This window comes from Astatotilapia calliptera, chromosome 17 (assembly GCF_900246225.1).
Source record: "Astatotilapia calliptera chromosome 17, fAstCal1.2, whole genome shotgun sequence".
Taxonomy (NCBI): Eukaryota; Metazoa; Chordata; class Actinopteri; order Cichliformes; family Cichlidae; genus Astatotilapia; species Astatotilapia calliptera.
The window spans coordinates 28,038,638-28,110,726 of record NC_039318.1 but is presented as its reverse complement, the minus strand read 5'-3'; the positions used below and the strand labels follow the sequence as shown (position 1 = coordinate 28,110,726).

At 39.9% G+C, this 72,089-nt stretch overlaps 1 protein-coding gene across 2 annotated transcripts; it reads right to left on the bottom strand.

The window, feature by feature from the left end:
• Positions 1–12,643: 12,643 nt before the first annotated feature.
• On the bottom strand, positions 12,644–49,068 carry LOC113008891 (MICOS complex subunit MIC19-like). Of its 2 annotated transcripts, XM_026146780.1 has the most exons (6): positions 48,961–49,068; positions 45,152–45,235; positions 34,722–34,792; positions 18,157–18,292; positions 17,791–17,831; positions 12,644–13,324 (listed from the first exon to the last, which is right to left on the bottom strand). In XM_026146780.1, the coding sequence occupies exons 1-6, from the start codon at positions 49,051–49,053 to the stop codon at positions 13,315–13,317; spliced, it is 435 nt and encodes a 144-aa protein (XP_026002565.1). In that variant the 5' UTR covers positions 49,054–49,068; the 3' UTR covers positions 12,644–13,314. The 2 variants fall into 2 exon arrangements, with proteins under 2 accessions (XP_026002565.1, XP_026002566.1); XM_026146781.1 differs by lacking the exon at positions 17,791–17,831.
• Positions 49,069–72,089: the final 23,021 nt, after the last annotated feature.

Sequence of the window (72,089 nt, the reverse complement as noted above, 5' to 3'; positions counted from 1 at the left end):
AATTTTAAGTCATTACTAAGCCAGTCTTGCTGTCCAAGGCCATTCTTTTTTGTAAATAACACAACTTTGATATGTGTGTTATTTCAAGACCACTGAGGAAAGGTGTATGGATAACATGGAACTTATAATATACTCCAAGCAATCAGAATTTTGTCATCAGGCAAAAAAAAATCTTGCTGTATTTTTCAGCACAATATTTTGGACTTCATCCATATCTATGGTGCGGAACAGGCTGTTTTGTCCACAAACAAAACAATAGACCTGATGAAATGAGCTGAGCACCTCGGGCAGTGTACCAACGCTGGTAAAAATTGAACTCGAGGAGGCTAAGAGGTACTTAAGCAGAATACAAAAAGTTCATGCAGGCACTCACTCTGCGAACATATTCAATTGAGAAAATAACAATGAATGATTAATGGTTTTCATTAAATATTCCAAACCACAATAAATTCCCTTGGAGCCTAAGATGTTTATAACCCCATATTATTAGTATACATCTAATAGTGGGTATCTTGAAGAACCAAATTAACTGGGTGATGCAGAATACAAATAATAAAGAGATGCATCTGTATTGCAACTGATGCTACAGATAGTTTAGGTGTGCATCAGGAAAGAAGGCTGCTATCATCTGTGTTGGGTTTGCTCAGAGTTAATGGAACCTTATGCCTCTGGCTATTTGCAAATGATGGGGGGAAAAGTTTGGGGACATATTTAAGGCCAGCACAAAACCCCTTTTGACACCTGACTGTTTTCATGTTGTAATTAACAATCGATAGGTGTTGAAATTATTTTGGCTTGCATTTACTTTCATAACCACAAAATTGGGCAAGAGTATTTCATTGAATCATAAAATGTGATTTTATAAGCTTTGCTTTACTGTTAATTACACTGTTAATTACACCGTTATTTAACATATTCATATACATATTCAACATGTTTCTTAACTAATAGCTGCAGGAAGTTCTGCAAGATGGAGGTGCTTCTAAGAACAGAGAGAGTGTAGTACAAAGGAGATCTTTTTTTATATTTTAAGAATGCCAAGGAAAGGATTTAGCAGAACATTTCGATTGCCAAGGTACACTATTCTTAATTTGCTGGAGGAAATCGAGGCTGACCTGTCACCCTTCATTTTTTTGGCCTCTGGTTCTTTTCAAGGAGTCAAGCAGGCCTTTAATTAAGTTCTTACTTTCATATAAGTGTCATAAGGCTTTACATCATTGCACACCAACACATGGACACACACCAAACAAACATAGCACACAATACAAATGGCATCTCTGTGTTTATAAATTTTACTCATTGTTAATAGATGACCCACAGAATTTTCAATTTCCATCAGCATTTTCTCCGCAGTTGTGGTGGCCTCAAACTAATCTGAATAAATTCGGCCCTGGGGTCATGAAATGATGGTCAGCGCTTTGTGTGACTGTGTTACAAATAACAGTTTCGTTTTAATCGTTATGTTCAGTCAAAGTGCTGAGCTAAGGCAAGCTGAGAAACATCCTTTAGTATTTATGAACCCATTTCTGTTATCTTCACTTCCACTTAAACACAATGAGCACCCTTCGTTGATAAGATATTGTCCATGGCCCCCTCGGGCTGCTCTAACACACATGCACGCATGCACACACACTCACACAAACACACATCACACATACAAACACACACACCTCCAGGGTAAAACTCAGCTTGATAAACCAAAGTCATTCAGACAAAGCGTTAACACAGCACCATGTCTGCTCCATCAAAATCAATAATGGCCCAAGGGCAAGTGCTATGGTTATATTTAAGAGAAACATGGTAGCACCACCAGCAGTAATAACCATGTCAATGAACTCCACAGAAAGGTCAAGGCTCAACAAAAGAATTCCTCCTTATAAATATTTAAGTGTGATTAACATTAGCAGGCCTAATTAAGCCATCAGTCTTTGCCATGAAAGGGCCTTTGATTAGTCGACAAACAGGACGCCTCACTCCATTGACTCTGCAAGGTGTGATGCGGGAGCTGCTGAGAAAAGGGTGTGACGGTGGGGCATTTTTGTCCTTTTATTTGTATTATTTGTTGTAAAGACTTTCAACCAAAATGTAGATTATAAATTTAACCAATATTATGGAATTGCTTTAAGTGGTTTTAATGCAATATAACCAGAAAATCAAACATAAATATTTTCTTCAGCATAAAAAACTCTGTTGTACTGAATGCACTAAAGCAATTTTTAAAATATTTTCATTTCCCTAAACATGAGCAAAAAAATATGAATTTACCTCAAAAGTGGTAATCTAATGTTTAATTACGTAAATGCACAGGAGGTTGAAGACCAGCATGAGTACTAAAAAAGATTAAACAACACATTTGACAACTTTCTCAGGGCAAGCAAGGCAAACAGTGATTGCCCACTGAAATCTAAAAATAGATCTTAACTAAAACATACCAAAGTGAAATGAATTTCTCTCCTTTTATTTCAAACATGTTCTGGCATAAAGTTTTTTGCCTGTTTGCACCCATACAAAGTATTTGCCAATAACAAATAACGTGATTAATTACAAAATACAGTTTTTAATTGAATTATTTCATTTATTAAGGGGGAAAAAGCTATCAGATCTACATGGCTCTATATGAAAAAAATAATTGCCTACTAGATCTCATAGCTTGTTGTGCCACACTTAACAGGAAGAACTGCTGTCAAGCGTTTCCAAAAACTGACAATGAGCAATGAGCTGACTTTCACATTGCTGTAAAAGAATTTTGGCCCACTTTTCTTTGCAAAATTGTCTTAATTCAGCCATATTGGAGGGTTTTTGAGGATCAATTGCCTGTTTAAGGTAATTCCAAAGCACCTTAATCAGATTCAGATTGACTAGCCCTCTATAAAACCTTCTTTTTCTTCTCCTTCTATATTTTTATAGTCAATCAGAGGTGGGCTTGATTCGGATGATTGTCCTACTGCATAACCCAAGTGTACTTGAGCATGGACTAATGGCTAGATATTTTCTTTTAGGATTTTCGGTTAGAGAGCAGAATTTATGTTTCCACCAAACACAGAAAGTCATTCAGATCCTGAAGCAGCAGAGCAGCCCCAGATCATCACACCACCACCAGATAAATAGGGCTAAGTAGGTTTGGATAACTTTTTATAAGAAATCAGGAAGGAGACAAATGCTTTTTAACATTTGTCTATCTTGTGGATGGATTCTGAAATTGTCCGTAGAAACAGGTTTGACTCTGCTTGAGTTAATTTCCACTGGAATCCATAGGGAGCAAAGTTTTGATGGGTGTGGTTGTACCCCTTTAATAATAGCGCGAGTTTGCTGAGAGGCAAGCAGATTTCTGTGATTGTTTGCACATGCACATTGTGGATGAACCTCTTGTCTTTAACGGGAGCTTGATGAGAGATTAACATTCTGCCATGGGCTCTGCCTTGACTGCTCTGAGATCAGGTAGTATCTGTGCATTGTGAGTACAGAATAGGTATTAGCAATTTTTTTTTTTTTTAAAGCACATTGTGCATTATCTCTGTAACCAATGCATTTTCTCTTAGTAAGCACCATATGTGTCCAACATATGTAAAGTTATAGTGCAGTGTGGAGATGTGTTTTTTAAACACCTTTAGCATGTTAGCAGTGAAAACCTTGATAACGGAGAGGAGATTACTCCTGTCATGTTCACTTTAACGAAACAGGAAAGTTGAACAGGTGCAGATCGTACCAGCACTTGCAGATTAGCATCTCTGAGAAATCACTTTGTTGAATGAAATTGAAACAGCTGTGTTGCCAACACCGCAGTGATATTGATCCATACAGCACAGGTAGGGAACATTTTTCTGCAGAATAAATGCTTTTGCTTTTGATTACCTTATGTTCAGTTTGCCAATAATTCAATGTTATGTGTAGTTAAGCATTTACATGATGTTGTTCTGTTGCTTTGCTACTTTACTAAAGGAATATAACATTTCTTCCACTACCTGTCAGGTAATGCTGAATTTTCTAATAACTTTCGAAGTAAAACATTTTAAATTTATATTTCAAAATGTGAGCATTTATTTTGCCTTAAACTTGATCAATTTGCTGAGTAAATTGTCCGGTAAGAAGTTGTATGCCATCAGCACTTATCGACAGACATGCATGTATATATATCAGCACACATCAGCCAATACAGCATCTCGTTTTAGTGGCAAACTGCAACTACACCCAGATGGATTCATGCATAGTGCTGATTATGCAATATTGTCCTCTGGATTGTACACATGGTGTGTGTTTGTGATAATGACTCCACAGTGCCACCAATCCCAGTATGACCCAATCACCAACATTAAAAGGAGATAATCATGTCAGAGCGTGCGTCTGCGTTGTGAATGCCTCGAGGCACTTTCCACAGCTGGGACAATGAGGTATAAAACACAAAGCATGCTTTAGTGTATCTGAGTGTATGAATGTGTATAAATGTGCAATATCTCTGTTTGCCCTCTAGCCCTCTGCTCACAATATGAGAGTGTGCATGTGCAAGAGCTATGGTCATTGTCAATAATAAATGACTGTGTGTGTCTGTGTGCTCGGCATGTTTGTGTGTGCGCACTTGTATTTGTGTGAACAAGTGTGTGTGTGTTTAACCTTAACTGCATGCGTTCATGTGTTGAAGCACTTCACGTGGCAAAAGGAGGACAACTGCAGAGTACATTTCCGTCTGTGCATGTGTAGTTCTCATCAGGAGGGACAATGTGGGCACACTGTATATAAACGGGCCCCAGTAACCCCAGTGACTTGGGCCTCAGGACAAAATTAACGCTCCAGGCACCAGCTGCACACCACATTGCAGCCAAGGCGCAGCACAAGTTGTAAGTGTAAAGTAATTTAAATCCTCTTCTGAAGGGTGAGAAAACATTTTTTACAGTTGTGGGGATTAGTCTAAACTGGCTTCTTGCAGGTCACGGATGGATAGGCTTATGCGGGGCCATGTAACAGGTTTAGTGGCCACTGGCTTATGGCATTCTCTAACATGTAGTGACTCTCTACCATTCACATGAGACTAACTTATTGCTTCTGGAAATGTTTTTTAGGCCTTTCCTCTGTTCAGTTTGTATTAATTAATGAATTCATGGCAATTACTTATCCTACAGCTCTTATATACTTAGGCGGTTTTTATGGCATTACAATTTGGTCATTAACATATGATGTTGTGGTATATTATCATAATGCACACAATGTAGCAATAGATTTCAGCAAGTCAGCTAGTATTTTTTATTTTTTATTGCTAAGGTCTTAATTTTTTTCCCCCAGTTATAGTCTTTTAATCTTCCCAGGTGTAGAAGCTTTACCATCGGCAGTGCTGCAAATAACTGTGTAGGACCTGCTATTGTAATGCTGCCAAACAAAAGTGACCAACTTCCTGTGCTTCAGTTCCTGCAGTTCCTCAAATGGCTACTTGAGGCTTTAAGGGTTTAAGGTTAAGGCTTAAAATGACAGACCGGGTGGGCCGACAAAGGCAGGTGTAATTGATCACTGTTAGCCAATTTCAGTCACCGAAACAGCGTCTCCATAAAGTTTGATGACTTTTTGAATGTAATACAACAATTATATGCAGTTATACTAGGATGAACAGTCATTAAATAATACTTGTCAAACTCCAAAAGTAGATTCTGTTCATCTGGACGTAGCGTTTTCAGTCCAGATGAACAGAATCTACTTTTGGAGCTTTACTTACCTGGATGATTGAGAATGCATCAAGACGAAATACTTGTCAAGTAACAGGTTGTTGAAATCACTTCTAATTTCTTTATATTTGTTTAGAATGAGCCAGACTTCATCCAAAGTGGTCAAGCAATAGTCTATCAAAGTTCTATCAAAGGCATAAGTTCTGCTTTGGTCTTTGGCCACTTTTGGATTCATTTTCAGACCAGTCCTTGTACCTGATAATTTTCATATTTTGTTTGTTTGTTGTTTACCCTATGAATCATTTAAGCATAAAAAGGCACTTAACTCAAGTGTTGTTCTACAAATTTCAAATTGGATTATTATACTGTGTTCTTTAGCTCAATCTAGAAAAAAACCCCCAAAAAGTCGAAGTTTACAGTTTGACAAACAGTATTTTTGAACTAACAAGGTGATTCCCAAAGAGCTATTAGCAAAAAAAGTGGCATATCTCGCCATTGTGTGCAGTGTTTATGCTTAAAAATTTTGAGGAATTGTATAAACTGTTTTTGCCTTAAATATATACATTTCTATTCATGTTTGCACAGGTTTCAATAGATTGCTGCATCTATTTCCCTTTTCAAAGCCAAATACAAAGAAATGAAGGGTGGTTCAAGACTTTTGCGTAGCACTATAAAAGCATAATATTTCACACTTCTGCTACAGAAAGTTTCAAACATAAAACCTGATTCGTAGCCTCTCATAGAGAGAGAGAGTGACAGAGGGCTGCACAATATGCATGTAGGAAAGAATTCAATTTCCAATGCCAATTTATATATTTTCAAGTAGTTTGATTGATTTATTATTCTGTTACAGTGTACATTCCAGTGTGTGCCTTTAAGGTCATCCTCATCCCTTGGTGGTCCTACTCAGTGTCTCATTAGCACTTTCTTTGTCTCTTGTGCAGGGGACTGGCCTTGACGCCTGGGTAGATTTGAAAACGGTGTTTTCGTCTGAAAACGCTCCGCGTCTACACTAGCGTTTTCAGTCGTTTTCACAGAGTTGTGCATTCCAGTCCTGCGAATGCGCAAAAGCGAGTGAGAATTAAAGAATTTGAAGAAAAGCTATCTGGAGCATGTATAAACTGATATTAATAATTTTTTTAGGGCTGTCAAAATTGAGAGCAATCAAAACAACTGCATCTTTGTTTAATTGGTCGCATGACTGCATCACATGACTAAAATGCGTCATCGTTTTAGAAAGTCTGCGTTTCCGAGTGTCCACACTGCGACGGGACAGCTCCTTTTTGAAATGTATTCGTTTTCGAGAGCGCTCTCAAAACGCTGCGTTTTTCCTTGAGGAAAGCGCCGTCTCAGTGTGGACGGGAGGTCAAAACGGAGAGAAAACGCATTAGTGTGGACGTAGCCTTCATACATTCACAGCCATCCATCACACCATCACACTTATTCAACAGATAATTCTTTATCTCCACACCAGAACAACAAGCCTGAGATTTATACAAAATTAAAGTTACTTTAACTAACATTATGCACTTGTTGGTAACTAAACTGGTAACTAAACGGTTACCAATTTAGAAAATAAGCAGAGCCAAACTGGCAAGACAAGAGGAGCGTCTCTTGATACATGTTGATCACATTAAAAGATGGATTTACATTTTTCTGCTGATAATCTTAAAATTCATATAGCTTTAGAGGTGTTGGCAGCCTCAATCTTTAATGTCCAGAGCTGCAGATAGTGGTATGAATTCAAGTTTCAGTAAGTTAGCTAAAATGCAAGTACACTGCTTTGGGATTTCCTGTTTACCCCCCCAAGTTGGATTATTTGCCCTGCAGTAAACAGGCTTTGGCTCAAAAAGTTTGACTAACTCCAAAGAGACTATCTGCCATCAAGCAGCTCTGTCTCCAAAAAGTGTTTACATGACCAAAACTTTAGACTGACAAAAAAAAAAAAAAAAAAAAACACAAGAAGGTAGCATCATTTTCCAACAATGAGCCAATAACTCATTCCCCAAGCAGTAGAAGTTCTAGCTGGAATGAAAAAGTCTTTTATGGCGCCAAGCAGACAGACAGCACAGACTTGTGGGAAACAGCAGAGGTACGGACTAAAACAAAAAAGAACAAATAAATAAGAGCAAGAGAGAATAGCAGAGAGGAGTTTGAGGAGGGAATGCTCCATAAATTGTAGCCCAGCGCAGGGCTGCAGGGAGGGCGTAGCTGCCTGATGAATAGAGCCATCAGCCTAAGCAGAGGCTACAGAGCAGCCTGCCATCTGCCTGCCCATTACTAGAATGGAGTATATGATGGTCTGCTCTCATCTGCAGGCCCCACTGGCATCGCTGGCAACCAAGAACATTTCTTTGTTTGTGTGTGTGTATGTGTGTCTTTACTTTTCCTGAAGTCCAAACAGAATGAGGTACCCCGTGTAGATGTAACCATAAACACATTTCCGCGGTGTCTTCTGTTGGGTTTTTAATTTGTCTGGATGAATGAATTTGTCAAGCGCTTGTATCTATTTAAAGCATATTGTGTTCAACTGTGTGTGTGGAACGCAAAAGAAGGCGAGGGCGGCCCTCAGAGAAGAGTTAAAGCAGTATGGCAGACGCTTCACACCTCATTGGCAAGCGAGGAGAGCCAATCACTGCCAACAGATCCGCCCCTCAGGCTGACAGCCTATTCTTCAATATCCTTGATGAGTTAGAAGAGAGAGAAAGAAAGAAGCGAGGGAGAGAAAAGTAAGGAAAAGAGCAGGGTGAGACGAGGAAAAGAACAAAAAAAAGTGGAGTGAACACAAACACTGGGATGGGGGAGTTGCTGCACAGCGCACAGACGCACAAGAGGATATGAGCTGGAGAGCAAGTGTGGGGGAAACTTTAAAGTGAGATGCATTTTTCTTCAGTGAAGGTCATTAAATCAAATGCGATTAGTCAACATGGTAGAGGATGTTTTTGTATTGCAGAGCTGAATGCTTTCTGGTGCTTTTTTCCCCCCCAAGACTGTTTCTTTAGAGGACAGAGGCAAGCTAGGACTGAAATATCATAAAAGCACTGAAATTCAATTTTAGCTTTATCCTAATCACTTCATGCCAACCAATGCAGGAAGTGGTGCTGGTGGCAGTGACAAACATTCTGTGTTCAAACCGAGATGGATTCCACTAAAGATACGCTAAAAGCTATACTGATAGCGGCTGGTATAGTAAAAACAGCATGTAAAGAGTGAAATACCTGTAATACGTTTTAAGAGACTTTATTAAAAAAATAGGATCATTAGTGAGTGATAATGATGGTTTTACAGAAGAGGATCTAAAGGATAGGGTGAGATGGCAGCATTTGATACACTGTGGACACCCCTAAAGGAAGCGTCTGAAAGAAGAAGAAGAAAAGGATGTGTCACTTATTTGGCTTTACTGAAGAATAAGTGGGCCTGAGAGAAGAAAAAGTAGCGGGAACATGAAGAACACCTTGATCATGTTTTTCTGTGTAGTTTTTTAAGGCATTTGACAGGGTGTGTTGTGTAGCTCTTTGGTCCACCACGCAGAAGTATAACAAGAGTCAAAAAGCTTTAGAAACATCAAGCAGCAGCACAGCAACACTAATAGGACAGTACTTGTCAACATCTCCTCCGCATAATGATTCTGGACCTCATTTGGAGTGCATCAGGGTTGCCTTCTATCCCTGACACTTTTCAACGTCTTCCTGCACAAAATTGTGACAGAAGTGCTGGAAAACTACACAGAAACTGTCAGCGCTGGAGGCCGCGACATCACCAAACTCTGTTATCCAGAGAAAAAAGAAGTGAAGGACCTGGTTGTGCACTTGGGCTAAATCTCTTACGGATATGGAATGGAGAGCCATGTAGAGGAAACTAGACCGATGACAAACTATGGCCGAAGTATCAGCGTTTTTGATGTAGTTTAAATATCTTTGTGATAAAGAAAAAAAAAATCAAAAGTATCCAAATAAAAAGTGAAGATCTCTAAATGGACCTACTAGTCTGAAGCTCATATTTGGCTGAAAAAGCTGTATTTTTTCTATGTTTCAAATCATGAAAACATTCATTTTTTGTATATTAGTATTGGTATGTGGCATTTTTTAAGTATGAATCCATTTCTTTCAGCCATAGCTTCCATTATGATGGCTACAGACATACCTTTAATAACTGTAAACTGTAAGGCCAACTTTTTTGAGTTCTTGGTAGCCAGTGACTGACACTGGTCCCACCCTAAGATTGAGAATAAATAGCTGGATTTTAAATTATGTACCACCTTCTCTCAAGCAAAAATTGCTTCATCACAAACGGATTTTCTCTTGAAATTGGTGGTGGTGGTGGTGGTGGAGGGAGGGGGGGGGGGGCATGCTTTCCTAAAGGGCGGCGCAGTGGTACCATCGCTAGCACTGTCCTGGGTTTGATTCCACCAGCTGGCTGGGGTCTTTCTGTTGTTCCTGTGCCTGTGAGAGTTATCCCCAGGTACCCATACTTGTTAGGTTAGCTGCTGATAATAATAATTTCACTGCAAAGATAAATTTTGATGTGCTACCTATAAAAGTGACCTGACGTGGATCATTAGTTAAAAATAAACGGCAGTTCACTCCTTTTTGGAATGCTATGTTACACAGGATGGCTAAAACATGCCTTTGGATGTTTGTATGCAGGCTCAGTCTCAGCTTGAGAACCATTACAGCACTTACGAGCAAAGGACACTCTCCTACCATCTTCCCTTTGTGTCAAATCAGCGGCTAATAACAAAACAGACAAGCCCTGTGTGCGTGTGTGTGTGTGTGTGTGGCAGCATGCATGGTGACCCTCAAGAGGTCTCCCAACAAATGTTTTATCTACAAAATGAAAACAGAAAAAACACTCATCTGTAAACACTGATGATGTTATCAGAGGCTGGCAGAGGACTTAATTATGAATCAGTGCCAAACTGGCGACCTGTCCAGAGTGCACCCTGCCTGTCGCCATATGGCAGCTGGGTTGCCCCCCCCCCGAAGTACTGGTGACATCAAAGAGATATAACATGACTAAAATGGAAATGGATTCAATTCGGTTTCTTTAACGAGTGATATGAAACTAAGTTTTGGAATCAAGTTTGGAAATATTTTCGATTTGTTTAATGATCCACGATTCAGCTATAAATTGTTTGCGGCAAACTACCAAACTAGTAGCAGACTTCCTTTTTTTGTAAATATGATTTGTAACTTGTTTTTCCATCTTGATCAGAGAGAAATTTGTCTTTAAAAAAAAAATCAATCCCCCGCTGCCAAAATCAACCAAGAGCAGATCAAATGAAAACATCAACGTGACAGCTCCGGCGCCACAAATTTAACAGACCTCCTGAAAAGAGACGTGTGCTCTGTGTCGGTTTATTTTGTAACATGATGGTTTTTTTTGTGCAAAAAGAGAACAGAATGATTGGCAGTTTAAATGTACCTTTGGCTATAATGCCTTTGTCGCTACCTCCAGCACTCATCCTGAACTCTGACCCCAGATTCAACACCGTCTCCTGCCACCACACAGCCTCCCTTCACTATTAAAGACCAGCTTGGTTCTCAAGGACATCTCAGTCACACTTGTTGAAATTGCAGTAAAACCTTTTCAGCTCACTCCCCTATTATTCGTTTCTATATTTAACCTTTGAAAATACTTGCTAACATCTAAGCATTCCTCTGGTAATAGAGAATCAGAAGGGATGTATATAAATCCCATCTAATATATCAGTACATTAATTTTGAATGGCTTGCGGTTCTAATGAGTCACACTAAAGAAGCTAAATGTTCTTAATATACACCATTTGGTACTATAAAGAACAGCAACAAACTATACGGGGCAATTTTAGTCACTTTACACCTTAAACAGGTTGTTGAAATAGAAAAAGAAAAGCCCGGTGTTTAGCCCTAATGATTCTAATCATCTTCTAATTATCGTAGAGTGCGTATAATCTTATTACAGATGGAATTCACTCTTAAATCACTTACCCTTGGCTCTACTTGGTCCAACAGGGAGTCATGCAGCCTGTGTCAGTGAAAAACAAGTGGGTTGGGGGTGATGGAGGGTGGGGGAATGGGCTTAGTCTGTTTCTGTGAAGGAACATCTGCCACAAACTCCAATACCCATTATCCCCAACCTTTAGAAAACCCCTCCAACACACATAGCCGCTGTATAATAGAAATCAACCCCTAACCCCTTTGAGACTCCAAAAGTCAAAAAGCAAAAGGACAGCTGACTGACAGAGGGGGATTAGTCACAACGAATCACATGCTTGCGCGGACACACATACACACCGCGCACACAAACCCACCACGCCTGTCTCACCCTGCCTGACACACAGTTCCTTCTTCTGATGGAGAATTAAGATAATGTCTCTTCTGCGATCCCCTGCGTCCACATCAAGTCCAGAAAATGTCCTTTTGACATCCACACACTAAAATAATGTTACTGCAGCAATAAACGGGCCAATAAAAAGATGCACAGCCCCATCCGTACTCATACATATACATAAGGTGTCTGTCTGCAGGTAAATCTAACTCAGAGAGTCTGGCAGGATGCAGACAGCGTGGACGAGAAGTCTCCTTCAAGGCAGCAGTAACCTGGGAGACTGAGCGGAGAAGAGACACTCCAGAAAGAAAGAAAGACAGAAGCAGATTAATAAGCAGACAAGAAAGAATGCCCTTTTTTTGTTTGTTTTTTCCCCCAAATAGCTAGAGCACAGAGGATTCACACAACGAGCTATATTAAAAAAAAAAAAGATAGAAAAAGAAGAAAAAAGAGAAAGATCAATGATGAAGCACAACATCTGGGACAAATACTTCCCCTGTGCTTCAGTCTGTCTCTCCTGGGCTCATTCACTCCATTTGGCAAAAATGCTGTGGCAACACAAGGGCCACGGATCCATCAAAAATGGGTAATGCTTACAGTAATTATCATAAAACACACATACACACACACACACACAAGAGAGATGGTGGAAACTGAATATTTATGGAGAAAAGTTCAGCGACAGCTTCTGCTTTGTCTTTTTATTTCCTGCTCAGACATTGTCACAAGTATTGGTCTAGATGAATACTCAACACACAGATGGTTTCATTATTAATAATCACACAAAGTAAACAGATGCAAATAGACATGCATTTGTGTACACAACGATGCATTAGGAGCAAGAAAACAACAACAACAACAAAATAGATTTGACTTATCAATAAAATAGACTTCTATTTTTCCAAGTGGGAGAGTGTGGAGAAGGGTCCAAGGGACAGAGGTGACTGGTTTCTTGAGGCAGTGCTGGTTAACCATTATCCCTTTTTAGAGGGCCAAGCTCAGGCCGTCTGATCCCTGCTGGTACCTGATGTTTCTCCAAAATGTAGGACAGTGTCACTGCTCCTCTGTTACACACTCACAGGAGAGAAAGACACAGGGTAAAAGAGGTGCTGAAGAGGTAAGTATTGAAGGGAAAAGGTGTTTTTCTCTGAAGGTGCTGTGCTCGGTGCCTCTAATCTGGTTCCTTTCTGGGTTGGTTCTCTATTGGGTTTTTGAGGGTGTGTTTCTCGGTGCTGACTCATCCCCCTCTTCCTCCACTCTGGTTTAGTCTGTCAGTCGCTCAATAATCAGAAATCCCCCCACAATAAACTCTTCATTGCTCCTTCTCTCTCGCCCTCTCTTCTTTATCCCCCAGTCTTCAACTTGTTCTGGAGACGAAAACAGAAAAGAAAAGAGCATTAGAGATGGAAAAGTCAAACAAAAGTATCAAAAAGAGAAAAAAAAACAACAGAAGAAAATATTATTTCGCACACGAGAGATGAGACAACGGGAGGAGGGCCTGAGAGTACAATAAAGGACAAGAGGATGAAGTGAGGTTGAGAAGCAGAGAAAGGACCCAAGGGCACTGGATTCCATGTTAGTGATAAGTGCAACCACAAATCCCCAGTACTCCCTGTCAATAACCATTTGAACCGGCCTATTGCTGCAGATGCCACTGGATGAAATCTGCCCAAGAGAAGACGAGTAAGGAGGGGGGAGGAAGAAGAAACAAGGGACTTAAGAGGGGAATCAAGTAGACAGAACAAAACAAAGAAAATATATTTTCTTCCTCACTGACTAACTTAATAACTGTTGTGGATCCATGGTTGTGTGTCCCAAAAGAATCCCAGTTTATTTTCCACACTATCGATCTAACCATAAAATGATTACCGATAAAAGAAGCTGCTTCTAGCACGCCTGCTTGGCTGCATCATCCATGTTACGACAAAAAGCAGAAAACAACCACACGATGGTTCCAGTTTATTACAACTTACGTTCTGAAACAAAGCAAATGATCTTTAACAGGGCTGTCAAAATTGAGAGCAAACAAAACAACTGCTGTGTAATGCCCTCCGCTATCTTAGGTTAATTGGTCACATGACTGCATCACATGACTAAAATGTGTCATTGTTTTTGAAAAGGGTTCGCTGGCCATACTGCGACGCCAAAACTGCGTTTTTAAATGTATCCACTTTGGAGAGCGTTTTCAAAACGCTGTTTTCCTTGACCGAAAACGCAGTCTCAGTGTGGACGGAAGGCCAAAATGGAGAGAAAAAGAAACAAAAACCTATTAGTGTGGACATGGCCTTAATCTTTGCAGTGCCGTTGTCACAGATGTGTAAAATCAAGCACCTAGCCCTGCAGTCTGCCTATACAAGCATTTGTTTAAAAAAAAGAAAAGGACGTTCTAAAGAGCTCACTGAAGTTGAGTGTGTGAAATTTCTTCCGCTTCTAGATATTTCACGGTCAACTGTAAGTGAAAAGTGGAAGTGTTTAGAGCCACAGCCAGACCATGTATTAACATCAGCACGAAAACTGTGTGCTGGGAGCTTCAGGCCATTGGTTTCTATGGCTGAGCAGCTCCTGTAATGTGAGATGTAGGGACCCAGTACTTTTCAATTCAATTCTGTTCTATAAATATAGCACAAAATCACAACAACGGTCACCTCAAGGTGCTTTATATTGTACGGTAAAGACCCTACAATAATAAAGACAAGACCCAAACAATCAGACGATCCCCCCTATGAGCAAGGACTTCCTTTTAACAGGAAGAAACTTCTGGCAGAACCAGACTCAGGGAGGAAGCTATCTGCCATTACAGTTTTGGGATAAGTGAAGAGAGATGTAATTAATACATTTATTACAGTAACGCCTTACATTACTTTGTTTCTAGGTGTAAGTGATGTTTAAACAGAGAGTGAAAAGGATACTTTTATACAGGAACACTATACAGTGTAGCTTTCAATTGATTATTTATCAACCATGAAAGAATAGATCTACATAAATTAAAATCAGATACATTCAGTGCTATTTATTCTGTACTATTTATTCAGCCTCAGTTACATTCATTGACTCACAACAAGTGCTTCCTGCTGTGTTAACAGTCACAGAAATCCCAATCATCTGATTTAAATCTGTCGCCAGCCCCATCAACGTCATCCTTTTGCAACTCTACGCCGCTCTTATTTTTAGATTACTCTTTAGGAAGTCCGATTCTGATGAGCTGCACATGCACATTTGTTATGCGTACTGGCCCTCATCCACTGGAACCACTTCAGCTTGATTTTGGGAAAGAGGGACAAGCTCGCAGGAGCCAAATCTGGCAAGTTTGGCGAATAGGGTGTGATGACTGTGTTGGTGTTGCCAAAAAGCTCCTGCGTTTTCAGTGCATAATGACATGGTCACAGTTCAGTTATTTGCACCAAATGTTCTCCCTCAGATGCCCCAGAGTGTTACAGTAAAACTCAGTGTCGATAGTCTCACCCTGGGGGATGAATTCAAATTCAACACAACGCTGTGAATGTTGGTCACAACCTGACGGTCACGCTTAGACACGGCAGGCTGTTTGGACTCTAAAGTGTAGATGGAGATCCCTTTCCCTTTCATCACACATCAATTGATGCATGCTTTCTGCACACATTTGAGGTATATGGTGAAATTAAAGTGCGCATGTGAGGGAGGTCAAAACGTGAATTCTGCCACAGATCCCTGCTCGTCCACTACATTTTAGCACTGGAATTACAAACAATGAGACAGCGGGGCAGGCATTAGCCTTTATTCTTAAGAATCTTTTAAATTAGGAGCAAAAACATGTGCTATGTCAAGAGGTAACAGCGAAGTGTTGACAAATTAAATTATAAGAGTACTTAAGAGCATTTGACTGAAATGTTTTGTATAATAAGGAAGCCACTTTTCATTTCATTCCCTTTAATATAAGGATAAGAAAACACAGCACATTTGGAAACCACAAACAGCAGCTGAGCTTACCCATTGAGAGCAAAAAGGAGATGGAAGGGTCAGTCTAAAAAATGAAGTGCAGAACGAAAAGATAGGGAGCAAAAGGCAGTCATGCAGCGAGAATATGGAATGAGAAGGAAGGCAGCGGATGGAGAGATCGGACTCGATGATAAACTCCTGTTCATAGAGAGAGGGAGAAGGAAGGAGACTTTATCTGTCCTTCGACTGCCTCTTTCTCACTGGTTGCTATCAGACCTGTTAAGTGCTGAATGCATTAGAAATGTGACTAGGGATGAAGGGATAGTGGATGGAGGAAGTGGAGGAGAGATGGTGGCGGGGCGCAGAGGGCACAAAAGACAACGAAAGTGGGTCTAAATGTTATCACTGACTGTGGCGATAAGAATGCTAATTATCAGTGACAAAGGCTGGGCAGCTGACAACGCCTCCGTCTCGGCTGGCTCCAGACGAGGGGTCAATATTGCAAAAACTAAAATTTGACAGATTTTGTTTTTATCCTTGCTAAGATGGCATCTGCTACATCACTATCTACACCCATGGCGCTGCAGTTTAAGGTGGAATTTCGGATCTGAAGGGAAAGGACGAGGAAGGGGAGAGGGATTTTGTCATGTGAAAACCGTCTGAGCTATGCTATCGAGTGTCTTTGACGCAGAGAGGGCAAGAGGATGAGAGACGTTTGTTAGAGGGCACGCTTGGATCTTGTGACCTCCAGAGGTCAAAGTCATGTCCTTTGACATTTGTTTGTAGAAGAGCTTCCTGCTCGGTTCTGATAAAGCTGTGTAAACATCCTAATCATGAAGCTGCATCAGCTCATATCAATCCCACTTCGTTCCTCCCTCCCCTCGATTTTGTTGGCTGTGTAATTCCGCATATTATTTCCTTTAAAGCCTTATCACAGAACTGTTTCTTTTGCACCTAATGACTTTAAAAGTAAGTCTTAGCCCGATAAGCAAAGACGAACAGGAGTGCGCTGTGATTGCTGCAAGGTGATAAACACAAGCGGATTACCATATCGTGTTCGCTTGCAAACAATTTACAAGATCATAACAGCATTCACAATGTGAACATACCCTCGCTGAATCTTGACGAGGCTACATGTAGCCTCGACTTAAACACACGTACGCATCCATGTTTGTGCGATGAATAAAACATTCGTCAATTTACATGACATATAGCTTAAAAATCTGCCTGCATCTGACTTTTAGATCTAATATTAATACCCACGAGAGTGAGCGAGAGACACAAAACTCACTTTTCCCCATTTCTGGGAAAACAATGCAATTGCAAAAAAATCTAATAGAAAAGCTCTATGAATGCAAATTGAGTCTTTTTTGGAGGGCAATGGATGTTACATATTGCAAAGTGAGAGCGGGGAATCAAGTTAATACCAACCTGAGTGACATTACTATTAGCATACAGAGTTTGACTGCACAAGACAGAGGGCAAAAAAACATTTACACTTCTCAATGAAAGAAAAGAGAGCACGGAGAGGACAAGGGTATTCAACTAAGCAGAAGCTACTCCCTTGGTCTTATTGCATTAAAACGCACACATACACAGTTGGGGGGAATGCCTGTGTCAGCAGGTATTATGGAAATAGGCCGTGAGGTTTAAACTGGCTATCTGGACTGAGCTTTATTCAGGCGCCAGTAGCCTGGTGGAAATCATATTCTACTGTCTAAAAGCAAGGAGCCAGCATATGTAAATGGATGCCAGTGTGTTTCATCATATGATTTAATTTAGAAAAAGGGAATGACCACTGGGGTGTAGCTACTATACACATCTACGAGCTAAATGACGTAAGCTGTAGGCTCATTTGTAATCCACACAAAGCTTCCACTTCCTCTACGCTATCAGGCTAGGAAGCTCAACAACTTACTTATTATCTGCCCGTGAGGGTGCATGCACAAACTTGTCATTCTTTTCAAAGAAAAAGAAAAGTTATTGTGGAAGGTTTGTCGGCATTCAAGTATATGTTTTATACAACAATCCAGCTGCAAACAAAGAAATGTCTTCTTTTTTTTTTTAAATCAAGCATGAAATAAACACAGTTGCAATTAAAATACTTACAATAACAATAATTAGTATTCAACCCTACTGAGTACATAAAGGTTGAAGCGTACAGCTTTTTTCCCCTAATTACAATTGTATAACATGAGTGGCCTAATTAATTTCATAAGTAAATTCAGAATTAACAAGTATAACAAGTCATGTTTGAATGAAAACAGCTAGGACAAATACCCACCTGTTTGGCATCGTTGACACACTGCAGATAACGGGCTGCTATGTTGGAGCAGTGAAGGGTTTTCCCCACATTCTCTTTGTAGCATGTGAGGATTTGTTCCTGCAGGTCTGCACACACCGGATACGCCTCATACCTCCTGCAGGGGAGAAAAGGGGAACAGAATAGTGTGTAAATAGGGGAAAATACAGTGTTAGACAGGATGGGAGGAAGGAACAGTCCAAGTGATGAGAGTTATAGGAAAGGATCAACTCGCAAGAACAGTTGAAAAAGATAAAGGTGAAAAGAAAAAAATGAATAAATATATAAAGCATTAACACGGGCAATCCAGAGGAGTTCACGAACTGTGTGACGCGACATAGAAAACTTCAGAACAAAAGAAGAGTATTAAATATATATTACGAGTGAGGAAACAGACTTTTTACCTCCAGAGAGTTCATACTGTTATTAGAGCACACTGAGCTATACTACAATCTGCAGTGCCGAATAAACCCTTGCCTTTTCTATTATTACCATTGTTCCAGTCCAAAACACCTGAAGCAAGAATCAAAATTACTGTATCTGCTGGGAGAAAAGGTCAAAGTGCAGTTCAGCCCTCAGAGCATGGTGTGAAGACCATGCCAATGTGTACAACAATTTGTATAACATAAGTACCAACAGAGAGGCCAGAGGGTTTTTTTTGTTTGTTTTTTTAAATCGGGCAATCGAGTGACAGTTTAATCCCCTGAATGGGGGGATCTGTTACTGTCTGGAGAGACTCCACAAGTCAGTGAACTTCAGGTTAATTTAAACATTCATGAGCAATTACATGTGGTATATTGGTTGTGGTGTGGGTCTCTGACCCAGAGTTTGTCATTGGACTCTAATTTTGGTTTATTATTAATTAATTATTCTCTGCTTTGTTTATAATCTCAGTTTTGAGTCTCTTCTTTTCTTAGTATGTCGTTAAGCCTAATTTTAGTTCTTGCACTCAGGTTTTGTAGTTTTGTATATTTTGAGTCCTGGAGTTTTAGTTTTAGTCTCTGGTAGGTGTTTCCTTGTTAGTTACTTCCTGTTTTATTTTGATAATCGCTTGTTTCATGTGCCTCATCTTCCCCTGTCCCATTACCTCTGATTTGTTCCTGCTGTGTTTCCTACCTATTTTCCTCTAGCCTCATTACCTTGTGTATTTATTGCCTTTACTTTTCAGGTCTCTCTTTGCCCTTTGTTGTGTCATCCCACTCTTTTCTATGTTCCTTTATTGATTAGTTTTATTATATAGTTTTCCAGGCCTTGTTCTGGGGTAGGTTTAAAACTATGTTTATTTTCTTTACTGCCAGCAATAACGCTGTTTTCCGGGTTTTGTGTTTAGGTCCACTACCGGCCTGCCACACAGCAAACCAGGGCAAAATTAGTCTCACTTCTCACCATTGTGTTTTTTAATAATAAGACAAAATAAAAGGTCCACAGAGGAATCTATTGATGACTCTGCCATATTTTATGAATCTGCTGGATCTATCTATGGATTCATAATGAGTTAATCCTTAAAAAAATTGGGAAGCTAACTGCTTCCAATGGAAAATTCTATCTTTTGGTATCCACAAAGAGTTTGTTGTCACTTGTAAGCTACACATCATTTCAAATTAGCAAGTACAAATTTGTCCTTGAGGTCTATGAGAGTTTTAGTGCTGCCGTCTTACCTTGTTGTGATTGATGCTACACCTAACTTCAGTGCATTTAAATGGGACTTTTTTCGACAGATGTATGCAAGAGTCGGAGCATTCAGCCAATCTAAGCAGTGGGACATCCTATCAGTGCTGGTGCCTTGCCCAGTGTTAACTGCTTTTGTCTGTCTCTTCGCACACCTCGTAAAAATCCATAATGACGACACAAGCACAAGCTAGGGCTATTATGCTAATGGTGGTGTCATCGTTTTGCTCACATCAGTGCCCAGGACACTCCATCTGCCTCACTAAACATGCCTTGCATGGGTGTGAAATACAAAGAGATTTTGCCCATCAGCAACTCTGGAGATCTCAGAGGAATATTGGGAGGGGTGAATCCGAGCCCCTGTAGTCAGAATCAGATGTACGATTTGCCCCCTAGAGAGAGAAATTTCCCTACTGTTGGATACAGAGCAGAGGATTGGACGCATGGGTCATTACCCAGCGTTCAATGCAGCAGGAATGCTGTTGAAGTACCGATGTCTACATATGTGCACCTCCGCATGGTCATATTCATTAGGAGTGCCAAGAAAATCTTTAGTCCTTGTCAGTTCAGGTCAATGACAATTTGTGACGAGATGAGAAGTGGTCTCCACACATTCAACAATGTCAACGTGAGTGTGAATAATCAATACACTTTATTTATTGTCCAGTACTGTGCCTACTTGCTAAGATAAACAGTTTAAAGAAGTAATTGGAAATAACTCACTGAGAGACAGAGCATCTTGACTGACCGTGGCTTTTCATGGTGTGGCTCAACCCATTTTCAGCCTTTGAGAGCCAACATCACTTTCTGCTAGTTATACTTAATATATCAAGAATGTAGTCACATAGGTGGCACTGATCTTTCCCAAAAGGTAGAAGAACTTTTTACATTTTGCTTTATACAAGCATACTATAGGCCCATACACTCAAAGATACATGACATTTACTACTTTCAGTGCAGACTGGAACATTAAACCGTCGGGTGTAGAGAAGCTTCTGCATTTGTGGATCCATCAGGGAGAAATTCAGTCATTTGCTAGCAGGCATGACAAGGCCATTGCTCTGCGTCAGGGTATTGAACGATGACAGCAATGCTAGCAGAAATCGCTGCCATCCTATTCCTATGGATCCTGGTGCTCATTTATTACACCGCCTATGGGCATCTACAGGGACTAGAGCAGCCACATACACCCACTAATTACTTTCTTAAGCATTCGCTTTAATGCCAGGTGCATCCTGCTGATACAAACCACAGTGTTTATCACCAGTAATGGCCTCTGAGAGAGAGAGAGAGAAAGGACAGCAGAGGAAAGGAGGGAGGATATAGCAGAAGAGCTTGATGAGAAACTAAACAGTGGTACGTCTATTTTGCTTGCTCTCTGATTCTCTCTGAGAGGAAGGGACTGAGACAGTGGTTGAGTTAATCATAGAGACAATAACACTGTCACACACACTCTGTGGCGGCACGCTGCATCCTCTATCATCTATCATTAAGATTAACATTAAGTTCCTGCTGCTAACCACACAGAGCCTATAAGGGGACACTAAAGCCGTTCCTCCCTCCTCTTCAATTTTACATTAAATGCCCTCATGTCATTTGGTAATATATAACTGCTGTAGTGCTATGCAGCAAGGTGAGCAGATGCAAAAACAGCCAGAACCATTATAAGGCCACTCTTTCTTTGTATGTGTGAGACCCATGTATGAAAGAGTGCAACAAGAAAATATTCAGACCACTTTGTATTTTTCATACGGGGTCAGTCTTACACTAATAACCATTAAATTCATTTTTCCCCTCATAAATATGCATTCAGTATTCTTAATGAGGAAATTTAACCAAAACTGATAAGATAAAATATCACTTTGAAAGCACTCAGACTATTTATTATGAGACTTGAACTATAGCTTAGGTTCCTCCCATTTTCTGTGATCATCTTCAAGATATTTCTACATCTTGTAGAAAGTGGTTATAATTGAAAGGTGTGATCTAAGCTACAGGATTGAAGGAAATGCCTGCAGCTCTCAAAGACAGATTTGCCTAAAAAAACAGATCCTAGAAAAGGTTCCCAAGAGCAGTCCTACTCCTTAATCCCTCAAAGGAATGTCTTGAGTTAGGTCCTTCTTAAGAGAGATCATTAAGAACCTATCAAGAAGTGTCACTCTGGCTGAACTCCAGTGATTAGCTGGGAAGATGGGACTCTACAAGGAACTTCCAAGAGCATAACCATCACTGGAGAACTTCGCCAATCTGGGCTTTATGGCAGAGTAGCAAGTCAGAAGCCTCTGCTCAATGAAAGACAGATGTAGACCTGCTGGATTGTAGGAAAAGCGCCTAAAAAAAATCTCAGAGTCATGATTTGATTAAACAGCAAGAGAACTGGTAGTCTCAAATCAAAGTGTCAAATCTGGTGGAAAAGCGGCACTGCTAATCACCTAAATGATACAATCCCAAATCAAACCATAAATGCACTTGTGTCATGGTGTGGGGGTGTTTTTCAGAATTAGAGACCGATCAGGCTTGAAGAAAAGCTGAAGAAGGGAAAGTATAAAAATAAACCTAATAAGAATCAGCTTAGGAGTGCCTAGGACCTCAGACTGGGTCAAAGGTTCACCTTCTAACAGGACAATGACCCTGTGCACAAATCCACTTGGCCCAATTAGATCCCTGACTTGAACCCATTCAATATCCCCGGAGAGCACCGAACTTGGCTGTCCATCCACAGTCTACATCCAGCATCGCAAAGCTTGAGAGGATGTGCAGAGAAGAATGGAAGATTATCTCCAAATCCAGGCATGCAACGCTTTTTGTATCATTTCCAGGTAGACTCAAAGCTGTGATCACTATCAAAGGTGCTTAAATACTGAGTAAAGTGTGTGAATGCTTATATTGTGTGGGGGGTTCATTCTAATGAATTTGAAGAAAAGGGCTTTATAATTTTTTGGTTTGTGTTTATGAGGAAAAAATGAATATAGGTTTTAAAATTGTATAAAATCAAGACCCCAAGTAATTCCTGTATTTTTCACAGTAGTCGTGTAGAACTACTCTCTCTCTCACTATAAGATTTTGAGAACCTAACAGAAAACAGAAGCCTTCTATTTCTCAGTTAATGTCCTCACATTATCAAGTTATTTTCTGCCTTGTTATGGAAATACACAAGTTTTCATACACAGTCACAGGCGAGCTGATTTGCAGCTTGTATTTAAATACAACTGGCAACAAAATCCCTCACTAAATAACCGCATCAAATACCCTACAAATCAAGCCAAACATTAGGTTCGGCATGTTGAAGTCATGAGCAGATAGTTCAAAGTATCAGGAGTCAAATGCTGTGAAGTAAATTCCTCCACTGTGGAAATCTCAGGGTATTATTAAAAAAAATAGCGAAAAACAACTATGAATCATTCAGTTCCCGTGTAACCTGAGGAGCAAGGCATTTGTAAACAAGGACACTGTATCAAATACCCAAAGCAAACCATTTTTTAATTGTTTTAAAATGGTAGAATGGAAATGAAAAAAGGGCTGAAGGCCAGAGGCATGTGGGTATTTTTTTTCATTGCTGGTTTGCTCTGAATGTATAATTTCTGTTTTGGTTAACATGCTGTGAATCATTTTGATCACTTCAGAGGACTCGGTGTTGGTTATTTTGGCCAGTAATTTCCCAACTTTTCTTATTTCTACCTCTGACTCCTTATATTTGTGAAACATGAAAAGAATTTCACAGAAGAAAAGCAAAACTTAGAGAAAATGTTGGTGCTAAAGTTTCAAACCTAATGGGCAAAAAATGTTAAAGCTCACTGTCTGATCGAGTATCAAAACTTTTCTTTCTTGTTTAAGGTATATTAAAAAAGCAATTTCTGCTTTGGTTATTATCCTTTAGAAAAGATCCATCTGTATTAACTTTACTCTACGTGAGACATTTTATCACATATATTTATTGTTTCTTTCATATAGCTGGAACAAATTTTCAGCAACAAGTGCATAGTGCTGATAGCAACTTTTCTATGTCAGTGCCACATGTAGCTGCAGCCAGATACACATCAGAAGAAAAGCAGCCAACGAAAAGCAATTGAAGCAAAGAGATAGAAAGCAAGGATCTGAATGTTTGATTTCTATGTGTGTCTAGATCCTGGGGAGGGGCAGCCAACAGTAATGTTCAGGCACACATACCCTCTAGATTAATCTTGTGAGCCTATCTGGTTTTCAAACTTTTCAAACCAAAATACCTGCTGCTACTTAAGATCCAGTGCCTTTTTAAGGTCAACCAAGTTTCCCTCAGATTGGATGTTCAGTTTCATCCTTAGAGCATCTTTAGCTCAGCACAGTGTTAGCATAAGCCAGCTTCTTCATACTGACTCACTCAGTTTGAGAGCTGTTGATGCTTCCTAGTCCATCTGAAACCAAAAGACCGGTAACTTGCAATGTTGTGTACTGGCAGTTTTTTCTCTTTAGATGGGGGATTGTCTGCGCTTATGTTTAGTTGTGGTGAGGGCGATTGTGGCTCAAGAGTTAGCAGTTCGTCTTGTAATCAGAAGGTTGCCGGTTCGAGCCCCGGCTCGGACAGTTTTGGTCGTTGTGTCCTTGGGCAAGACACTTCACCTGCCGCCTACTGGTGATGGTCAGAAGGGCCGATGGCGCGATATGGAAGCCTCGCTTCTGTCAGTCTGCCCCAGGTCAGCTGTGGCTACAACTGTAGCTTGCCTCCACCAGTGTGTGAATGTGAGAGTGAATGAATAGTGGAATTGTAAAAGCGCTTTGAGGGTTTCCAAAAGCGCTATATAAATGCAATCCATTATTATTATTTATTTTTCATAAATTCTATTAATACCTTTGCTATCAATCAGACAACTGGCCAAACAGACAGCAATTTCATTGGTAAGTTTTTTTTAAAGGTTTTTTTTTTTTAGGTAATATAATTTGTATGGAGAAGAAATGACACCGTAAATTAACTCATAATTTTTTAGCGCGCGTTTAGCAAAAATACCCTATAGTAACATAAACTCTCAGGGTATACAGGGACATGTACCATTTGGTATCCACTGATCAAGGTTTATTAGCCTTCATAGTTAACCTAGTGTACTACCATTTGGTCATCTCTCACCATGAATAACTATGCTTAATGCATGCTTAAATATCAACAGATACAAAACTAGACTGCCAATAAATGTCCCAAAGTCTTTTACTCTCCCTCGTTCTTCCGTTTTCACTATATCTTCATCTATATCTTCCTTTTATGACTCTCTCCTTTATTCTCCTCCTCAGTCTCCAGGTCTCTATGGGATATGTAGCCAAATGCAGATGGCTATTATTTGCACTCTGTTTGTGATTGTAAGTCTGCACTCCTGTGCTCCAGAGACAGTAAATCTAAACAATCATATAGGGGTCTTGACTCAAGGCATCAGTAGCACTAAAGGTCTCTATAACAACTCCTTATTCAGCCCTGCCCCCAACATACATACACACACACACACACACACATAATCCAAGTCCCTATTGCCTTGATCCAGTGATAGAAGCAAGAGTGAAACAAAGAATGAAGCCAGCTTGGGTTGTTATATTACAATTTCCTAGCTGTGTGACACTGGACAGAAACAAAACGCAAATAGTATTTACAGAGAAATAATGGTAGTTCAAGGAAAGAAGAGCCATCTCCTCATACACATATGTAAAGTAACACCTTAGGAGAGAAGAAAAAATACTGAAATGCTGAAATAATATGAGAGACTCGATGTGTTCCACTTAACATGTAACAAAGCAGAACACATCACATGCCCACTCTCACTGTCCGTCTCCCTCTTTAAGGTGTGTATCATTTTATTATAATCCCCCCTTTCACGCCTCGCACTACCCAAGTCAGCACATTTGCATGGAGGGGGCATATTCTGATGGATTTACGGCTGAGTCTACATTCTGCAAAGAACATATTGACTGGAAGCTGGGGGATGTATGGAGATCGATGTCTGGATTTTCATACAATATGCATGTGTAAAGCCAATAGAGAGTACGAGGAACAGAATCGGTCCATTTTTCAAACTAACATATATTGACCATGACTACCATCTGTTGTAACGTCGCAGAGCCATGCAACAAAATGACATTCATAGATCTCAGTTACCAACGCAGCATGCTTCAATAGCCGAACAAGGTGTGTGATACATGTGCAAACAGGTACAGTCATCTGTCATAATTTCAGAAACATTACAAGTTTGAAGAGAAACTAGAAAAGCAGCTCAAAGGGATATGCGTGGATGCAGATGGACGGTGAAGGCAGGGCTGAAAGAGATCCCTTTTAACTCCTGTTGATAGCAGTGGTCGTTTGCTAATAGAAAATACTGCTTGCACGAAATCACAAGAGAAGACTGCTGTGGAAGTTTTCTCTTTAACAGCAATAAGAGCACTACTTTCTCCCTATAACATGCTAAATTTAGACTGACAGTGGACAAAAGGCAATGCACCACTAGCTGAGTAATGATAATAGCTGAAACCGGGCAGAAAGGAACAGAAAGTAGTGAAGCACACTTGTACTAATCAGTCAGTGGCAGAAAAAAGTAATTGCAGAATCTCTTTCTCAGAGTACAGAAGAGGTTTGTCAAGTGGCACCCCCCCTCCCCCAAAGATGTCAGGTGGACTCAAGTCATCAGCATAACCTCTTGTGTTCAAATTATTCAATACTCAATTATACAAACACGGATACTCTTATAATATTTCATCAAATTAAACTGCTTGGTCAGCTTGGAATGAGCTAATAATTCACCACTGTAAGCAATACGTTTTATTTTGATGTTATGTTTTATTTATTCATTTTTTATGGAGCCTGACTGACATGTTGGCCAATATTAGCTATTTGCCGATACATTGGTATCATCATTTACCGCAGCTGTTGCAATTTCTTTAAAAAAAAAATTTAAAAAAAAAGCAAAGAAGAAATGGGGAAAAACACCCTTCAACCATGTTATGAGTGTTGATGTTGCAGTATTTTCCACCAGGGGGCACTCTTCCCCGTTCAAAACACATGGTTGGAACGCAACACTTACCCTCCGCTTGACAGCATAAATGAATAAATAAACAACCACATATAACAAATGTTAGGGAAATCCATTTACATTTCATGTGTGTCAACCTATCGGTTGATATATCAAATTTTTTTTTTATCATCATTATCAGCCTTAAAAATCCTATATCTGTCAGGCTCTACTTTTTTATCATTCATGTCTTACTTATCAACTACTGCTTTTCATTAACTTTTCAGCCCAAACCTGTTCGCGCCAACTTTTTTTTCTAATTAAACTGTCAATTTTTAGATTCGTTGTGATAATCTTTTCACTCACCCCTTAGGATATTTGTACCTCTGGCTTTGAATCACTGCTCTTTATTATCAAACAGTAGCTTCCAACATCTTAGCCTGAATAAAAAAAAAACACTGTGAAACTGGCAATATCTGTTTAAAATCGGTTAGTTTATGAACAATAAATGTGTATTTTTAAAAAAAAGATAACAACTCAGCGCACTCCACTGATTTGGGGGTTAAAATACCGTGAACTGTAACAGCCACAGTTCAAGTGTGACTGAAGACCTTTGTTGAGTCTCCCATTTTCTACAAATTACAGTTCTGACGCTTTGGGACTGATGATTACCTGAGACTTTTTCCACAAAGACATACAGTAATGCTGAAAGACATTTAGTCGAGTTTCAATAATAATAATAATAATAATAATAATAATAATTTTAATGACTAAAAAACACTTTTGCAAACAAGTTGCTACTGTTGATTCTGAGGAATCCATATCCTTCAAGTGTAAAGGATTTTTTTCCTCCATTTAACTCCTGAAACACAATCTGTTATCATTAAAAAGTCCTTGACCATAAATAGGAAGAAGTCTTTGATGGCCTAATTTCGTTAAGTTTTACATGTTGCCAGAAATCATCTTACGTCGTGTCTAACCCATTTTTTTTTGTTATAAACATCGACAGTATGGATTACTCTCGGCTGCCACCAGACTGAAATCCCAATCACCACATTGTCTATTTATCATCATTTGGATCCGCTCAGGGGTTAATAGGGTTAAAGGGTGGACGCCGGTTCCCCCTTAAAAAGCCCTCATGTTCTCTCTAGTTAAGGCAGGCGTCAGTAATAAGAGGAGTAAATAAATACAAATGATCCAGTTAAGGAGAAAAATGACACGCATTTCACTCTTGCTGCTTTTTAAAAGCGGACCTGAGTGACCCCCTGCAGTGAAATCCATCAGCATGGATGAGAGATTGAATGAGTAGAGAGAGGAAAGGACACAGACTGAGGCAGATTCAAGAAAACTGTGAGGGATAACAGACTGGAGAGTGAGGGAGGCAGACAATAACGAAGAGGGTGAAAGTAAAACAGATTTAAATGAAGACAGAAAACACTGTTCCTACATTAAGTGGGAGGCAGAGAAGGATGAGTGGGTCAGAGAAAGAAGACAGGGCATGTGTAACCTTTCTGACCTTCTTAAGACACACTTTTAGAAGGAGACTAGCAGAAAAATGCGTGTCACACACACATACATATATTAAAATGTTAAAAAGAAACAAGATTAAATAAAATAAATTACATAATATAAATGCTGTACATCAGTTCATTTCTTTTCCTTCATTAAAGTCTATATGTCTTAAAATACATGAAAATACACTGAAAGGCAATGAAAGTATTGAGTGGGTTTGCCAACCACTTTCAGTACAGCACAGTCACTAAATAAGCTACTAAAAAGTGTGTATGTGCATCGTCTCTCCATTCCTGCGCCCACACAGGTCTTTTAAATTGCATGTGCTCTGTACAGCTAGCAAAGCGAAGCTCTTAAGGCCCAAAGAAGAGCTTTTAAAGCAGTTATTGACATCTGTCTACTCAGCTGACCACCATCTTGTCCTTGCGCCCGGGTTGCCTAGCTACAGAATGGTGGTTCACCCTTACCTGACAGAGGGGTCAAAACTCCCTTACCTCACAGACTACTTTACAGGAGAAAAAAAAAAAACCACATCTATGACTACAGCCAAAGCACTTTGAAATTATTTGTCAGCTAAATTAATTCCTGTCATTTTCAGTAATTAAATGTGCTGCTTGGCACAATTAAATATCCATAAATTATTGCTTAATTAATTCTGGGACATCAGTATTATTTCCTTAAACAAAAAAAAAAGAACTGCAGAGAAAATGGAAAGCCTCTACCTGGCTCTGCGCCTTATTTACATTTTGAAGCAGCAGGGTGAATTTTTAGGGAACCCCCTGGATTTCTTCTGTTTGGTTAGATAAAGAAAAGGCACAACGCAATAGTCCTGCAATGGCTTGTTGCAGGACTGTTTTATTGGATTGCATTAGGTTGCATGGAACTTCTCGGTTTTGTGTCCGCAACTACTGTTACAAGAGAAAATCATATAATTTTTAAATCTAGGCAAAACACAAATTAAATGAGGACCGTTTTTCACTGATGAGAAACAGTCCTCATTTGTAATACGTTGCTGAAAGAGGGATAAGTGGGTTCGACGTTCCCACTCATTACCCGGAGGAGAAGATGGGCTGTCATATCTGGTCTTCTTGACCGAGGCAGTACAGTACACCGGTGTTGTGCAGGAAAACAGCGAGTCATTTGTATTCAACAAGTTTTACTTCACTCCTCCTCATTCCACCTTTTTGCGTGTGTGGAAAGACGAAGTGAGGACAGCAGTTGCTGTTATTGTCAACTGGATTAAATTTAAAAAGAAAAGAAAAAGAAGGTTTATTCAAAAGAACTAAAAAAATAAACAAAAGACAAAGGGAGCGAGCGTGTAGCCTTAGGGAAGAGAGGAGTGACAGTGAAGTGGAAGAATACAATTATATGGGAAAAACAAACATCCCAGGCATAGACACGCATACGTTCAGTTATGAACCAAAAAAAAAAAAAAAAATGTGTGGAAATATATTTCATTCTCTGATCTTTGACAAATGCCACCATCAAGACCCAAAACTTGGAGAGAGATTTCAGGCAGGGGATGGAGAAGATTAGTAACAGCGGTCTCAGTTCCTTATAGTACACACAGCTATGTCAGATCAACTATTCACCATTCGGAGATACCCCGGTCCCATCTCAATTCCGCAGGGACCCTGGACAAACACAGAGTGACCAGCTTCAACAAAGCAGTTCAAAGCCCCGCCAAAGGTTAGCTCTGACAGGAGGCTTAGGGCCACGCCATCGTTCTTTCATCACACATCTAACATTTTTCTCAATGCCTGTCATCTTACATTTCAAACTAAAGCCTCCGCTGGATTGCTTTAGCCAACAAACACAGAGCACGCACGTGCTCACCCACTACCGGTCAGATGTCCCCCATGCACGCGTATGTAATGTGAGCAGTTTCAGACGCATTAATCCTCACATACAGAAACCCTCACATACATGTAGCACAGTAAAGGTCACACATTCAGAGCTGGACAGTCAGATAATGCATCGGTCTTTGATAAACAACTGGTGGCGAATGTGGCAGCATATAAATCAGAAGCACAGAAAGATAGCCTCCTTTTTTACAGGCAACTGGGAACTCTTATCTGGAGTCAGTGTCAAGGAGAAAGCGAATAAAAGCTTCGATCCTACGCGTACATGTTTGTCTCTAAAATGCTGTGTGATTACATTATTTGTCTTGTTGTGTGTTATGCACTTTTGCATTCATTCAGAAGAGGTGTTGATCCCCTGCAGCTTATGATTCATGTATGATTTCAGACACTGCAGGGGCCAATTTGCTGTTTTAGCTGTATTTGATCATACTCGCCTCAGACAATATTTTTCATGTTTGGGGGAAAAAAAATCTTAAGTGATGTAGAAGTGCATGAGTATTGCTCTGCTCTAATGTGCAAAATAATGTGACAAAGTCTGACAGAAAGTACAACTGTAAAAAAAAAAAAGGAAAAAAGAAAAGCTGGCATACCCTTTGGAATTACCAGGATGTCTGATCTGATTTATTAAAAGGAGATATGGTCTGATCCTTTTATAAGACACAAATATTCTTAACAAATGCAATCTGACAAAAAAAAAAACCAAAAAAAAAAAAAACACACATAAAACTCAAGTTACTGTTTCTTTGAGGAAACCAATTTAATTCTCGAAATTAATAACGCGTAGAATCTCTAGCAGCAATATCATCAATCAGATGTTTCCTGTAGCTGCCTACGAGACTGCAGTGACATAACCGTGACATCCACTCCAAATTGGTCTATTGTGGATTGGTGAACACTCACAGATGCTTCTGCAGCCTTTCTAGCTGTGTGCATCTTCATAAGGTTTCCTCTAGGATCCTGTGCAGATTCTAAAACCAATCATTTTTAAGAAGAGGTGAGTTTGTCAGTAATAAGGCTCCTCGTCTTAATTGTCTTTATTTATAGGGAGTGGCACCTCTTTAGTGTGCTCCTTGACCGGAACTTCTGACTCCAAGTTGGGAGTAAACTTCCTTTTTATGTAAGAATATTTGTTATGAGTTCACATTTACGAGTAAAAACTTTAGTTTAATTCCAAAGCCCTTTTTTGCCAACTGCAGATATACCCATATCGTTCTATATACAGATATGTGCGTGTGTGATTGTATGTGTGTGGATGTAATGAGGTCAGAGTGATGCAGTAGCGTTCCGGTTGGGAGAGCTCCATCATTCAGAGAATTCTCTGGCGGGAATTCTGCAGGAGAACGGCGGGGAACAGCTGTACCGTACACATACACAAAAACAAGCACAGATATACACTGCTTCATATTTGCACGCACATACACCATTCCCTACCCCGAATGCCTACCTCTCACACTTTAATTTATTTCTTTCAACCTCGCCAAGGAAAATGACCACGGTGTACCACTGCAATGAATGGAACATCTGTACTCTGGCGCACATTTAAAAAGGAAACACGGGAATGAAATTTTCATCTCAGTGTAATTGAATTCAATCTTTTTTTCTTTTTTGTTGCTGCCAAGAATATCTGATCATGGACAAATGGAAATCACCTGTACTACCAATCTAGCCTCAAACCAAAGTAATTATTTCCCACCTATTAAAGTAAACCCAAATAATCTGCATATGGACAGATGCTGCTAGCTGTGGCCTGAAACACCCACCCTCCCTCAAATCCCATCCACGATTGAAACCTGATTTAGCTGTCTTGTTCCAATCCCAGTGTCACAAAGCAATAAGTAAACTCCAACCAGACAAGGTCATAATTAATTCTTCCAAAGACATGCATTAAGCTGTTATAACCCTTGGCAGTCATCAACATCTGGTTTCACAAGTCTCTTCTATTAATATAAATTGCAGTCTAATAAAAGACCTAATACTCAGTGGCACTGACATGAGCTAAAGTGGGGAAATAAAGACATTCTAAGAAAGATGTCATCTCCCACACTTCATACAATCCCATATTAACATATCAAATGATAATTCTACCAAGTATGGATAAGGCACTGGCTCTATTTTTTTTTCTTTATCTCAAGGGGGCATTTTCAGCTCCGAGGAAATCAAAAGCCTCAGTGAGACAAAAAATATTTTCTTTTATTACTCAATAGAGGCTACAGATAGCATCTTATCTCTGCAGGGTCTGTCATAAGCTTTGAGGAAAGACACACATTGTGCTCACAGAAGCTGTTCATCATATGAGACCATACAAACATACACAGTGATGCATGAACTTACACACATAAACAAGGATGGGCCAAACACTCCCTGTTAAATCCAATTAAACCTCTGCTCCGATCTCCTCAATGCATCCCTGCTCCTGTCTTGTAACACCAGACCTTCCCGCCATTTCATTAACACACACACACACACACACACACACACACACACACACACACACACACACACACACACACACACACACACACACACACACACACACACTCTGACTATCCACTATTGAAATCCAGTCACAACCCTGCTAATGCACCTCCTATAATCAAATCCACCAATCAGTGTCTTCCGTGCAAAGACCCGTGCCACATGACTACCCGCACATTAGCCCAGCATTCGCTTGCAGTTAGCACTGCCATTTTGCACTAATGTTATTCCACTGTATTTTTTTTTCTTTAATGTGATTTGGGAAGTCTCAGCTCCAGCTTCCACGAGTCTAGCGCTAAACCCCTGGTGGGCTAGGCTAATCAGTTTCCAGCATTTCAGAGGGAGACAATGATCCCAGTGTTAGCGCAGGCTAATGACAAGCTAACACAATCAGCCAAGCCTCCCTAGAGGTGAGCCTAGAGCCAGGGCCCATTCTTGCCCCACCTCCTACAGGCTCCTCATCCACTTTCACAACATTACTATGGAGGATAATAGCCTGTTATTAAGAAGACAGATGGATCACGGACGGGAAGGATTCTGCATCTTCTTGAGTTACATATACGTGCTGAATTTGTTCATCCATGACAGCTTGGATGTTTAATATTTCCTCCTCAGTCACTTTAGGTGTGGCTGTTCTATCGCTTATTAAGGTTAAGCATAAGGATCACACACATGCTCCTTGTTTGCACTCTGTATTGTTTGCACTCTCCATTGTATTTAGGATAAAAAGACGTGCAATAAACTAAGCTAGTCCAAAGTATTTTGTAAAAGAAGACATGAAATAACTGGGGACACTGGAATGTTGAGAGATCAAATCCTACTGACTATCACCAGCACATGATCAGGCGTATCAGTGAACTACATCGGCCTCAGCTAATAGGGCAAGCTAATATTGTTCTGATTGAAAGATGTGGGTTAGGAAATGGGTAGAATAATTCAATTGCATATTCACTGGTCCACGTGAACCTCTAATCGTCACTGAATATATCAGTTTTGATAGCACAAAGTCTACAAAGACCATCGAATAAATACCTATCACATACAGCAACAGAATTTATTAAAAGGCATCATTAAAATGTGGGAAAAAACCCTCCGCTGGTATGAGATTTATAGTTACGTGCAAGAGTTGTGGGCAATTTTAGGCAAATAACATATTTTGCATGGAAATAAATAAACACAACACCTTCAGCAAAGAGATAATAAAAAAACAACCTTTCCTTAAAATTGAATGCACTGCACTGCTTCTTTCTGTTATTTTACTTTTACCTGTGCAAATGCTTCAAGCTTCTTAGAAACAAATACATTTCCTTTATTTTCAAACAGACTAGTGACTTAAACTGAACTATCATCTATCCAACTGAATCTGACTTATCCAGGTGTTGCTTTGCATATTTCAGACAGTTTTCTGATGAGGATGTTGATCATTTTTCCAGACTGTTCCTCATATAGACTCGTTTGGGGAAAAGTGAAAACGCGCAGCACCACTCATGTAGTTAAAGCTCCCTCTGCAGTTACAGGAGAGTTTTCCTTTGCCTTTCTACTCAGCAGGTTTTCTCACTCCTTCCCTTCCTGTCTTCACTTCCACAGTTCCCCATAACTTTTAGTTCAATTTAGTTCAATTCAATTTTATTTTACTTTTATAGACCTAAATCACAACAACAGTTGCCTCTAGGTACTTTATATTGTAAGGTAAAAACCCTACAATAATAAAGAGAAAACCCCAATAAACATATTACCCACTATGAGCAAGCACTTTGGCAACAGTGGAAAGAAAAAAACTCCCTTTTAACAAGAAGAAACCTCCAGCAGAACTAGGCTTAGGGAGGGGTGCCATCTGTCGCGATTGGTTGGGGTTAGGGGAGGAAGACATGACAAAGACAGGCAGTTGTTAATGACTTCTCTGACACCTTGTTTTGCTGTTAGCTTTTCATTCCCTTAGACAACTGCAAAAAGAAGGCTCTGCTTGTAGTGTTAGCATATCAAATTTTTTATAGAGAATCTTTTCACAATTATTAGTTGTGTTTTGTTTTAAGTTATTTATCTACCTTAGACTGTCCGTGTCTGCACTTACCTGAATTTGGCATTCACTTGGTCTGCAGCTTTGTGGAAATTCTCCGTGGTGACCTTGTAGAACTGAGAACTCTGCAGAGACAGAGGAGAAAGTCAGTGAGCAGGAGGAATACATTAAAATGTGATTCTTAGCACTTTATTAAAATAATTGGATAAGGGTAATTAGGCAAAAGGAAACATATGAATCGAGTAATTTTTCTTTACAGATCTGGTCCACACAGCTCTGGCCTCATGTCTCAGACTTCATTAAACCCTAATGGAGATTCATTTTAAGATCACCGTTTGGTTTTAGTGTCCACAACATAAATGCTAACTTTGCAATCAGTAACATTTAGTAACCAGTACACATTTGCAGTATTGAAGCCTGCAAAGACAAACATTTTTATTTTGAGGTGCGCTTTTCCTGCACACGCAAAATATGAGTGCTTCAGTGAATGTATGTTTGTGCTTATCCTGACAGTTAAGAGTGCTGTAATAACAGAAAGCAATCCTGTAAGGCCACGGGGTCGCTTGTCAACAATGTACAGACCAGTGGTCGTAATCCCCCGGTGACCCATAGCAAATGAACCCATAGCAGGACCACTCAACCTAAATTACCTCCTCAAACACAGCCATATAACCTAGCTACTAGACCATTTATACAACCCAGGAAGATCTGTCTTGTCAGCCCTCAGCGGCTGCTATGCACATTTATAATCAAATTGTGAGAGGCTGTAAAGTGTGACAGATAGCTTGTGTTGTGTGAGGCTTGATTGAGGGTAATGTCAACCGATATAAATGTCTTTCTGTGAAGGACTCCATGTGGACAAAAATAGTAATACTTGCACGAATACTTTCATTATAAAACTGTCATTCACAAAATGATTACCTTCCACAGATTTGACATTTTTTGCCATTAACTATTGGGTTCATGTTTAGCTGAACAATCTACACACATGCTCTAAGATGCAGCACTGCCATAAAAGTCTCTCAAACTGTAATAACCTATCATCCTTAGCAAATGGCGTGCAAAAATAATCCTTCAGAGGAAAAAAAAAATCGTATGCGTGCTGCAGATTTGTGCAAAAGCGACTAAGTGAACAGCTAACCAATCACCATTACATTTACCAAACCCTTCAATCATCTTGCATAAACATAAATGTGACAAATTTAAGCCTCTTGGTGCCATCTGCTCTAACTTCATCCCCAAGCAGGGAAGACATTCATCATATTTCAGAAGAGATCAATAGGAATGAACTGTGGTGCTGAAAAGATCAATAGTCATGTGTTGTAGAGCTAAAAGAAGATGAGACATGACAACACTGACAAAAGGTCTGATACCAATTTAAGTTCTCTTCATTTAGATGAACTGCAGTAGATTTAGAGCACTTCCCTTTTCACATTCAGTACAGTTACACACATCAATTAAAAGCACATCACATTTATTTTCTTTTACACTGCAAACTGCTCCGTGTATGCATGCTTTCTCATACTTCTGATTGAGATCAAAATGCAAAACAACATAAACGACCCACACTAGCTGTCCCTCAGGCAGACATTACTTTGTATGTAAAGCACAGCAAAGAGTATGGCCAAATTGCCAAGAGTTAACTTGTAAGCTCATGCTGTATCGGCGCCCTCTTGGCCTCGAATCAAGTGGTTTTCGGTTTAGACAAAGGAACTGTCAAGAGCTACGGAAAAGGATTTAAAACAGAAGCTTATTCACAGATAAAAAGCCTAAAAAGAGATTTTGGGGGCTGCTAAAGAGGCAGAAATAAGACTTCTCCTGGGTGCTGAGACTGAGCCACTGGAAGAGAAAAGAGAGAGACAGAACGAGCCAGATTTGGGGTTCTGTCTAGAATACTAAGTATAAGGTAATAATACCTGCCTAAATGGCAGAGCTGGTTCTAATCAGCACACTAATCCACCTGAGAGTACAAAAGGCCATGTGTGTCAATGATTGCAGGAACACTTTCAAAACATGTACACACACAAACAATGTGAATGCTCTCCTGCGCACACCTACACAAACAAGATACTAACACACACCATGGGAACATGTGGACGCACTGCCTTAAGTGTCTAAATGTACCCTGGCAGCTAGTAAACACTGACAGACATATCCAAAAAAAAAGAAAAAAAGAAAAAAGAACCTCAGTCACTCGCTCACAACCAGGTAGAGAGGAGTGTAATTTGTGTGATTACTGAGTGGTCTCAAATTATGATGTCCTGCTGTTGTCCCAACTGATTCAGAGAATAGCCCTGACCTTTCATTAGCCCACAAAAGTGAGGCCCTGCTCAGTTTGGATGAAAACATTCCTCCCTTGATCAACATTTTAGGGGCTGCAAAGCACAATCTTTCTTTTTTTTTTTTTTTTTTTTTTTAAATTGCTGTCTGCTGTTTAGCATGCTTCGTCACTGGCTCAACAGAATAGCTACACAGGCCTGACGCAGTGCATCGCCTCGCCATGAAATCAAATATCTAAAACCTCTTGAATAAAATAGTGTTTCTGTTTGTTTTCATCCCATTTACTCTATTTGTGTTCCAAAAGGTTTTTAGCTCATCTGGAGCAAAACAAAATGCTGGTGGGGGGGATGTCGAAGACAAATTAAGTCATTACTGCTAATGCACTGCAACAATATGGAGAAGATAGAAGCGGCACCCCCAACACAGGCTCTAGGTCAATTTAGAGAAAAGGCTTCCAGTTCTTAATGAATAAAACAAATAACTCCTTGTACTGATGGCTTCTTTCTCTTATCTGTTGCTGAGCAGGAGGGACAAAATGGGAAGAAACCCCACCATGGCTAACATTATGATTCTGCAGAGCTAAAGAAATTTAGACTTCTGCTGTGTGACTCATAAGTAGAGCAAGCAGGCTGGTAAATGATTTTTTTTTTTTTTTTTTTTTTTTTTTTACATAGAAATGACTAAGCATTTTACTATTATCTTTCAAGGGCTACAGCAATATAATAGGATATGGATGCACAGATAAACACAAATGTTCCTCTTTGTTATAAACGCAATAAACTCTTAACTTCTATGTTTGGTAAGAGGTAACAAAATCTACACAACATATCCACTAAACTGGGCAGCGCAATTAAAACAGCAGGAATGTGTGCATATCCAGTGGGGTTTTTTTTCCATCTACTTCATCAACATGCTAAACCGCACATAAAGTACAATTTTGTTTTTTGTCAGAGGCCTTTGCTACAGCAGAATCAATCTGTTTTTGGGAGGCCTGCATATTTGTTTGTGCTCCCAGTAGTGATGTGCGGATCGATCCTGAAATATCGATTCTTCCGATACCAGTCATTTATGTTCTAGAATCGATTCTCACATTACAATATCAATATTTTAGTAATTTAGAGTAAATTTGTAGTTTATCATTAACAGGGACACACTGGAAAGAAACTATAACATTCAGATTGTCTACATTCAAAGGAACTACTTCCTCTTCCGCCTTTCATAGTCATGTGCGAAATACGGCTGTATAAATGTCTCGCAGCCGCTGGCGTGCGCACTCACAACAATGGCTGAGCGTAATTGGAGTCATGTGCGGACTTATTTTACCTCCACAAAACAGCTGAGACGTGGTTTGCGATACATGTGGCAAAAAAGTGCTCCAAGAGTGAGGTGTTGTGGCCACACTAGGGAGACATTCAAAAGGGCCGTGGGGGGGTGTTAAATACATTTTACAGGGTTTATTTATCGGATAAAATATGTTAAATGTCACCGTTATTATTGGCCGGCCCAGAAACAGCGGGGGTGTCCAAATTCAGAGGCTGCTTCTGAGGACCCGGCCTTTACGGTCTAAAGAAAGCTGGGTAGTACGTCATGAGCTCCCTCAGTGGAGTGAAACTCTGCCTTCTGCTCCTTGCTATCTAAAATATAATAGGGTACTGACGTAAACACTCGACCGTCTCACACTTCTGTTTAATCATTTTCTGTTTGACGTTTATTCAGCTGTGTGAAAACCCCGAGGAACCCTCCCGAGGGATTAATAAAGTTAAATTTAATTTAATCTAATCTAATAACTTTAATCTCAGCCAAACCGATTTACTCACAAACAAATAAAACACTGAAAAAGCCAAACAATAACATTTTTAAGTTATCAAAGTGACTTGTATATCATGTTTAACCCGAGTAGCGAAAGACCGCGGGGGTTTGAAAACGATGTGTCGATCGGCTCAGATATTTGAAGTTTACACAGCTACATTCTCACCTGAAAATATGTTAAAAAAAAAAATTTGCGACCCAGAAAGAGAAATAAGAGTGATATTAAAACTAAGTCGCTGCCGCCATTGTTGGAAACTGGAATTGGCTGGGCCGCGCTATGAATTCTGCGATATGGTTTTTCAATTTTGTTGTCCGGGTGGAAAATCGGGAGAATGGTATCTCCGGGAGATTTTCTGGAGGGGCACTGAAATTCGGTATTTTCCCGGAAAAACTGGCAGGGTTGGCATGTATGGTTGTGGCAACATCACTAACCTTGTCAAACACCTCAGAGTAAATCATATCACAGAATATGACGAGGGTATGTTGAGATGAACTGAAGAGAAGGACAGGGACAGGTGCTGCTAGGGCGAGACAGACGTCTCTCACGGAGTCCTTTAGTGCTGCAGGTAGGCAAGGTGTTCAAATAGTGCACAACTTCAGTTTTTTTATTTCTATATGATGAACCCTGCATTATTAAGTGATAAGAACAAGTAATCTGATGTCCTGTAATCATTATGATGCTATAATTTGAGATACAATAAATAAAATAAGTTTTTGTACAAAGTATCGGTATCGGACCAGTATGGTCGATACAATCCTGAATATTAGTTGGTATCGTATCGGAAAGAAAATCAGTGGTATCGCACATCACTAGCTCCCAGTGTCACAACTTTCCCTGTAGTGATTTTTCTTTAACATCTGACTACATCTGGGTGGCCTACATTAACGTTTGGATGGGGCTCAACAGCGATACTGGTTGGTAATACTCAAGGAGACAATTACAACAAGAGCTATCCCTGTTCTCTCACAAACAAATTGGTAAAATTTGATAGAAATATTTAGTTTTCCTCCTTTCTAAACGCACCATGAAGTTGTAATGCACTTTTGTCTGAAAGAAAATTTGACTTTTTTTGTAACAAGAACATTTGTTTTTGACTGAGTTCCATATTTCTTGAATCTGCTGGTTACAGGTTTGAAAACTCAAAGAGCTAGCTTTCCTGTTTCAGCTAAATGTTATCCTTTCTCCTGAGCTAACCCTTTACAAAAGTTCACATAAAAGTGTTTTAACTTTAAAATTCAACTTTCAAAATACTTTCACTTTGGGAAAAAATACTCCATCAAACTATTTATTAAGTTCCTGTCAGCTATTTAAAAGGTTTTAATTCGTTAAATTAGTTATGCTGCAAAAGACTACAGGCTAGCTCCAAGCTAGCGTCTCTTATGACTAAACTAAATGCATCTAGAGAGTTGACCTTTAATTTTAACACCCGATTAGGACAGAAAAATAGAAACGTCTCCAATTAAAAAGTTAAAATAAATGAATAAAACAAAACAAATAAATAAAACTGCAAAATGGAAGCTAAAAATTCAAAGCCTGTACCCATAAATTGTTTCATCCTGTGAAAAGCAACAGATGGATGGCTCTATTTTTGTTTTTTGTTTTGTTTTTCTACATAAAAAGGATGCACCACTTTGTTATTGTAAATTCTTATCTATTCATTCATTCTTTGAAGAAACTTCTGGTAAAATTCCTAAGACTCCTGTCACGCAGCTGAAGGAGCAAATGGTGATAAACAACACTGAAATGCACCGTCATGCCTCCAGATCAATCCATTTTCAGTTTTATAACAGAGCCACAGATGGCTTCATAGTGAAGAAGAGGGAGGGCGGAAACACCCAAAATTTAAAACATTTTTTTACTACAAAACTATAATAATAACAAAAACACTACCTTTATTTTAATATTTCTATTGCTGACAATCAGCAGGAAAAAAGTAGTTTTTGCTGCAGCCTGCAGAAAGAGTACAAAGAAAGAGCAGGAAATGACAGGCAGAGGGAGAGATGAAGCTAGCAAGTCAGAGGCAGAGACACAGATATAGAGATAGAAGCCATTACATTTTTTTAATGCTCTTTCTCCTGTATTTCTTCCTTTCACAGTGCGGTAGAACTTTGCTATGAGATGGCAATTGCTGCTGTGATTGTCCTCCATGGGAGAATAGAAAAATCCAATTTCATTGATATACAAGGCGAAAAGAAAAAAAAGAAAAAAGAAAAAAGAAGAGAACAAAAAAAAATCTTTTCGGAAAAAGATGAAATTGAAGCATGGAGGGGAAAAAAGCACCACTCGAAAGGGGGGAAAAAAAGACTTAAAAATGAGAGATATAGAGACAGATGTGATGGGGGGGGGGGGATATGGTAGGGATAAAAGAGAAAAAGAAACATTGGCAAGTTGATTGTTAAATATGAGATTGTTTTACAGCGAGGCAGGTATTGAGTGAAAATGTAATAAATATATAGATATTGTTTTCAGGGGCTATTTGGTAGCTCTGGCCCCAATGAGCGGCAGCATCGGAGGCAGCAGGCTGAGCTGTCTGGGAGCCTGGTGATGGCCTGTCACTGGAAGCCTCTCTGATGAATGGCTATGTTAGATTGGAACAGACATGTAATATATATCAGACTTATATTCTCTCTCTCGGTTCCTCTGCCTCTTTCTCCTGGTGTTCGAGATTCTGGGGGAATCCAGAGGTAAGCAAGGAATTGAGAGGAGACAGAAGGGGGCGTGAAAAATGTGATGGAAGATAATGGTGAGCAAGCAATATATTCCAAGTGAAAACTAATTTTTATGCACTCTCGGTAGAAAAGTGGTTAAAAAAAAAAAAAAAAAAGCATTGTGCTTTCACAGCTACGGTGTTTGCAGATTGAAAACTCCAAACTTTGCATACACAGCCTTTCTGAATGTCCATACTTGTGGTAGAAGATTCAAAGCACATCGGACATTAACCTTTTTATACACAAATTACACAATTTTTCTCATCTCGCTCTTGAATTATCGCATTCACAAGGTTTTCAGAAAACTTGACCTCTGACCTTGAAGTCAAGGTCACTGGGATTCAAACTCATCCCAGATTTTTAGTAGACACACCTTCGGTATCAATTTGAAAATCCTATGTCTCCTCGAGTTATCACATGCGCAGACTTGCTTGTCTACGCCACCAGGTGGGGTGACGTCAATACCCCTTCAGCCTTTTACGGATGAGGTGTAATAAATAATAATCAAGAAAAATATATTATCTACATTGTTACATATTTTTAAATAGTGTTTCTTCTTTCACATAACACGTTGATTAACAATATTTTTCACCATGAATAGTTCAACTTTTTGAACTTTCTCTATAAATCTATACAAAACTTGGTCAAAAACCATTAAAATTGTTAGAAATGAAAAAGAGTGATAATTCTATCTCCTAACGCAATAGTAAACTGTTTTCTTTAAACATATTTTTCAATTTCGATTGTATGCATGTTCTGTTGTTTTAAGTAAATATAGAAAAATGGCAATGAACTTAAATCCCATGGTAGCAATTTTAAATATCTTATTTTATCCTACCAACAACCTCCAATTCAAAGATCAATTTTTAATAATTTATAATGATAAAAGCAGAAAATTCCCAAATGTAACCAGTTGAAACTTGGGAATTTAACTGCAAATCTAAGCAGACATATCACAAGGCAAATGCAGCCTTTGTCTAGCAATACTGACTCTAGTGTCCCCTGCCTACAATACATCCTTGTTGCTCTGTGTATGGCACAAGAAAAACTCAAACCAATTATATATAATAAACGGCAACAATATGAACTATTTATGAATACAATGCTTTGGTTGTTTAGCAGTTTTACACTTAATTGAATTAAATATCTCTTTGCTTGTTTCTAAGCTAAATATTCCTGGTTGCTATTTCTTTGTGACACTGTTCTGTTTCTTTCCTCAAATTTACTCTTTGTACTGTGCATACATATTATAAGCCTTCATCTGGAGTGGACACTATTAAGCAAGCACAAAATACAATGAGAGCACAGGAAAAGAACATGCCAAAAGTGATTTTGGCTCACACTGGTTGAAGAGCACAGGGAATGAAGGGCGGCTAGATTCAGTGCCAAATGGGGCACTGAGGCCAGAACGAGAAAAAAAAAAAAAAGAGCATTGTTAACACAGTCCAAACAAACTACAACCCCTATGGAGCTCCAAGCCGCTTGATACACAGTAAGACAACATGTGATATGCCAACCAGTTACACAAAGGAGTACAAGATCACACAACCAGACACAAAATACACACATAATATCTACTTATGTTGTAAATTGCCTCCATATGTAATAAGGGAAAATCATTTTTTAATTTTGTAAATATATCACTTTCTTAGTTTTCATTGACCCTTCCTGCTACCCAGGTTTCCCATTTCTCCCACTCAGCTTCCATTTTTATGCTCCACTCACAGCTTACCTTTATCATACTTGTCCTTTAACATTTAGAGGAAATACTCATTATTATACAATAATTAAGATTCTTAAGAAAACTAAGAATCACTTTCATTTCAGTTTTTCTCTTTCTGGCTTCCATGCATTATGTGTTTCCTTGGTGTCTTTCCACTCCGTCTTCTGCCTCCTTTTGATTCCTCTGTTTCTCTTGGGGCTGCAAAAGTCATTTGTTGACACGTTGATCTAAGGAATATTGACCAGAGGCCAACATGGTTGATGGATGACCAGTGTCGAGAGTTGATAACAGCTGTGTTAGTTGGGACGCATCACTTCTTACACTTGAACTCACATTTGCCCCCTTTCTATGTGATGCACTGCTGTCTCCCTGTGCATTGATACAATAATGCACAAGGAGCTAAATAGCGTTCAGAATTATATAACTAACATTGTAATCTTACTGGTTTCTTGACAACTGATCACTAAATTTACAAACTGCATAAACATTAGCAACCTTTCTTCAATTATAATGCATCATAGCAATGAATTATAACAACTGCTCTGCTGTCTGCAAAGACATTTGTGCCCTTTAACCAAGAAAAAAAACTATCTCATGTTATATTTCTCTTATCATGTCTGGCTTTAAGAACAACATCACCTTAGCGCCTTCACAGTTGTGTAAAATTTCCATTTGGCTTCCACCGTAGAGGCCATTTGACTTTTTAACCCTTCAAAGGGGAGAAAACTCCTTCCCAGCATGAAGGTGTCAATTTAAGCACACTAAATAGGGCATTATACCCTTCTTGAGATATACTTATGATTTGAGAGCCACATGAAGGTATTCTTTTTAGCACACTTTAACAGGGCATTTGACCCTGGTCCCCTGCCTTGCAGGCATCTCTCACTGGGACCAGCATGGAGCTGCCATTTGAAGTGCGCCAAGCACGGCAGCTGACCCACGTCCCAATCCATAGGACACTAGTTTACAAGGAACATCAGGGTAGTGTCATTTTCGAGAAACGGGAGGACACATGCCGGGATGAATTAGATTTAACCCTTTATCTGTTTGGCCCAGGCACGGAGGTTGAAATTTAAAGTGACAGCCAAAAAGGGGCAGCAAGACAATTACAGCAAGGCAGCCAACTAGAGAGCGAAGGACAGCTATACACACCACACTGGGGAACGCATGCAGAGTTTAAGTTCAAGGATGATGACAAAAACAGTGGGGCAGTGGGATGAAGAGGAAAAATAAATGTGACCGCTTTGGCTGAGCCCAGTAGGGAACAGGCCCACTGTGTATAATGGTCGAATTCAGAGTTCGAACATGTGTGCCCTTATTTGTGCGTACACTGGGTATGTGTGCTTCTGTATGCACTGCAGTGTGCTAGTGACTGACTGTTTCGCTCAATGATGTAAGTATATAAACTTTTACCCAGGAGAAACTATTGCAGCACATTATGGTGCAGGTTCTTGAAAACAGCAATAACACCAGCTCACCTGGTGAGCATGCAATGCAATATTTCATTATGACTTTGCTTTGTGTTGTGAAATAGAAAGTTGTATTTTCTGTTAGCTTTCATGCTACTCTATTATCCATTACTATCTATTACTCTACTATCCACCTCCTTATTTTTTACTTTATTCACATTCTTAAATTATTCTTAGAGTTATGTGAATGTTCTTGAGTTTTGGATTTACTTACCATTTTCAAAAGAAAAATTGCCCCGTCATATTGTAAACTTTTTTAAATTTAAACTTAGGAAACCTTGACAGAAAAACAAGCTGGATAAATAAGTATGTTTCTCCAATTTCAACTGAAAATTAAGCTCAGGGAAAGGCTGTAAAAGTCAAACTCATTAAAAGTGATAATTTAAAAATAAATAATTACCGTAAGATCAATCGTACATCTAGTTTTGTGAGCGATCGTACATGCCAACTACGCCCATTTTTCAAGTTGGTGTAAACTGCGAATTACTTCTTACCCTCTCCTCCAGCCGGGCCACTTGCTCTCTGTAAAAAGCATCCTGCTTCTTTAGGTCTGCTTCCTTGGCCTCCACCTGCTTGGCCTAAAGAGAAGGACAAAAATTAGGTGCTGAGCATGGCCAGTTCAAAAAAGCATAACACACATGAGACAAGCAAGCATAAATACACATTAAAGGCACCCATAAAGAGAGTTTAGTGTTTATAGTGTGAATATAAGGACAACACAAACTCTTGTTTTTGTTGTACATATAATCCAAGAGATATCTCATTATAAGATTAAGAGATGCATTTCTACATGATAAATGTGTAAAATAACAGAAACTGTTCTGATAGATCACCACCTAGACCAGGGGTCAGCAACCTTTAACACCCAAAGAGCCATTTGGACCTGGTTTCCACGCAAAAGAAAACACTGGGAGCCGCAAATGCTTTTTGACATCTAAAATGAAGATAACACTGTGTATATTGTTTTTTACCTTTATGCTTTGTGTAAACAACTAAAGTGTGTTGCTTATGAAATCCATGAAGTGCTACAGAGAAAATTACATTTTATTTATGTAATTAACACATTTTGAACTCTTAAAGAAATATAACAAAAGGAAAGACACTCAGCTGAACTAAAATGATCCAAGTAGCAAACAAAAACTGTTGTGAGCCGCCACCCTCATATCACCTTTGGGCTTTTGGAGCCTTGACCTGACTTTTAAAAAATAATTGGAAAAAAAGCACTATGCTGCTAAAAGATGAAAAATTCTGCCTAAATATGTATTTTACCTGGTTAATGTGTGTGGCGGGGCGTGGTCTGCAGCGTCGCTGCAGGGGAGGTGGACGCACCTGAGCGGGACACACAATCACGCCGCGCGGCCTTAACGTCTGTGCTATCTATGCTGTTGTGTTGGTATGTGTCAGGCTGTGAGCTGCAAAGCTACAGCCGGCTGTGTGCGTACAGCAACCGTGTGTGAAAAGCGTGTTCATGCAAACATCGTCGGCTCTGCCACAGTACAATGGGACTTTTGCTCCTGAACCTCTGCGTATAGCGTCTGCAAATCGGGGCTGTACGACATCACTTTCATCTTTACGCAGGACTGGAAGCTGTCATCTGTGAGGCGTGAGCGGTGCTTGTTTATAACATAGTTCATGGTGGAGAACAGCTGCTGACATAATTTGGTTTCGAAGATCCATAATTGGCCTACCTGGGGTTGAAAGTCTCGATAAATGCACGCCGTTTCGGCGGGTATACCGGCTTCCGCGAGTGTGACGCTTATTTTGAGCGATGAAAAAAATAATAGAATCGAATTTTATTTTTATATTTCAATATCACAATAATCTTCCAATTTAGAACTACAAGTTAAAAAAGTACTAACATGAATAAAATACACTTCAGCTAAATACTTTTCCCAAACCACGCGGAGCCGCACTATAAGGTCTAAAGAGCCGCAGGTTGCCGACCCCTGGCCTAGACTGTCCTGGATTTATAAAACATAGTTTTTGTTAATTGATGAAAACTTTCCTTTTTCTAAAAACCTAAATTTCTATAGCAGAAAAAGGGGAAAGGGGGACTTTTCTGCCATTTAATTGTTTATCTATTACTTAACTAGTTTGGTGTAGTATGAATGACTGTTGAGGAGGTCTTTAGGAGGAAAAGCTGTAAAACCTTAAACAGAAATGCAATTAGAAGTCCAAAACTTTATGCCCGCCTTCATACTTCCAAAGCCATTTAGTGAGTCAGAATGGAGTCACCGCCAGGCTGATTCTAGCCCTCGGGCCTTATGTTTGACACCCCTGCTCTACACATTTTGTGCACTGTACTCACAAACATAGATGATTAAAAAATTGAAAATGGATTCAAGACCAATTACAGTTGAGTGCATCCTACTTACCATAATAATTACTGCAAACTGGACACAGAAATATGTGGAAATTTAAAGTAAAAAACAAAACAAAAACTAAAATCCCTGCAGTGACATTACTTCAGTTCACTATAAAACTTTTCAAAATTGTTCCAACAGATCAACTTCATCCTATGATAAAATATTTCTATCCTGATAGGAGCAGTCACTTCCTGGTGAGTCAAATGCATTGGCTTCACAGTCATCAGATCTCAACACAACTGAATACCCATGGGAGATTTTGACTGGCTTGATTGGTTTCTTTGACAGTACATTTCACCACCTTATTCAAAATACCAAATCTGAGACTGTTTTTTGGAAGAATAGTGTTTCATTATTCCAATAGAACTTCAAAGACATGTAACCTGCCAGAAGGACAACCAGTTCATCTACCACATTATGGTTGAGCGGCTACATAAAAGCCATTTTTGAGTAAAATACTCCCTACTTTGAGTTTGGAAAAAGTGTTAACTGAAAAAAAAAAAAACTCTTAGAGCATAAGGAAAAGGATTCTGTGGTTTGATGAGACAAAAGGTCTTTTTGGTCAGAAACGGGAAACAACATGAGCCTGCCAACTTACTACCACCTTTTCAGTGAAGCATGGAGGTGGCAGCACCACGCTATGGGCAAAATACCTAATTTAAGATAAGATAAGATAAGATAGATAAGATAAGATAGAACTTTATTAATCCCTCGGGTGGGTTCCTCTGGGAAATTCGACTTCCAAAAAGCACAGCAACGACCGAAGTTACAGTTACATTTAAACCCTAGTGAATATTTTAATTTAAACCCTAGTGAATATTTTCAAAGAAACCAGAAGATGGCAATTCACAGACATGTAATACACAACCTGGCAGAATTAAGAGGAACTCCCAAGAAGTGTTAATGAATTACACAACTAAATTTGTTGGCCAAATTCAGGCGTGTAAAGCCTGCAGACACTTAACCAAGAATAAGCTCAGTCATTTTTACAAAGGGCCTAATAAAATGCACTAAACTAATGGCCGGATACTTTTGTGAGAGATTTCATGTTTTGCATAGATTTGCAAAGAACATCTAAAAACATATTTTCCCTTTGTTATTATCAGTGTTGAATATGGATTCATCTGATTTCGTTACGTGTGCACCAATAGAGGTAATGGTGATTTGTGCATATATGCTTAATGTCTAAAAGAAACACACCCGTGTGCACATATGAATACGACTTATAATGCCTTGCCAGGTACTGTAGGTGTTTCTTTGTCCTCTTGTGTTAAGTCTCTGGCTAAAATACTATCACACCAAGAAGATAAAATCAGTTTTCACTGCAAACAGGCATCACGATCTGGCATATATATTTACAAAGCCGACCTATCTTCACTGTCCTCCTTTCTACTGTGACCTTCATTAAACAGTTGGCTCAAGTTCTATGTTATATATAGAAAAAGATAAGACCTGATATATCAGTTTTTAGAGAGAGGAAAAAAGAAAAAGAATTTGAACCGGTGACTCAAGCAAAATGATAAATACTGATGGCATTTTTATTAACCATAAAAGAAAGTACAACACAACTATCTGGACCACCTATTTTGATTAATGGAATTACTTATCATCATTAACTTGCCAAAACTGATAGATATGTTAACAGCCAAGGCTATAAACTGTGATGAATTAAAATTAATAGACCAGTTCCAAGTGGATGTTATATCTAGTAAATAAGATACCATTTTTAAGATGTATAACATGCTTTTAGAACAAATAACTTCGCTAGGAAGTAGTCATCTAGAGTTTTTTTGGGAGTAAGAGATCTGCATCAATAATTGTTGGTGGAAAGACAAATCAAACATGTCGTATAAGCTACACAGGAAAAGAAATTCTCCACATGATCATGTGAGAGAGAAGTGTCACTTTAGGGTGAGGGTAAAGACTTCTAGACTTACCTTCCTTCCAATCTCCTGAATAAAAGAAGCATTGAAAAGAAACAAGAGAAAGAAAAAGTGAAAGACTGAGCAAAAAAAAACATACTGATTCATTCATGAACTTCTTCAAAGTGACATTTGGGGAGTTTTAGTATTCAGAGACTAGGAGTGACTGGCTGCCACACTGTTCTGCCTGAATACTCACACTCTGTCCTCTCAATCTTCTTTCTCACTAGCATAGACACAGACTTGTGCATATATAGAGTCATGTGAAAAAGAAAGATTTCACAGGACTTTATTCAGCTTCTTTATTCAGCATAATTTTATTCAGAAATTATGAAGGTAAGTAGCAGCCAGGTGCTGCTAATCAAATGCACTGATGATTAATTGATCATCAGTAAGTGTAAGCACCTGTATAAAAGCACAAGTTTTGAGGTTGTTTTCCAATTTGTTGGCCTCGACCATTCAGGTGTGTTTTAACATAATGCCAAGAAGGAAAGACTTCAGCAATGATCTGAGGGAAGCAATTCCTGCTGCCCATCATTTTGGGAAGAGTTCTAAGGCCAAATAATCTGAAGTCCATCAATCTACAAGTAGGAAAACATCTTAGCAAATTCACCCAAAGTCAGGCCACGCAATGCAAAATTGCATTTGAAGAAACCACAAGACCTCTGGAACAATGTTCTCTGGACAGATGTTTGGACATAATGCACAGCACCACGTTTGGCGAAAACCAAACACAGCATATGAACACAAACACCTCATGCTAACAGTTACATGATTGGTAGCTGCAAAACAATCATGACCTGCTCTGTATAACCAAAGGCCGACTTAATGATAGCTAAGCTTGGCCAAAATAGGGTCATGCAACAGGACAATGATTCCAAACACAGCAGTAAACCTATAACAGAATGGCTGAAAAAGAAAATAATCCAGATATTGCAATGGTCCAGACAAAGTCCAGACCTGGCAGGCCCTTAAGAGCCCTATGCATAAACGGAAGCATGGAAACTTCAATGAACTAAAGCAATGTTGAAGAGAGAAGTCACAATGATGTGAGAGACAGACAAATTTATGCAGAAAATGTATTACTTCAACCTCGTTAGTAATAAGGTGTACTTAGTTTTTCAAAAGCCTGTATGGAGTTCTGTGAAACCTTCTTTTTCACATGACTGTAGCATATAAGAATAAGCCATTCAAGTATGAACATATGCATGGCTGCATACATTCACTGCTGAGGACTATTGAAAAAGCCACAGCACAGATGGAGCCTAGAAGCATTTCCTTTAAACAATATAGAAAGTTGAAGGAAACAAGTAGGAAGAAAATATAATGTATGGAGAGAAAAAAATTGCCTTTCCCCATCGAGTCTCTGCTACGCTGATAACCATCTGTGTTCTGCTCAACACACTGCAGGCGAAGCTGCATGCTCTATGCATTGTGATGAGGAGCAGCGAGGAGTCTCAGAGTGGGGCTGTCCTCAAATGAGATGAGTGGGGGGAAGTTTCAAAGTCAAGCGGATGCTCCGAGCTTCCCTGCTACACACAAGATAGAAACCTTCCCACACAGCCAAACACCTGCATACACATAACCATTAAGATATCTCTACAGACATATACAGGAAAAAAACAAAAGCCACAGCACCACGTAATCACATTCCTGGCAATACTCAGCACAGCAACATCATGCCCTAGCTGCCACTGTCTCTTCTGTCCAAAGCACAACCTAACATTAGCTAGCCTTAGTGCTGTGGTCGGGCAATTGTCTCTATTGTGTGCCCCTTAGAAGTCTGAAGGGCTATTGTAAAGCTGCCTGCACTTCATGATGGAATCGAGTTGAACTTGAACCTAAATCATATCGCTGGGTGAATGTACCCTGAAGTAGACAGTTAAAAGCGTGCCATAAGCACACTACTAGTATAACTATAATGACCTTTAAACGTGTTATTGATTCCAAGCCTGCAATCGTGGCCTCTAGGATTGATTGTCAAAGATATTGAGAGACCAGATTAGGTTCATTGAGGTGCCAAAAAACTGTCTACTGCCAACAGCTCAATTTAGAATGAAGAAGAAACAAGGGATGGTGGGATAGAGGGAAACAGAGAAGAGAGGATTGGCAGGGGGGCTGTGTACTGTCACGAGTGTGTCCAAACTCAATGTTACGCTGGTAGGTGGTGACTAAAGACTTTAGCTTTGCAGAGAAAAGACAAAACATGCAGACGCCAAGACGCAAACAATGGCTCAGACACTGATCTGTAACGCACAAATCATCACACACACACACACACACCAGCCCGAGCAGCTGTACCCACAGAGAGATAAATGTGTGCTGAGGGCGAGACTAAAGGGGTCATTAAAAGAGGAGAGGTTGTGACAGAAATGTGTACCCAGGGATTTTCTTTCTTTCTTTCTTTTTTTAATGTGTATGTGTTTGTGAACGTCTCTTGCGCACATTGGCTGGTGCATGTGTTCAATTTTCATGCGAGCTGGTTGCCTCTCATTTTTTATTATACACACACAGGCCCAGACACACCGACACACACACACACACTCTGTCAGGATTACTTCTGACTGATTAATCCCATTCAGCAGACTTTAAAGATAATCTAATCATACTAAAGGCCAAACAATAGGACAGACTTCACCACTGCCCATACACCTTTTGTTCCCCTAATGAAGAGGCGGTCACGGGTAAAGGAGGAGAGCACGGGTAAGAGTTGGGGGAGGAAAAGAATGAGAAGGGCAAAAAAAGTTAAAAAAAAAAAAAAAGAAAGAAAGAAAGAAAGTAAACTTGAAAGTGAAAAGAAAAGAGCGAGATAAGAGAGAGAAAGAGGACAATAAAAGGTGATTTATCAATGGAGGCGTCAAGAAGGGAGACGAGGCTGTTTGATGGGACATGGAGCCTCAGCCAAGTGTGTCTTTATATTTTAATAACCAAGTAAATAAAAAAAAACAATGGCAATGGTGGGGAACGTTTCCACATGTGATATCTAGATTTCCCCCTGACAGTAACTCACTGTCATATTCTGTAACACTCCAGCGGATGATTCAACCAACGTTATTGAATTCCACATTTTTACTGTGCAACAGCCCTTAACATAGATTTAAAAAAATTTAAAAAACCTAGGTAAAATATGAAGGCTCACAACAGGACCCTCCCACTAGCCATCGAGACCACACACTACAATTTGTAGCCCGGGAAGTAACATTAACATTAGCGGCAAACTTTTATATTAGCCTTCTTGCATCCATCTCCCCTTATTAAATACAGTAGCACAGTGGCTGATGGTGACAGGCGGTTGAAAGTGAGACTGCGGTGGTCAGATTAAACGAATCGTTTAGGGGAGGTGATCGCCTCTGTGAATATCAATTAGCCAACCGCTGAATAATTAAGGACAACCATGTTTTTTAATTAGCTGACTGCCGCAGTTTGAGCCGGGCGCATGAGAGGGAAGGAGGAGGAGGAGCAGAAGAGAGGAGGATGGAAGAGGGATGAGAACAGGTGGGTTTTGCTGCGTCAGCCCCCCTTCTCCCCACCCACCCGCCGCCTGTTCCCTCACTAAATTGCTCCCATATACACTATTTTCTTTCACACCTGCCTTTTTATTTAAAGTAATCTTTGTCACTTCCTTTTTTTTTTTTTTTAAAGATTCCAAGATGCTGAAATAAAACTATTATCTGCAGCACTGAGCAGGCTTACTGCACAAGACAGGTATAGGGAATATCATAATCATATGCTTGCATGCTTATAATTGTAACATGTCCCACTAGTGTTATGAAAATATACTGCAAAATTGTGTAAAGGATATAACCGTGGTATGCAGTATAAAGAAGTTTGAGTAGTTAGAAGAATTTTATAAAGTGAAATGAATGATTTAATGTAAATCCTGCAAGTTCCTGTCACAGCAACACACTCTTGCTCAGCGCTCATTTCGTCCCCAAAACCTTAGTTAAACAGTCACCTTTTAAAAACGCTGGGGGGTATTCAGTATTCATTCCAGAACTGAGAAGACAAAAAGACCAACTTAAAGTGGATTAAAGTCACATGTAGGTAAAGTTTTTGCTTTCTAATGGGACACTGAACATAAATTATGAGAAACAAAAACTTTCGCTTGAACAAAATGCTTTATTTTAGCCTAAAAGGGGTAAATCCATCTTTTATCTACTAAAATATACACCACTTGATATAGTACAAACCCTTTAGGTAGAAAGTTTGAGAACTATTATCTTGATCCTCAGGATCTATACTCTAAAGACGGGATACCACAATAATAATAGTTGCCACTAGCAAAAAATATAATTCAGACAAACAACTAAAAGTTCTCAGTGCTTAAGAAAATGCACATATTACATTTTTCATTTCACACCTCAATGATGGAGACTTCTGTATTGTAATATAATAAGGTGACTGTTTCACTGTAGTCTCGCTACATGCTTATAAATCATGCAAGATAAAAATAATCTTGCGAGATGCCATGATCGATGGAGCACAAATCAAATCTCATCACATTAACTAACAGCACCTCATCCATAACCTTGGTCTCTTTTGTCTTACCCCTGCCACCATTAGCTCAGCCCTGATTCACCCCTGTCACGAGTAGCATCATAATCAATGCTCCCTCACACTATCCAAGTGAGCGCTGCAGCACAGTGGGTCAGAGCCACTCACCAGGGCCCATCTATCAAAGACTTGTGCGACAGGGCTCTGTGACAAACTAATACTGAAGCCGCAAGCCTCAAGTCCTGTTTGCTCTGACAGGCAGGGAGTGGGTCAAAGGGTAGCGCAATGTGACCGCGCGCCGGTGTTAATTAGCACGGTGGAGGTGCAGGTGGCATGTGGAAGGTTTGAGATGGATGCAGCAAGGGAAGGGTAAGTTCATGGTGTAGAGATGATGAAATGAAGGCTACACCGAGAGAGAGATGGGTCAATGTGTGAATGGAATATTGATGACAACATAGCTGGAAGGTGAATTTTGTTGTTGCCATTCTTGTTGACAGCTGCTCAAAGAAGAAATCATGAAAGATGAAAGAGAAAAGGATTTGAAGAAAATCAGTTTTTCATACTTTTTTCAGCTACAGTTCACACACACACTTTTTTAGACACACATACCATCCCACAAATCTTGGTCGTTCTTTTAAGTGCCTCTAAAACCTTTGCAACTCTAGCTTTAAAAGCTATCACTGGCAGATCAAATCTATGAGATGGAGTGCAAAATGATATCACCTAACACCAACCCTACTGGCAGTATTCCATTCACCCTTAGTATCACTAATAAAACACAAGTCCTGGTAGAAGAGGCTGTAAAAACTCCATTGGAAACCATTCACCTTTGCTGTTTAATTAGCATCATGGGGATTTACTGTGCACCACTAACAGTTACATTCACGGCTAGCTATTAGTCTCCAGGGGAAATAGTAGGGTTATGGCGATATAAGTGCGTCAGATACAGTGTGGTCAATTAATGGGCATAACACTCCCTGGTCACACCAAAGAACAAACACATTAGGTCCTGTTGGACAAGCCAAAAAAGACTTATTCTGAAGGATATTAACACTTAAATGTGCTTGTAGTAAGAAAGCATGGGTAATAATAATGATAATAAAATACTTTGGCAATGACATCCACTGCCAAATTATCTGTGTTATTGGGTCTCTAATGGCAACGTCACCAAAGACAATAAATACAACCTGTAAGCTCAATAACAAGACTTAGACCATATGGAGAGAAAGAGCTGCAGTATGGTCTGCAACAAAGTGGGCCCACTGATTTTGAATCACTTACATGCTGGGACACAAGGACACCCAAAAATAAACTTGACAGCATGGCTGTCCTGTCAAGCCAATAAGGTTGCACTCCAGTCACCTATTCTTGGGAATTTGTTTTCACGAAGCTAGGGTCAAAAGAAGTGGCAGTGTTATTTACTTTTCACATAGTTTTTCCCTTCTTCCTAGATATGACGAGTGAGGAATGCTTAATATTGTGGAAATTCTAAAAGGTACTCAGCATGCCAACAGTGACAGCACATCCTGCTCTCTAGAATGTCACTGTGGCAGCATGGCAGACTCAACAATAAATAATTACTAGTAGGCCGTGACACTGTGTTTTGGGGTATTAGTTGTTTGCGCTATGCTTTTGTGACTACGTATAACCAATGGTGTAGTTAATATGAGAAGCAGATGTGTTCTATACTGTAATCCAACTAAGAAAGTTCTACAAAACCACATGAAAATGTGCAAACGTATGTGACGCAACATGTTTGTGACAGATCACTGTTTTGTAAATTATCTGGATAACTGCAATTAAAATATTGTTAAAATTATTCATTATAATTTCATAGGAAGGCACCTCTCCAATCTCTTCAACATTTAAAAAAAAAGTACCTTTTGCATGCTTTGTCTGTGTTCTGCTGAGTTTAGCAGCAATGCTACATAATCCCTTGTTTGAAAGTATTAGTAACATAGTAAGAGAATCACCAATATTGTAGATCTCTATTCCATGGTACTGCATAATGGTCAGTTATTAGAATCAAATGAAAGTCTAAGAAAGTCTAGTATGGTATTGTTCATAGCATGAGCAGTGTTAGATTTAGATTCTTGTGGGAATGTCCATTTGGGTGCACCATGAAAGGAGGCACGTTTTCCTAAATTATTAAGAGTTATTAAATTGAATGTTCAGATTTCAATAGCAAAATAACAATAATAAGACAACTGCTAAAGTTTTTCCCTTGCAAAGATTTTATTTCCTGGGTACTTTAACTGAACAATAAATCAAGTGCCTCATCTTGGACTGCAAACAGTTGCGGACAGAAGATCTGCTTTGCAAGCAGTTCTCTACATCCTACAAGTTTAAGCTAAAGTGACTGATCAGCAAAAGCAACCCGGCCATCAAATAAACAACAATAAGCAACAGTTCAAAATGAAAGAAGGACTGGCAATGTTTTCTAACAGAGAAAAAATAAATAAATTAAATCACTCAAGTAGACTAAACTACACAACAATAAACTAAACTACTGGCAATGAGTTGTATTCGGGTACTTCATTATGCTGATACTATTGTCCAGCTTTAGAAACTTGGTAATTCAATTTGTCTTCATGGATACCATCTTCATGGAAGACAAGTGCCACAGGCTACAGAAAGAATTCCTCTCCCTGGGGATCTCTTAGCACAGTGAGTAATGACACCAAGGGTCAAAGGACTGACCTGCTCAGGACAGGGACTGAGGGGCTCAGACAGGAACCAAAGGCCAAGATGTGTAGGTGGTGAGCGTGGGTGTCTCAATGTTTGTGCAAGTGTCTAAACTGTTGACTAAGGACACATTACAATGAACTGTCCTCAGAGTCTGATGTTTACTGGCAAGGGTCACCAAAGGGCTTGATCTTATGCAGCTGGCTAACCCAGTTAAACATTTACATCCCTTTTTACAATCCTTGCACATTTATATGTTTAAAAAGGGTTTTAAGGTAAACAGCTTAGAAAAAATTGGAGTTTTAGGCCTCCAAAGATTGAAATTCTGGTACAACTGTGAAACTACACTTCCAGACACTTTAAGCCCCTCAGCCTTTGTTGGAGACACCACCTCCTCCACTTCACTGCCAGCACTTCCACTAAGGGACAGCAACAACATCTGCTAGCCCAAGATTGATTAATTGGCTGATCAGGCACCTGGGGTGTAAAGTGATTGATTGATCATCTTGGGGTTGGAGTTGCCTTTATCTACAGCCCTGGGGATAGAACCTCTGGAGGTCCCCAGTCATCTGTCATGTCCAACACAGAGGGGAAGATGAGGAAAAGATGAAGAGTTGTGAGTTCATTACCAAGACATGGGGGGCATGTATGGAGTAAGTCTCGGCCTACATGGGAAAAGGGGGCATGCCTAGAGAACAATCAGACATGGGGACAGAGCGAGGATGAAAGGGAGGGAGAAAAAGCTCTGTAGCTTTCACAAAGATGATAAATAAAGATACACAAAGGCAAAAGGGAAAGGAGTGTGGGCGGGATAAGAACAAAAACATTACAACATGGACATAAAAGATAACCCAGCTAATCAATGAATGATCATTTAAGTCCTATACTGAGAAAAAAGACACTGGAATTAGATTATAGTTCTATAATTGGTGTGAACCTGCATCTGCTAACTGTTTGTCAGAATGCTAGTATGTGTCAGACATATTCACCAGAAAATGTCTTTACTTGTCGACAGAGGACACACCGAATGACCTGAAAGTGGAAAGAGCCACATTGCCTTTGGACAACAGATGTCCCGAGGGAACCAAAGTTAATGAGAGAGAGAGAGAGGTGGTGGTGGAGAGACAAGAGGCAGAACAACCTAGCAAAAGGAGGTGAGAGGAATGTAGAAGAGAAGACGATAGGGGAAGGCATGCAGGGGAGAGGGAAAAAAAGACACCCTCAGGGTGTGTTGCTGACATTAGACCTTATGGACAACTCGAGCAGCATGCATCTAGTGTGTCTGTGTGCATACGCCTGCAGCATGTGAATCCTCACCTGGATCAGTGTTTATATTTGACAGCATCGCAGTGTGAAGTGCCTTAAGACTTGCATGACAGTGGGCATACTGCCTATAGTGGAGTGTGTGCCAGGCTTTGCATTAATGCATATTTATTTCACGCAGCCGCAGGTGGTCTTTCCAGGCCCAACGAAGCTGGGAGGGGGCCACAGTCCACCTTGAGCTTATGCCTATCAAAGCCTTGTCAGCAGATTCAGGGTCACCTCGAAACCAATAACCTCTTTACACAAGTCTTTTCCACTTTCTTTGATGTCCTACTTAATAACTGTTAGGTATCGCAAAAAAAAAGTGATTGACATGGAAATTAAATTTTGACAATGATGTTACTTAAATGGCAGGTTAGCCGGGTCCTTCATCAACACTCTTTTATCCTATTCTCCCAAAGTAATCCATCCATCCATTTTCTTCTGCTTTATCCAGGGCCGGGTTGCGGGCGCAGCAGCCTAAGCAGAGAAGTCCAGACCTCCCTCTCCCCAGCCACCTCCTCCAGCTTATCCGGGGGAACACCAAGGCGTGCCCAGGCCAGCCGAGAGATATAATTTCTCTAGCGTGTCCTGGGTCTGCCCCGGGGCCTCCTCCTAGTGGGACATGCCCGGAACACCTCACCCAGGAGGCGCCCAGGAGGCATCCTTGTCAGATACCCGAACTACCTCAGCTGGCTCCTTTCGATGTTGAGGAGCAGCGGCTCTACTCTGAGCCCCTCCCAGATGGCTGAACTTCTCACCCTATCTCTAAGGGAGAGGTTAGCCACCCTTCGGAAGAAGCTCATTTCCGTCGCTTGTATCCGCGATCTCATTCTTTCGGTCACTACCCACAGCTCGTGGCCATAGGTGAGGGTAGGGAAGTAGATCGACCGGTAAATTGAGAGCTTCGCTTTTACACTCAGCTCCCTCTTCACCACGACGGACCGGTGCAGCGTCCGCATCACCAATCCATCTGTCGATCTCTAGCTCCCTTCTCCCATCACTTGCGAACAAGACCCCGAGATACTTGAACTCCTCCACTTGGGGCAGGAACTCATCCCCGACCCGGAGTGGGCGCTCCACCCTTTTTCGTCTGAGAACCATGGCCTCAGATTTGGAGGTGCCGATCCTCATTCCCGCTGCTTCACACTCGGCTGCGAACCATTCCAGTGCGAGCTGGAGGCCATCACCTGATAAAGCCAACAGAACCACATCATCCACAAAAAGCAGAGATGAGATTCTGAGGCCACCGAAGTCCATGGGGCCCGGCTGGGCACAGCCCAAAAAGGGGACGTGGGCCCATCCTCCCGCAGGCCCACTACCCGCAGGAGGCGCCGTAGGGGTCGGGTGTATTGTGTGTTGGGTGGCGGCCAAGAGCAAAGGCCCTGGCGGACTGATCCCCGGCTACCAAGACTGGCAAAGTAATCCATGCTTCCTGATATATATTTCTACGCTGTTTCTACTAGACTTCGGTGCAAAGTTTAAACATTATATAGTTTTAAGTGCTGCTTTGGATTGGTTTGTATCCTAATTGGCTTTTGTAACCTTATTTCAAAAGCTTCTTTGTAAATCAATATCTGTTGCTCTATTGTCTGCTCTTTTCATGCACTTCTGTTTATTCCACTCATCCACCATTCTCTCCCTGCTTCTACATCTCATCCAGATTTTTTTGCTGTGCGCTGCCTCCGTGACTCCCCTCTGATTTTAGTTTCATCCATCTGTTTAGCTTCTTTTCCTCGTTCACTCAAAATCACTCCCTCTAGCACCATTAGCTGAGCTGACTGTTCACTTCCATAGAACCTTATTAATACCACTCTTCTGTCAGAGTCTAGAGGGAAAACACAAAGAAAGACAAAGAAAACGAAAGGGACAGGCTGCAAAGACAATACCTGTCATATTACACATCCAATATATCTAGTGGTCTCAGACATACACACGAACACTTTATCCAATTGAACTTGCATCGATATCTGGCCTGTTAATTAACAGCTAGGCCTTGTGAAACAAAACAAGAAACATAAAGAAACTATTGCAAAAATCAATAATATTACAAGATGCATAGTGCTTGTCAGTGTTTGTTTATAAATACAATATTCATAATTACTTTGAGCAAATAAGGGCTGAGCAAGCATGCACACAGGCCAATTCAGTTAATGCAGAGACATACAGGTTGTAAGGATTTTTTATTCTGTGACCAGTCAAGTGGTTCAAGAGCAGGTATGATTTTAGGCTACCAACACTCCCATCAGTAATATGTATATATGATGGCCTATATACGGAGCCTGTGATTTTAGTTTGATTAGTAGTAGTTTCTGTACAAAGCACAATAAGGATACAAGTGTAAAATGTTAATAAAATAAAGTATCTTCACACCACACATGGTCTCAGTTTTCATCCCTCTGCTGCCGATGTGAATTAACTCCTTGCAAGTAACAGTTATACAGGGAATGGTTTCTGTTTTAGGTAAAAGCTCTGTTTACAAGACTTAAGCAAGTTTTTTGCATATGCACAATTTAGTTTCAGCTATTTCAGTGTAATTAAAACAATATCACCTTGACAGGTGCTGTGTTTATGTAAAACATACTGTGTGTAAAGCTGAAAATATCTACTTAAACAGATTTACATGTGCTGAACAGGTGGTTTGATAAATTACTCTTAATATATCGTTTTTTGCTAAAGCAATGACTACACTTACTCTGTCAGCAGCACAGTAACAACTCTAGAAAACTGTTTTCATTCACTTCACCTGGGTTCATGGTCTCCACTGCCTCTTTCCTATCCACTATTGTGTGTGTAATGTAAAGCGACTACAGCTTAACTGCTATTATGAGATCATAATGCCGTAGATAAAATTAAGCACAGAAGCGTCTTGATGCATTCTCAATCATCCAGGTAAGTAAATCTCCAAAAGTTGATTCTGTTCATCTGGACGTAGCGTTTTGTGGGAGAAACGTTTAGTCACTCATCCAATTGACTTCTTCAGTCTCAGCTGACTGCAGGTTTCCCCAATCTTATAAACAGGACATATGCATGATGACTGAAACCAGCCCACTGAAGGAACAATGGGCGGGGAGGTCAGTTCCTTAATCTTAATTATGCAAATTCTCATGACCATTTATCAACAACCACTGACCAAAACCCACTGATCAATGGTCATGAGTACCATTCACAGAGAGTTGTACCCTTAGGCCCCCTCCTCGATTCAAAGATGGTCTTTCCCTTTTCACGTAAATGGCCTCCTAGCCCTGCGACAGACTGGCGACCTGTCCAGGGTGTACCCTGCCTCTCGCCCTATGACAGCTGGGATAGGCTCCAGCGCCCCCCGCGACCCTGAAAAGGATAAGCGGAAGCGAATGGATGGATGGATGGATGGCCTCCTTGACTCCGCACTCAAACCAGCGTTCCTCCCTGTCCAGGATGTGTACATCCTCATCCTTGAAAGAGTGTCCACTGGCCTGTAGGTGTAAATAGACTGCAGAGTCCTGGCCTGACGAGGTAGTTCTTCTGTGTTGTGCCATCCGCTTCGCCGGAGGTTGTTTGGTTTCCCCGATGTATAAATCCTGGCAATCCTCCTGGCACTTAACAGCGTATACTATGTTACTCTGTTTGTGTCGGGGGACCCGATCCTTGGGGTGGACCAATTTTTGGCGCTGCGTGTTTTGGGGTTTAAAAGCCACAGAGACCCGGTGTTAAGAAAAAATGTGTCTCAACTGCTCCGATACTCCTGACACGTACGGGATCACTACAGGTTTTCGCTTGGGCAGCGGTTGTCCTCCTCTCCTGGATCGGCTGGAGCTTTCTTTAGGTGCCTTTCCAGCTTTGACAAAAGTCCAGCTGGGATGACCACATTTACTCAGGGCCTTCTTGATGTGATGTTCTTCTGCCTCCCTGGCCGCTGTGTCTGTGGGGATGATGTTCGCTCTGTGTTGTAGCATCCTAATGACACCCAGTTTGTGCTCCAGAGTCAAACCTTACATACTGATCCGTATGTGTAGGTTTACGGTACACGTCCGCTTTTAGATGTCCCCCATTACTGATGGAAATCTCACAGTCTAAGAAGGGTAACCTGCCACCTTTCATATCCTCCCTAAGCACAGAAGCGTGAAAAAACACATGTGCCTTGCGCCTATCAATGATATGATTAACCCCTTGGTTTGAAATGTTTAGGGCAGTGCTGTTATTTAATGATGATATATGAGGAAAGCTTGTGGTATGAGAACACCCACCACTATGAAAAACTGCTTAAAACAAATGAGGATGTATGCTTAAATATATACACTGACCAGTGAATCTGAGACACTAGATTGACTCTACAAGCTCTGAAGTCAGAAATAGACTTTCCTGACACTAGTACCCATCCATCAATCGAAGTGCTGGACACTTGCGGTGCCAATTAGCCGACAGGGTGAGTGCCTGGTGCGGAGTGCCAGCCAGAAGCCCTGCCAATTAAAGTCTAACCTCCCGTCTAACCCTAATACTAGCACAGTGTGTTGGCACCCCACCCTGGGCAAGGGTGAAGTACTGCAGCCAATATGTAAAGGACAGCTACGTGGACATCCTCTAAAGATGATATGGAGAAAGCATAACAAAGACGGGACTGTAAAACGTTGAGACAGAAAAAGAAAAGAAGAAAGGGCAATGTGCTGTGCAATGTCAATAAAAAAGTATTAAAAATACACTAACAGTGTTAACACAATTATTACAGTACACAAAGGCTGAGAAAAACAACTAACACTGATGCAAACATAAAATATTCTCAACCTCAGACACTGAAATTTTCGTAAATTTGATGAATAAAGGTTTTGTCCTCTCAAAAGGTGGCAATTTTCCTTTTATGGTGAGGAGCGTATTTTCAAACTTTTCTCTTTTTTGTCAATTGTGCAAAACAGGAAATATTTTTCTTGTCAACTTAAAAATATAAGGAGATATTCAGAGGTGATACAATTTAGAATCATTGACATTAAAGTGATATTATGTACGAGTACAGGGGTGTAACTTGCTTCTTTGTATCCACAGTGACTGATAGATGTCTCCACTAGGCTCTTGAATCTTTGGGTTTGGTTAATGAAGCTGTAATGGTAGCTCCCCCCTCTGGGCCAATAAGAGAAATAATTCACTTCTTTAACATGAGGTTTGTACAAATTAACACAGTAGTGCAATAGGTACATAACCATTATGACCACTGTGCTAAGCAGTATCTGCCATTTTCGAGATTTACTTTTTAAGAATTAGAGAAAATGTAACTTGTGTCTCTACCCAACCATCTTATTCCTTCTGTCAAACTCCATTGAGAAAAGTACACTGTGTTCTGACAAAATACTCTGCAGTAAAGTAAAAATAATACCACATTAGATTGCTGCATAAATATCGACAAACTTAAATATCCAAAAACAATTAAGATACATGAATAGAGGTGGTTTAATGTCATTATGATGCCAATAAGTACCCCATATATCATGGACTTGCAACCTTTTGTAAGCAGTCTTGTTTGGACTTCAATCTTCTGGTGGTCAGGTGTACTTAATGTACTAGGCTTGGGTATACCTTTAACATATGATCACTTGGCACAATAAGCTAACTACTTCGTTAAATTGACAACTTCAAATTTCCAAACTTTAGAATAATTCAACTGATAATTCTCTTAAATCCAGCTATGTCAAGGCTGACAGGTGTTATTCTTTATAAAATCTCAGGAGTATAATCAAAGATTGGGTGGAATTTGTCCTTGGTGTCCTGAGCAAATTCAAAACAGTGTGCCACTACCTGTTTATCTCATTCAAAAGAAAAAGACACAAGGAACCCCCCCCCCCCCACCCAATATTCTTCATACTCTGTGATGTGGAAGTTTAGAGAAAATAAATGGGGTTTTTTAAACTATTTCTTTAAATACCACCAACAGGCACCAATTCAAAACCCAGCAAGTCTCCTTTAATACCTGGGAAATTAAATTGTCAGCCCATTATCAGCAGGGTCCAGTCGTCTGTATCTAAAATGCAACAGCACGCAACTGAAGTACACAAGATTCTCCAAAAAGAGCAGGACATTTACTGGAGACTGCAGTTTTGCGAGGAGTGGAAAAGAGAGGACTACCAGAGCGAACACAGATTGGTGGTGGGGGCTAGTTGCATTAAAAATGTTAAGCTTTACCCAAAGTCATTTTCAAGCCAGCCAAGCATCAAATGGAACACAGTTTAAGGAAAGAGTAGGTACTGATTTTCTCTGAGGTCTGACAGCTTGGACATGGTGTGTGTCTGTATGTGTGTAGTGAGCAAACAAATATTCTTAGTATGCTGCATTATCCCTTGCTGTGAAAGCAGAGGTAGTGGAAAGAAATCATGGAACATCGCATTACCGGCTGGAATGTGTATATCTGAGTGTTTGTGTGCGTGTACGAAAGACAGAGATAAAGATGGAAACAGGAGTGACAAAAGACTGATAAACAGCTACAGGGCTGATGGGTGGGATGAGGCTCTGAACAGAATATCTGCACATGTTGCAATTTCTCTCTCATCTCCATATCTGTTGTTTTCTTTTACTACACATACAGCTTTAAGCAAAGGTGACAAAAACTGGCATGAAATACAACCAGGCTGTACCTACGTCTAAGTTCAGTCAGGAACACTAGTTAACACCAGATTATTTTCATCTGTGGTAAATTTATATCTGGCAGCATCGCTCCATTTTGTCTCCCACCCTTCCACGTTCACACAGTACAAGGAAATATCAAGGCATTGTGAGCACACCTCCTGGCCTGTATACACACAAAGCCAGAGTCAGAGGGAGAGAGCCCCAGCAAGACCCCAGAACAGCAGAAAACAGCATTTATTAAGGCAGTAATAGAATCAAAAAATAAGCTGTAGTGGTGGGTTGTAAAGCTTCTTGCAGATGAGCAACTACTATGGGCAAAGTAAAGCAGCTTTAAATGCCTATATGGGATAAGGCATGCCTAGAAATGGATGTCTAGAAACTATCTACTGAGCCATCATTAATACTACGGTTCATTTATTAAATCTTACTGATAATACTGAATGTTTGTTAACAATGTATATAATCATTTGTGATTTAAGAACTTTAAAAATGTGAATTGCATGCGAGTCTCTTCAATTATACACATGATATACCCATTTTTAAATACTATTACCGATATAGGATTTTTAAAACCTATAATGGGAATCTAAAAATACAATATTATGAAATATTGACTGATATGTTTCTTTTTCGGTAAGAGCCAGTAAAATCATCAGTGATATAGTTGATAAGCATGCAACTCAATAAGAGTCTTCATTTTTGCTTGTTTGTTCATTTGTTATCCTTCAGCTAAAGCTAATGCAATCCTGCAGTAGATTTAAGGTTAGGGTTTCCAGCTTTGTGCTACAGGTCATCGGGGTGGAATAAAAAGTTAAACAAATGAAAAATTTGAGTGTTTTGGACCAGTTTGATTACAGCAGACAAAACATTACCCCACCCAAACAACTGTTTAAAGCTTGAAAAGATTGATGACTCTTGCTTTGATTGAAAAGCCTGCCTTAGGGTTAGAGTCTGTGCCTGAGTGAGACGCTATGACCAAGTGATTGATAGACCACAAGACCGGTTTAGCTCTGCAGGGAGCAAAGTCGTTGAAAATCAAAAGAGGGGACAGCGAAGGTCTATGATTGTATTAAAACACAGATGCGTGGAGTGACAGATGGACGCACACTGTGAATAAGACTTCTGTGACTCATTCAGGCCATGTCTGTGTAGATCTCTGCCAAAAGCACAGCTCTGTCAGTAACTAAGGACACAATTATATTTATGTTGATTTATATACTGGTCTTTTCTGCTTTTCCTTCAGCTGGTACCCACTAAAAAGGAGGACATATTACTCATTGTTAATGCCTTTTCAATTAAGCACTAATTGAACTGTTATCTAATTCAGGTTTATGGTTAAGCCATCTCTACTACATTAAGCTCCCGATCACAGCTCTTCCACATTAATATGTCAAGTGAACACATGATGAGAAGAAACTGCATTCATTAGGTTACCCAGCAAGTGCGAGTTAAAACAATAAGTGCTATGATTTAGCTTTTCAGTATGAATCAAGAGGCTTTGTCACTTACTTACAGCCAGTTTAGTCTCCAATCTTAAATATTTGTTCTCCTTTGGACAAGCAACCGTCAATTGAGTGAATAAGAGCATTAAGAATATAACTAAGCATAATACTGAATTATCTCAACAGTAATTACGTCTGCTCGTTTATTGTTTATTAAAGAAAACACCCAGTCCACACAGGAACAGATTTTATCAACACAATTCCAGTGTTCCCTCTTCCTGTGCTGTGCCCCCCCCCCCCCCCAGAGTGGCAGAACACGTGTGATCGCTGACAGTGAACATGTTCCCCTCCGACAACAGAAACCCAGAAACCCAGCAGTGTCGATGACAACGCACACCCCTGCCTACACTACTGTGAAGTTTCAATTACCGGTAGACTTGCTGCCTGACTGCTGCCAGTCACCCTGACGGGGACGGGAAAGACAAGCAATCCCACCAGGGTGCTGCAGAGTATCCTGGTTACACTCGTTATTTATCATAAAATATAGCTGGTTGCATTCAATGTCATGTTTAGACACACATAATAGTTTTTTGCAGATAAGCGGTCATTCAACAACATTTTTTTTCCGCTGGATTGAAAATGCAACGTTCAAATAAAGTAAAAGCAGTAAAAGAAGAACAAAAACAGCAGATAGAAATGAAAAGAATAATTAAATGCTAAAAACAATGGTAATTGTTCATGCCTTCCTTAAAAGATTCCCAAAACAAACTGGGATTTATTTCTTAATCTTGTTTCCCTTGGTATATAAATAACAACAGTGAATTATAAATCAATTACTGGAAGTCAGGATCCAGACCAAATAAAGCTAAATCTAAATCAATAAAACCTAAAATGAAACCAAACCTTAGTCTAACCCAATGTCTTGGGGCAAATCTCCAGAAGAAGTGTCTCTGTAATTGGTGCAGCAATGGTTGTGAAGGTTATGGCTATTATAGGTGAGCATGGGGAGGCATAACTGCTCACAACACCGCTCTCATTGTGTGTGAAGTAGAAGAGGGAATGTATGGTGTTCTGCTGCTCACCGTGACCTGTATCTTAATGAGGGGGACAAATCAATACTATGCTGGACAAAGAGCTACTGCTGCCATAGACAAAGGGTTTTTCAGTGGCAGCGAACATGGGAGCAGGGTTCAGGTCAGCTTACATCTAAATGAAACATTCTGAAATTCATTTTAAGCATAAACACATCTTTTTCTGGCTTAATATTTAAGTCAGATTATTCTTTAAGTTTAAGATCGCATGCTGTTGTCACTTTTTTGCTTAAGTTCTGATCTTCTTTCGTCATGTTTTCTTCTTCTTTCTTCCTCCCATATTAAATCAACAAAGAATAAAAAGTCTTCCACCATCGGACAGCTAGATTGATTGATGACAGATGCAATGTTTACTCATGTAGCCGACGCTCTCAACTATTTCACTTTCTACAATGCTGAAAAAAAGTACACTCTCATTTCTCTTGACACCAGATATGCCAGTGGGCTAAAATAAATCCAGCAGTTTTCAAAACATTCTTACTTGTACTGGTAATTTTCAACAACAAGTCAATTTTTTTTCTGGGAACACAGCAGAATGGTATCTATAACTCACTCTGAACATATCCAGTCAACACTAGACTTAAAGCCAAAACACGTATTATATATACTGTGCATGTCAAATGGCTGTGCAAATGACTTACAACATCAAAATTAACAGTCAATTCAGTAACAAAGCACTTTTTGTGGAATGAGGATAAATCAAGAAGATAAATAGTGTATAAAAGCAAATATGAGGGGGATTCAAAACTCATGAACCACTAAAAACAAATGAATAAATCCTAAAAGTTAATAGGGTTGTCACTAACGATGTCAACAAAACTGATACTTCCAGTATCTTCGACGGCAAAATTCTGAAAATGTGACAACTGAATAATTGCAAATAGCTAAACGAGCTTTACTGATCTCCTGAAAATCAAGTCAAAGTGTCAACTTTTTTAGAACCCTACAAGGCAATACATGTGGTGTGAAGAAGACTAGTGCAATAAAGACTGAAAAATCACTGTGAAAAGGTTCCCTCAGCCACCACAGTCTATGCTTACCCATAGGGCTGTGCGATATGACCATAATCTCATATCACAAAAATTTAACATTTCCTGTAAATTCTGTGAATCTCGGGCAGCTCGACTTGCGGGAAGTGTTTCCAGCTGCGCGTCATGTAGCTGGAGTCGAGTGTTTTAACCGATGCATGAAACTATACATTTTTAGACATAAGTTGTAACGGCCGCCGTTTTCTTTGTGAGTATTTATTACACAGCGTGCTGCGGGGAAAAGCCTGTTCTAACGTTTGAGTCTAAGGTTTATTTTTTAGCACCGGGCGGCTCTTTTTTACTTCTCATCCGTAAAGAATCTACTCTTTCACGTGATTCAGTTTATTTTGAAAAGTCTCAACAGGATCTTGAACTTTATTGTGAAAGGTTTATGTGGAACATAAACAAGCGGACACGCGATGCTGTTACCGTCATTGTTGCTAACCACAATGCATAAAAACAGGCGCTTGTCCATCCATAGTGTGGTTATATTAAATATAAGAGAAAGAGAGAACTTTAAGAAATTAATATAGCCACTACAGTGACCATCAAAACGATGAAAAAATATTGCCGTTTTTATATCGTCATCCGATATATATATATCGTTATATCGAACAGCCCTACTTACCCATAACCTCACCCGAGAGCTCTTTCTTAATAAACTTATTGACTTTGTCCTGCCATTGGAACTAGTTTTTCTTTTAAATTACTGATACTTATGCTCTTAACATCAATGCAAATTTAATTCGATGGGTAATCTGTGCAGAGTTGCTCAACTGGATGATCTGAAGAGTAGTTAAAAACAATACATTTGAGAAAGAAATTAAACGATTCAATACACTTATTTGCTGACATTTTAAATTGACCATCTTAGCATTTGATTTTTCTTTTGTTAACAAAAAAATATGTCACACAAAGACATCGATGGGCTTAAAGACAGACAGGCAGGGGATGGACCCAACGCAACACAACTTGTTTAATGTTTCATCAAAGGTGAGCTCACTGTGGGTAGTAGACAATCCCGGAGTTTGACAAACACGGAGTAAAATGACAATGGGTGGGAGACGTCTTGGGCGAGAGGCTGTCTTTTAAAATGCAAAAGTCCATTTCCAGTTGAAAAGAACATTGGCTGCGTGCAAGCGTCTGACTTGACAATTACATGAGTGGTGCGAACGGCGCTGCGCCTCCACTGATAACCCGTCACATTCTATTAAAACTCCAGCACTCCAAAAGAATGCTCGAACGGAAGAAAATTATCACAGGCGCACACACATACGCAATTTTAAAACAGTAAAACCTTCTGACGAAGATTCTTTAGCTGCATTATGTCTGCTTTAAAGGAAGGAGAGACAAACTGGAAGGGGAATAGCAACTATCAAGTGAATTTATGCAGAAAATATAGCTTACAAAGAACGGAACAAAGAGAGAAAACGACTGTGTGTACGCTCTGGCTGCTGCTGAATGCTAAGCTATTGCAGAGTTATCTATCTGTAGTTTCAAAGGCTCCTAACGGCCTTAGGTTAGCCTTGGGGCTACAAGCAATAACTTCACAGCTTTAAGGAAAAGTTCTCTTAAATGTAGGGAGTTATTACTTCAGGAAGATACGGGCAAAGATACGCACAAGGACTTTCCTCTGTGACAGTTCAGTAAGACGCACCACCCCCTACGCTGCTGCTCCATATGTACAGTAAAAGGTGTTAACTTCTTGTCCTTCCTTTCCTTTAACTGCATCCTGCCTCTCATTTGTCCTGCCTTCCTCCCCATGAAAACAACAGAAATTAAATTACAGAAAACTTATGACTGAAACCGTTTTCTTCACAGAGGCTGAATGGAAAAGCACATCGCATCATAAGTCTCCCATCCTCACCATCTCTCTCGCTCATCACCTTTATTTATTTTTTAACTTTCGATCTCAGCAGTTCCAAATGAAGGATCCCTCATACACTTGTCCCGCGGCTAGGAATCACGTCAACGCTTCTCTCGTCCTCTCTCTCTCTCTCTCTCTCTCAACAAAATGATTCATTTTTCTATTACGCCGATGAACGTGTGAAATGAGCTATATAATCAATAACATAGGTTTGTAAACAGCAGACACACTCCAGGGAAAATGTGTTTTCTTTTTGAAAATAATACACTGCCTGTGTGTGTGTGTGTGTGTGTGTGTGTGTGTGTGTGTGTGTGTGTGTGTGTGTGTGGTAAAGGATGCTCATCTGACAATGTTTACAAGGGCAATTTGCAGGAAATAAAGACACAGGCAGCTCAAAATGAAGGTAAATTTCATAACGGCAGCAGGATGAACAGGCCGAGATTTAAAAAGAGGACAACAATATCTACAGCAAAGAGCTGTTTACTTACTGTACTATGTTTAAAGTGTAAGCCGTGCTGTGACACCGTGCTATGAGTTTTTATAATGCAGAAAAAGCTTTGATATATACAGTGTTGAGAATGGGTAGAAAAGGAATATATTCTATGAATTGCTGCTCACGGTGATGCTCACAGCCTAACATTTGTCGCTGTACCACTTATGCTCTGCGTAACCGCCAAAAGGTTCACTTCAGAGTGCAAATGTGTGTGACAGAGCAGCAATGTGTGAAAATAAAATGGGACCCTTTATGTACAACCTCAATTCCAAAATAGTTGGGACGCTGTGTGAAATGTAAATAAAAAGAAGATGTAATGATTAATGAAAATGAACCCAGATTTTATTCGCAGTAGAACGCAGCAAACGTAACAAATGTTTAAACCGAGAAAAAAAAAAAAAACAGAAGGTCATTTTGAATTTGCAACACATTTCAAAAAAGGTGGGACAAGGCAAAGTTTACCAATCTGAAGCATTCCCTCTTCTTTTAATAACACTTAGTAAACTGGGAACTCAGGAGAACAGCTGCTGGACTTTTGGGAGAGGGCTGTTGTCCCATTCTTGTCTAACAGAGGGTTCCAGCTGTTATTCTTTTCATGAGGGTTGGTGAAAGGTCTGGACTGCAGACAGTTCAACATCTAAATTCTTCTACTATAAAGCCATGCTGTAATAGATTAAGTATGTATCTTTGGAACTGTGATTTTAAAAAAAATCCTCTCCTCTGAAAATACAAGTCTATACAATTTCTTCTTTTTGAACTGTAGTGATGAGATACATGCACACACATCCCCATCCATCCATCAAACATGACTATTATTTCGGACAAGAACAAACTTCCTCTAACAACAGCTATAACCCAATCTGCCATGGGAAACACACCAAAGTGACACCTTGTGCATATCTCTGGAATGCACAAGGTGTCTTTAACAAAACAGCAGTTTGTTTTAGAGATGGACCAATCCGATATTACGTATCGGTATCGGTCCGATACTGACCTAAATTACTGGATCGGATATCGACGAGAAATAAAAAATGTAATCCGATCCATTAAATATCAAAAAAGCACCTCACAAAACTTGCGACATGGCGTAACTCGGCTCATAACCGTAGTATGTCGGAGCAGTGTGCTCAGGTGATAGAGTGGTTGTGTGTATTTGTAGCCTCAACCAGCATTATCCCAGAGAGAAGTAAAGCAAGTGTGTAATGTTTGTAAAGCATTCCCATGTTAAGCTTAACAACCGATATATGGAACGACTGCCTCTTCTCTCTCCCTCCCTCTCCTGCTGCTACTTCAATCGTGAAACTGATTAATGATCAGCTGATCGGCTTTTCTGTCGTGAGTCTGTCTCTCTTTGTTTTTGGCCCACTTTGCACCAGAAAGAGGAAACCAGCGGCTGAACAACAGCAGCACGTTTAAGCTTGATAAGCTGTTGTTAGAATTTATTTAATATTACTTTCTACACCAGGATCTTTTTCTAAGTAGCTGACGGTTGGGTAACTGTGCAGGGGCGGATCTAGCAAAGTTTAGCCAGTGGGGGCCGATAGGGCATTAACAGGGAAAAGGGGGCACAAAGGACATACTTTTTCTTTCTTATTTCTCATTTTAAAAAAAATTTCACCCTGCATCCAAATTAAAGTTTGATTAACATTTGCATTGATTAAAAACACCACTATATCAGATTCATATCCGGTATGGCAGGATATCTAAATTTTATGATATCCGGTAGCGGACATAAAAAGTAGGGTATCGTGCCATCTCTTAGTTTGGTTTGACACTTGACAACCACTCCCTGTGCCAGTTCCAGCTGACACTGTTCAAAAGGCAGGGCATGTCCTGTACAGCTAAGCAATCAGACATAAAGCTAACACAGCCATTAGTGGTCACATTCACACTTGCCTAACAGCAAATTAATCTAACCTACGTGTGTTTTCACAGTCAGAATGAACCTTAAGCACTCAGAGAGAGCACGTGCAAACTCAAACACAGAAAAGCTCTAGCCACCATGTTTTAATGCCAGTGTTGGTCATGGTGCAGATTTAGATTCATGTGCATTTTAAGATGCATGAAACTGTTAGCAAGATACAATGAAATTGCCACATTCACAGCAACATATTAACGACTTTTTTTTCAAGGACTTACTAATGAAGTTGAGCC

Coding starts and splice junctions, on each gene's coding strand:
- LOC113008891 (XM_026146780.1), bottom strand. CDS start 49,053: ATGAATCAGTATGTTTTTTTTTGCTCAGTCTTTCACTTTTTCTTTCTC. Junction 34,793..45,151: donor TGGCCCGGCTGGAGGAGAGG/GTAAGAAGTAAT, acceptor CTGTCTCTGCAG/AGTTCTCAGTTCTACAAGGT. Junction 18,293..34,721: donor CAAGTGAATGCCAAATTCAG/GTAAGTGCAGAC, acceptor TCTCCCCTGCAG/GAGGTATGAGGCGTATCCGG.